We start from the raw sequence: 72,089 nt of genomic DNA, 5'->3' as shown, positions 1-72,089 counted from the left end.
TAGGCTAGTCCTGTTTCCCTCCGTAGGGGAACTACGTCGCCCTGATCCTCATACCAGATGAGGTACGTAGGCAGGAGATGAGCTGATCTCTCCGGACGCCTTTTTTCTTTTTCCGCCCTTTTTCTTTTTCAACCTTTGTGTCTTAACCCCTTTGCGTGGGTTTGGTTCGGATGCTGATGTAAGTCCAGTGATTGGCATTCGGGCTCCACGTTTGCCTGTGTGTGTCTTGTTTTGTTTGTGTGCGTGTCAGCCGAGCTACGAATGCTCTGATTCTCCTTCGTCCAAAGAAGATACGTATGCATAGGATGCGATATCCTAGCGAGCATGTGTCGTTTCCCCAGTCTGAACTACTTCGACTCTGATGTCTATGCCTGATAGACTAAGTAGGCCCAGGATGCGATATCCTGCCGAGTCAGTTTCAGTCTGTTTCCTTGTGTCTCTTTCAGCCAGTGTGTGTGTGTGTTTGAGCAGTGTTTTAGCAACCATTTTCCTTTCTTTTGTGCGTGGATCCCGTCGAGTACGACGGATGCGTAAGGGTGCTAATACCTTCCCTTCGCATAACCGACTCCCGATCCCATTCTCTTTGGTCGCGAGACCATGTCTTGTTCCAGGTTTACTCTGAGCGTTTCCTTTCCCTCTTTTGGGATAAATAACGCACGGTGGCGGCTCTGTTGTTCTTGTTTTCCCGCCGGTTTTTCGCGTAATGCGACAGCTGGCGACTCTGCTGGGGAAAAAGTGGTTGACCTGTGCTGGTCCATCTTCCCCGAGCGAGTCTCTCCTAGCGCTCTCTAGGTTAGGGCTTTGGTTGCTTTGTGCTGCTTTATTTATTGCATTCATTTGTATATATTTGCATTTACTGTTTGCATTTATTGTTTGCATTAATGTTTGCATTCATTCATATTCATCTGCTGGTTGTGCTGTGTTTCTCTGTTTGGGGGTGGGAGTTACTCGAGGTAAAAGGCCCAATACCCAGGCTATGAGTGAAATCTAGGATACCTAGGAATAGAGTGATTCATGGGAAGCGGGTGGTATTGCGCCACTCAGCGGAACATTGATATCACGAACAGTTCAGACCCTGGTGGGATATTGTCTTTGCATACTTCAGGTGTGTATATGATGATATTCTGCGAAAGGTTATTTATGCTGTGTTTCTCTCGACCTTACCCTGGCCTAGACTACACCTGTGAGTGGGGAAGGGTTGATCATTATTACAGGTACAGTTGGTGACTCCCGGTACTGATGGTGACTATGAATTCTGGACATTTATTTCTGGGACGCCGGAGTTCTGTCCGTGGTTTATCAGCGGTTTCCGTTTATTTCGGATCCCCGGGTTGAATTTGAGAGTACCTGTTCAGAGGAGCTGGCTGTCATCCGTTCAGTGGATGTTCCTGTGATGATAGTGATGTAATCTCCAGTTTCGTTTATTTCGGAACTCCCCAAGTCGGATTTATGGTGACTTGGTTCCTCAGATTGGTTTCAGATGCCAGTTGATCAGATTGACTTTGGGTTTCAGATGTTTGTGATCAGAGTTCAAGCCGAAGCTTTGACCCTGTGCCTTGAGACGCACAGCCTGACCAGTCATGTTCACATCATTTGCATCATAGCATATTTATGTTCAAAAATAATAATGCATGAAAAAAGAAAAAGTTAACTCGCATACGCATATCCTTTATCAGGATCATTCATATTAAAATAGCATCTGCATCCGTATCATGCATATCATGCACATAACATCCTTGCATTGCAGACATGTTTGGGAGAGACTTCTTGTAACACCCCAAATAAAGTAAAAGAATTATTTAATTAAGTTGATAATATTATTTTATTAATTTAATTAAATAAAATGGAATTATTGGATTATTATTATTATTAATTGGAATAATAATTATTGGAAAATATATAAGTTGGGATAAGAGAAAGATTCTCATTTTTGGAACAGAAGAGTTTCACGTGAAGTTGGAAAGAGCTGTAGAGCGAAGGTCGAAGAACGGAAAAGCTGAAGCTTGGAGAGTGCTCAGAACTTCCTTCAATCCAAAGAGGTAAGGGGTCTGAACCTTATTAAACAATGATATGCGAGCAATTGTATGACATCTGTTGAATTGTTGATGAATTTTGGGGATTTTAGGGAGATTGGGAAAGTTGGGGTTTTGATGGAAAATCCTCTGATTTGTGAGTGTTGTTGTGTTATATGCATCGTAATCGAAGTATGTTGCGTATATGTGTCTGTTAAATGTCGATTTTGGTTTGCTAGCTGTGGGGTACGGGTTATGGCGAGTAGAGAAGCGAAGCTGCGCTGAATTCTGCAGCAGAGGGTTCTGGTTGCGCGCGATTCGCGGCGCGAAGCCTAGTTCGCGGCGCGAACTGGGCAGGATTTAGAGGGATTCTGTAATTCGTTGTTCGCGACGCGAACCCTGCTTCGCGGCGCGTACTGAAGCGAAATAAGTCGTTCGCGACGCGACCCTTCGTTCGCGGCGCGAACTGTGTTGAGTTGGAGAGTTCGCGGCGCGTCCCTATGTTGGCGGCGCGAACTGGTGAAATGCAGAAGCTAATGTTGGTGGGTTTTGAGTACGTTGAGTTGCGAGACTCTTAGTAAGTCGCTGTAGTTGTACTATAAACAATTAATAGTGATTATATGATTTGTATGAGGTGTCATGATGAGGATATGTTGAATTTACGTGTTTAATTATGAATGTGTTATGTGACGATGTGATATCGTTATGATGTTGTTGTTGTTTTGTTGAGTTGTATGTCATGATATTAATGATGATGATAACATGACTATATGATGTTGTTGTTGCGATGATGATTATGATGCATGTTTGATGTGCATGCATTCATGAAAGGCCGATGCCTAGTGATGAACGGACATGAGTTCCAATGATGTTGTTGACTCCGGGCTTGTTGAGAGGCTTGGTTCCTTACGGGGGACTCGGATTCTATGGTGATGAATCTGGGAGTGGTGATCCTGTAGTGATCACAAAAATGGGTATACCGAGTCGTGTTGAGTCATGCATGGGTGTGTACATTGCATTTGATGTGTCGTGTTGTTGGTGTTCATGAGTTATTGATTATGATGATTAGGATGAATTGTGTTGGCATATGTGAAACATATTTATGTTTATATTTCTGTCGTTATATTATTATTTAATAATGTAATTCTCACCCCTTCTGCATGTGTTTATGTTCATCTATGATGAGCAATGTGCAGATAAAGAGGAGTAGCTATTGTTGAGGTTCGAAGAATAAGTGTAGGGTCATTCTACAGAGTCGAGTCAAATGCTCTGGTCATGTGACACCGGGGATTATGGGATCCGATAGCTATATTATTGTTATTTACGTTGTTTGTGATGAATGATTTGTTGAGATGTTTTGTTGAGATCATGTTGGCACATTATGATAATAATTATGTTGTTGTCCGCTGCGAAGATTTAATAAATAAATAATATGTTTTATGTTGTGATGCGATGGATGATATGTTGTATGAAATGTAAACTCTTCTACATGTTGTACTCTGATATTATATATAAATATGTCGTTTGGGTAGAAGGGTGTTACATTAGTGGTATCAGAGCATGGTCAGTCCAGTCGAGTCGTAGTGTGAGGTTTTCCCTGTTGGTCGATTAGTGTGGATGACACTGTCGATATTTAACGGTTGTGGTTGTGTTGTGCAGAGTATGGCTGGAGAAAATGACCGTGCGATTGCTGAGGCTTTGACTGCTATGGCGCAGGCTATGCAGGCGCAGCAGAATCCGCCGGTCGACGAGTTTAGGAATTTGGGAAGGTTTCTGAAGAATAACCCTCCTACATTCAAAGGGCGCTATGATCCAGATGGTGCTCAGATTTGGCTGAAGGAAATTGAGAAGATTTTCCGGGTGATGACGTGTACTGAAGCACAGAAGGTGCAGTTTGGTACGCATATGTTATCTGAAGAGGCTGAGAACTGGTGGGATAACACTCGCCAGAGGATTGCGGTACCAGGTGCTGAGATGACTTGGGAAAGGTTCAAGACGGCCTTTCTGGAGAAATATTTTCCTGCTGATGTGCGATGTAAGAAGGAGATGGAATTTCTAGGACTGAAGCAAGGTAACATGTCTGTTGCTGATTACGCTTCGAAGTTTGAGGAGCTGGTGCAGTATTGTCCTCATTATAATGATGCTGATGCTGAGGAATCCAAGTGTGTCAAGTTTGAGAACGGGTTGCGTCCCGAGATCAAACAAGGCATTGGTTACCAGGAGATTCGTAGGTTTCCTACACTGGTTAATAAGTGCAGGATATTTGATGAAGATAGCAAGGCTAGGACTGCTCATTACAAGAGTCTTAGTGAGAAGAAGAATAAGGATCGTGGTAGTCCTTATGCATCTCCGAATGGTAAAGGTAAGCAGAAAGTGGTAGATGAGAAGAAGTCAAGTGGGGGAGGATCTCCCATAGCTGGTAAATGTTTCAAGTGTGGCGAGCCAGGCCACCGTGCTGATAGCTGTACCAAGAAAGTGCTGAGATGTTTCCGATGCGGTCAGGCTGGTCATAGAGTTACGGAATGTAAGGATGCTGGTCCGACATGTTTTAATTGTGGCGAGAAAGGCCATATCAGTTCGCAGTGCTCGAAACCGAAGAAGGCGGCTACTGCAGCTCATACTACTGGTAGGGTGTTTGCTCTGAGTGGGGCTGAAGCTCCTAAAGAGGATAATCTGATTAAAGGTACTTGCTTGATTAATAATGTTGAATTGCTTGCTATTGTTGACACTGGTGCTACCCATTCGTTTATTTCGTATGAGTGTGCGACTAGGATTGGTGTGATTATGTCGTCCCTAGACGGAAGCATGGTGATAGATACTCCTGCTAATGGTTCTGTGCAGACTTCTGTTGTCTGTCGAGGTTGTCATTTGACGATCTTTGGGAGAGAGTTCGTGGTTGATTTGGTGTGCTTACCCTTGCACCAAATTGATATCATTCTGGGAATGAATTGGCTAGAATTCTATGGCGTGTTTATCAACTGCTATAGTAAGACGGTGAGGTTTTCTGAAGTTGGCGAGAATGATGAGGCAAGATTTCTATCTGCTAGGCAGGTGGGGGAATTTGTGAAAGATGAAGCTCAGGTATTCGCTTTATTTGCGTCTCTGCAAGCGGATAAGAAAGTGGTGAGTGTAGATTTGCCTATTGTCTGTGAATTTCAGGATGTGTTTCCGGGGGATGTAAGTGAATTACCTCCAGAACGCGAAGTTGAATTTGCCATTGACTTAGTACCAGGTACGAGTCCAGTGTCGATGTCTCCTTATAGAATGTCGGCGACTGAATTAGTTGAATTGAAGAAGCAACTTGAAGAATTGCTTGAGAAGAAGTTTGTGCGTCCAAGTGTTTCTCCTTGGGGTGCACCAGTATTGTTAGTAAAGAAGAAAGAAGGTACGATGAGGTTGTGTGTCGATTATCGGCAGTTGAATAAGGTGACTATCAAGAATCGGTATCCATTGCCGAGGATTGATGATTTGATGGATCAGTTGGTTGGAGCTCATGTTTTCAGTAAGATTGATTTGCGGTCAGGTTATCATCAGATCCGAGTGAAGTCAGATGATATTGCGAAGACTGCTTTCCGTACGAGGTATGGTCATTATGAATACACTGTGATGCCGTTCGGTGTGTCTAATGCTCCAGGTGTGTTTATGGAATATATGAATCGTATATTTCATCCGTACCTTGATAATTTTGTTGTGGTGTTCATAGATGATATATTGATATATTCTAAGACGGAAGAAGAGCATGCAGGACATCTGAGAATTGTTTTGCAGGTGTTAAGAGAAAAGAAATTATATGCAAAGTTATCTAAATGTGAGTTCTGGTTGAAGGAAGTGAGTTTCCTTGGCCATGTGATCTCGAGCGGTGGGATTTCGGTCGATCCTGCTAAAGTTGTTGCTGTATTACAGTGGGAGACTCCGAAGTCTGCTACCGAGATACGCAGTTTTCTGGGGTTAGCTGGTTATTATCGCAGATTTATTGAGGGCTTCTCTAAGTTGGCATTGCCGTTGACGCAGTTGACTAAGAAGGGTCAAGTGTATGTGTGGGATGCAGCTTGTGAAGCGAGTTTTGTTGAGTTGAAGAGGCGGTTGACCAGTGCTCCAGTGTTGGTCTTGCCTAATCCTGGTGAGTCCTTCGTTGTTTATTGTGATGCTTCTTTGATGGATCTTGGTGGTGTTTTGATGCAGAACGGTAAAGTTGTAGCTTATGCTTCTAGACAGTTGAAAGTTCATGAGAGGAATTATCCTACGCATGATCTAGAACTTGCAGCTGTTGTATTTGTGTTGAAAATGTGGAGGCATTATCTGTATGGTTCCAGATTCGAAGTGTTCAGTGATCACAAGAGTCTGAAGTATCTGTTTGATCAGAAAGAGTTAAATATGAGACAGAGAAGGTGGTTAGAATTACTGAAGGATTTTGACTTCGAATTGAGTTATCATCCTGGTAAGGCTAATGTAGTTGCAGATGCGCTGAGTAGAAAGTCTCTACATATGTCTATGATGATGGTTCGGGAGCTTGAGTTGATTGAACAGTTCCGTGATATGAGTTTGGGTTGTGAGGTTTTCGCTGATAGTGTAAAGTTGGGTATGCTGAAGTTGACTAGTGGAATTCTGGAAGATATTCGGAATGGTCAGCAAGTTGACGTCGCTCTAGTTGATCATATTACTATGGTTAACCAGGGTAATGGTGGTAATTTTGAGATTGATGAGAATAGTATCCTGCGATTTAAAGGTAGAGTTTGTGTTCCTGAGGTGTCTGAATTGAAAAAGAGTATTCTTGAAGAGGGCCATAGGAGTGGATTGAGTATCCATCCAGGTGCAACTAAAATGTATCAAGATTTGAAGAAATTGTTTTGGTGGGCTGGTATGAAAAGAGATGTTGCTAAGTTTGTGTATGCCTGTTTGACTTGTCAGAAGTCAAAGATTGAACATCAGAAACCGACAGGTATGATGCAACCTTTGAAGATTCCTGAATGGAAGTGGGATAGCATTTCCATGGATTTTGTGACGGGACTGCCGAGGACGGTGAAAGGTAATGATTCTATTTGGGTGATTGTGGATCGATTGACTAAGTCGGCGCATTTCTTGCCGATGAAGATTAATCACTCTTTAGAGAAGTTGGCAGAGTTGTATATTGAGGAGATAGTGAGGCTGCATGGTATTCCATCCAGTATTGTGTCTGATAGAGATCCCAGATTTACTTCTAGATTTTGGGAAAGTTTGCAGGAAGCGTTGGGGACTAAGTTGAGGTTGAGTTCAGCTTATCATCCTCAGACTGATGGCCAAACTGAAAGAACTATCCAATCCTTGGAGGATTTGTTGAGAGCTTGTGTGTTGGAGCAGAGTGGTTCTTGGGATAGTTATTTGCCGTTGGTGGAGTTTACTTATAATAATAGTTTTCATGCTAGTATCGGTATGGCTCCATATGAAGCATTGTATGGTAGGAGGTGTAGAACTCCATTGTGTTGGATGATATCCAGGTGAGAGATAATTTGACCGTTGAGGTGTTGCCAATTCGGATAGATGACCGAGAAGAGAAGACCCTGAGAGGTAAGAAGATTGCTCTAGTGAAAGTTGTTTGGGAAGGTCCAGCTGGTGAGAGCTTGACTTGGGAGCGTGAAGATCAGATGAAGAAGTCGTATCCGGCTCTATTTGCTTGAGGTATGTTTTCGAGGACGAAAACTTCTAAAGTGGGGGAGAGTTGTAACACCCCAAATAAAGTAAAAGAATTATTTAATTAAGTTGATAATATTATTTTATTAATTTAATTAAATAAAATGGAATTATTGGATTATTATTATTATTAATTGGAATAATAATTATTGGAAAATATATAAGTTGGGATAAGAGAAAGATTCTCATTTTTGGAACAGAAGAGTTTCACGTGAAGTTGGAAAGAGCTGTAGAGCGAAGGTCGAAGAACGGAAAAGCTGAAGCTTGGAGAGTGCTCAGAACTTCCTTCAATCCAAAGAGGTAAGGGGTCTGAACCTTATTAAACAATGATATGCGAGCAATTGTATGACATCTGTTGAATTGTTGATGAATTTTGGGGATTTTAGGGAGATTGGGAAAGTTGGGGTTTTGATGGAAAATCCTCTGATTTGTGAGTGTTGTTGTGTTATATGCATCGTAATCGAAGTATGTTGCGTATATGTGTCTGTTAAATGTCGATTTTGGTTTGCTAGCTGTGGGGTACGGGTTATGGCGAGTAGAGAAGCGAAGCTGCGCTGAATTCTGCAGCAGAGGGTTCTGGTTGCGCGCGATTCGCGGCGCGAAGCCTAGTTCGCGGCGCGAACTGGGCAGGATTTAGAGGGATTCTGTAATTCGTTGTTCGCGACGCGAACCCTGCTTCGCGGCGCGTACTGAAGCGAAATAAGTCGTTCGCGACGCGACCCTTCGTTCGCGGCGCGAACTGTGTTGAGTTGGAGAGTTCGCGGCGCGTCCCTATGTTGGCGGCGCGAACTGGTGAAATGCAGAAGCTAATGTTGGTGGGTTTTGAGTACGTTGAGTTGCGAGACTCTTAGTAAGTCGCTGTAGTTGTACTATAAACAATTAATAGTGATTATATGATTTGTATGAGGTGTCATGATGAGGATATGTTGAATTTACGTGTTTAATTATGAATGTGTTATGTGACGATGTGATATCGTTATGATGTTGTTGTTGTTTTGTTGAGTTGTATGTCATGATATTAATGATGATGATAACATGACTATATGATGTTGTTGTTGCGATGATGATTATGATGCATGTTTGATGTGCATGCATTCATGAAAGGCCGATGCCTAGTGATGAACGGACATGAGTTCCAATGATGTTGTTGACTCCGGGCTTGTTGAGAGGCTTGGTTCCTTACGGGGGACTCGGATTCTATGGTGATGAATCTGGGAGTGGTGATCCTGTAGTGATCACAAAAATGGGTATACCGAGTCGTGTTGAGTCATGCATGGGTGTGTGCATTGCATTTGATGTGTCGTGTTGTTGGTGTTCATGAGTTATTGATTATGATGATTAGGATGAATTGTGTTGGCATATGTGAAACATATTTATGTTTATATTTCTGTCGTTATATTATTATTTAATAATGTAATTCTCACCCCTTCTGCATGTGTTTATGTTCATCTATGATGAGCAATGTGCAGATAAAGAGGAGTAGCTATTGTTGAGGTTCGAAGAATAAGTGTAGGGTCATTCTACAGAGTCGAGTCAAATGCTCTGGTCATGTGACACCGGGGATTATGGGATCCGATAGCTATATTATTGTTATTTACGTTGTTTGTGATGAATGATTTGTTGAGATGTTTTGTTGAGATCATGTTGGCACATTATGATAATAATTATGTTGTTGTCCGCTGCGAAGATTTAATAAATTAAATAATATGTTTTATGTTGTGATGCGATGGATGATATGTTGTATGAAATGTAAACTCTTCTACATGTTGTACTCTGATATTATATATAAATATGTTGTTTGGGTAGAAGGGTGTTACACTTCTCACTCTGGTTCCTGACTGAGACAGGATTGCTGATCGTCGTCCGCACCGCTACTCAACCAGACTCAATCATCAGAGGATTATGGATCAGGTTCAAGCAGAATTGGCCGAGATGAGGGCAAGCATGGCCCAGTTCATGACAATGATGCAAGGAGTTGTTCAGGGGCAAGAGGAGCTGCGTGCCTTAGCCCAGAGACTGGAAGCCGTGATCCCACCAGTCCACCGTGCTTCACCAGTGGGTGTACCCGTTCATGAGAATGCTGCTGTCACTATTCTCGTCAATGATTATGCCGTGAGTGATGAATTGAAGGGGATCAGAATCAGTGAACAACCTCTTGCTGCAGAGACTGTTAATGTCAGAGCAACCCGCGCTCCGGTTCGCCATCCGGGCTCTTCAAGTTCTTCCGGTTCTAAGAAGCCATCCTCTGGGGCACCCAAAAGGGGAGAGAGTGAAACAAATGTTGTGCACCGTCGGAGGAGTGCAAACAGAGGACCACATCATCAGGTTGCTGTTGTGACTATCCCAGCAACTCAACCTCAACAACAGCAGAGAAGACCAGTTCAGCAATGTCAACGTCAGCAACATCGTCCGCAACAGCAGGCTTACCAACCTCCCAATGATAATCAAGCTGGTACAAGTAATGAGAGGAAGAAGATCATTTTTGATCCAATCCCCATGTCCTACGCCGAACTGTATCCCTCTCTGTTAGAGCGGAACTTGATTACTCCCAGAGACCCGCCGGCTATACCCATCAACCCTCGGTGGTGGTATAGGCCTGAACAGCATTGTGTGTATCATTCGGGTGCTCCTGGTCATGATGTGGATAGTTGTTTCCAGCTGAAGATGAAGGTTCAAGACCTTGTGAGGTCAGGTATTCTGATCTTGGAGGATTTAGGTCCCCGTGTTAATCAAGCTTGAAGATAGCAAGTCCTGGGCTGGCGCCGACTTTTCTTCAGAAGGGTTGTTCAGAAAGCAGAAGATGTTGATGCAAAGGATACTGAGAGTTGTCATCCCCGGCGGGATCTATCACAATTGGGTCACTGTGGGCGTTCCTACAGTTGTTCATAAGTCAGAGTAGTAATCACTTTGTTTAAAAACCCTTCTCCCATGCCAAAAGGAGAAGTGATGGCATTGTTGGCAACATTTTGTGCAATGATATTTTCATTCAAATAATTCATGTTAAACATTTGTTTTTCCATTTGTTTTCCCTTTTCGCTTTTTGCATGAAATTGGTGATCACAAAAAAACCTTAAAAACAAGAATAAAAGCAATCTTTTCATCTGCATAACGATTGTCTTGTTTGATTTTCAAAGAGCTTTTCATATCAAAATCTTTATGCAGGTTGTTTCTCAAACCCATTGAACATAGTGATCAGACGTCATCTCCCAATTTTGAATTCCCTGTATTCGAAGCGGAAGAAGATGATGTTGAAGGGATTCCTGACGAGATTTCCCGACTTCTTGAGCAAGAAAAAAAGATCACTCAGCTGCATCTCGAGAATCAGCAGAACAGCCAACTGGGGCATAACAAAAAAAAACAAACAATAAAACAAAAAAAAACAAAGAAAGAGAGGGTGCAAAATCAAAAGAAATCAAAAGAAAGAAAAAGAAAGAAAAAAACAAAAAAGAAAATAGCACCCTCAAAGTCCCAAGTTGACTGATGCTGAATTCGATCGAAAAGAAGAGATCAACTGCCATGTGTCATGGTCAGTTATATCAGCAGAGAGTGATGAAAGCATTCGACAAGAAGGTCAAGCCTCGTGTGTTCCGAGGGACCTTGTACTCAAGAAAGTCTTGTCTTTCGTGCCCGATTCCAGGGGCAAGTGGACTCCAAACTATGAATGTCCATATGTTGTCAAGAGAGCCTTTTCAGGCAATGTTTTGACACTTACAGCAATGGATGAAGAAGTTCACTCGTCCTGTGAATTCTGATGCAGTCAAGAAATACTTCGCCTAAAAAAAAAAAAAAAAAAACACAAAACAGCTCGCTAAGTTGAACACCCCAAAGGGCGACTTAGGCAAAAAGGAGCGTCTCGATGGATTGAAAACCCGAAAGGGCGATCCAGGCAAAAGTTAGAGACATTGAAAAAAGAATTTGCATCCCGCTAGATTGAACACCTCACACTGGGGCAATCTAGGCAAAAATTAGGGATTTGGCAAGTAACTGCATCTTGACAAGACTGTGCTCTATATCTGTCATCCGTCAGGGATTCTCGATTCGTCGTCGACTGAAGCTCCGAATACATCAAAAATTCGGAATGGTAGAGGAAAGGTCACTATGTTCAATGTAGCCCTCTCCAACATATATCACCGATTTCAAACTTGTACAGATCTATGGAGTCTCACCCTTTGCAGACTACCATTCCATCACATCAATTTGAGCTTTTATCCAATTATTTGCACTCTTATTTGTTTCAACTCAACAAATGTTTTGCATGTTTTTAATTGATAAAGTATCATTGTTTTCAAAATAAACAAATTTTTCAAAAAAAATTGTTCTTAAACAAAGTGAACATTCACGATGATGGAAGGATACTTAGGAGATCCGCAGTGCTCTCCCGAGGGCGGTATGATTACCAACAGGTAAGACATTTGTTCGTATCTCGAGCATGACTGTATCTTTGTCCTGCAGAACATTTTTGGTTTCTCCTCAGCAAGGTTGCTCAGTGCAGTGTTGGTCGAAGTTACCCGGCAGTACAACATTCTTCCTCCAAGTCCCTGTTAACCCTATTGTGGGGCATCTCCAGTATAGGTTTGTTTGAGCCCTACCGAGGGGCATTCCCAGCAAGGTTGCTGTTGAAATACTTTTGTGGGGCAGTTCCCCAAGCAGAGTGTTTACTGAAGACGTTAGCGTTCGTCTCTCCAGCAGAGCAGTCTTCTCCTCTCCCCGCAGGATGGTGTTGTTCCCTGATATCCCGGTTTCCAGCAGATCGCGTTTGCTCTCCGGTGTTTTTGGCCTTCCCTATGGAAAGAGAGTAGTACCGGGTGGTTGATTCCTGGACCTGTGTGTTTACATGTCTGCTTGTCAGCATTCATCATACATTTTTTAGGTAGAATGTATACATGCATAATCATAGCATTCGGATACTCATGCTGCAGTTGTTGCCGTGTATCTGTTGATGGTTGTCTCCTGCTATTTGGTGATACAGATCTCTCCAGTAAATCCTCCTAGCAGAGTTGGGTGTGTCTGATCTCTCCATGTAGAGCCAACCCTTAAGCAGAAAGTGTCTACCATTTCCTTCTGCCATTTCCCCACTGAGGTACATCCTCGTGGATGACGGTTTGTTTCCGTTCCCTCCCCACACATAACGGGATGGGTTTTCCCTATTGAGTTCTTTCCTCATTAGGATGAGTCTTGATTCAGTTTGCCTTTTTGGATTGATCCTAAATTGGCTTCCTGTTGGCTGTCTCCTGTGCCTCCCTGGGGCATAAATGAATAGTCGCTCACTAACCGGCACTCATTCATCTTATCCTCAGCGGAATTTGTTGGCCTCTACCTACGACCCGGTAGCTGTAAGTCCTTTCTTTTTGGTCTTCTACCCACTACCCGGTAGTTGTAAACCCTCTTTCTCACTCTGTCTCTCAGCAGATCGTTTGTTGGCTTCTACCTACAAACCGGTAGTTGTAAGTCCTGTCTTTGTGGTTTTCTACCTACTAGCTGGTAGTTGTAAAATCCCACTTTCATCCCCTTGTGGGAGTTAACCCTGTGTGCTCATCCTATCGATGACTGGTTACTTTTCCGTGGTTTTCTACCTACAAACCGGTAGATGTAATCCCCTCTTTGCAGTTATCAGTATCCGGTTTGCGGTATTGATAATCTTTTCCCCTTTGGATACTTGCCTTGATCAAGCAGTATTGTCCCCATTGGGTCTTCCCCTTCTTTTTGGATATTTGCTCCGAGTTAGCAACTTTATCCTCTTTTGATTGGTCATCTTTTGCATACCTAGTCCTGGTACCCTGATGCCTTTCTTTTCGGTCGATTATTCATTTAACAACCTACAACCCGGTTATGGATAATCTTCCATGCGAGTGTATTATCTACGTTTTGACGGCTATAGATAATATATCTCATGCACTCTTTGGTCAATCTTTCGATTGTTATCTCCAGCAGAGTAGGATTCGTATTCCTTGTGGAATCGAATGTTCATCCTTTAACAAGTTTGCCTTCACTCTCTTCAGGATGATGTCGGTCGATTATTCATTTAACAACCTACAACCCGGTTATGGATAATCTTCCATGCGAGGTTATTATCTATGTTTTGACGGCTATAGATAATATATCTCATGCACTCTTTGGTCAATCTTTCGATTGTTATCTCCAGCAGAGTAAGATTTGTATTCCTTGTGGAATCGAATGTCCATCCTTTAACAAGTTTGCTTTCGCTCTCTTCAGGATGTTTTCGGTCGTTTATCCATTTAACAACCTACAACCCGGTTATGGATAATCTTCCATGCGAGGTTATTATCTACGTTCCGACGGCTATAGATAATATATCTCATGCACTCTTTGGTCAATCTTTCGATTGTTATCTCCAGCGGAGTAAGATTCGTATTCCTTGTGGAATCGAATGTTCATCCTTTAACAAGTTTGCTTTCGCTCTCTTCAGGATGTTTTCGGTCGTTTATCCATTTAACAACCTACAACCCGGTTATGGATAATCTTCCATGCGAGGTTATTATCTACGTTCTGACGGCTATAGATAATATGTCTCATGCGCTCTTGGGTCGAAGTCGTCCTCCCCAGTCGAGTAAGATTCGTATTCCTGGTGGAATCGAATGTCCATCCTTTAACAAGTTTGCTTTTCTAGCCCTCTTCAGGATGTTGAGTGTTTTGGAACACAAACCAATTCACGCTTTGGCACTCAGGCCAATTTTTCCGGTATTCAGACCGAAGAAGTTTCCGACGATCAGGTCGATGTACTTATGTTTTTTCCGGTATTCAGACCGAAGAAGTTTCCGACGATCAGGTCGATGTACTTATGTTTTTTCCGGTATTCAGACCGTAGAAGTTTCCGACGATCAGGTCGATGTACTTATGTTTTGCCGGTATTCAGACCGAAGAAGTTTCCGACGATCAGGTCGATGTACTTATGTTTTTGCCGGTATTCAGACCGAAGAAGTTTCCGACGATCAGGTCGATGTACTTATGTTTTTCCGGTATTCAGGCCGAAGAAGTTTCCGACGATCAGGTCGATGTACTTATGTTTTTTCCGGTATTCAGACCGAAGAAGTTTCCGACGATCAGGTCGATGTACTTATGTTTTTCCGGTATTCAGGCCGAAGAAGTTTCCGACGATCAGGTCGATGTACTTATGTTTTTCCCGGTATTCAGACCGAAGGAGTTTCCGACGATCAGGTCGATGTACTCATGGCACTCAGGCCAATTTTCCGGTATTCAGACCGAAGAAGTTTCCGACGATCAGGTCGATGTACTTATGTTTTTCCGGTATTCAGACCGAAGAAGTTTCCGACGATCAGGTCGATGTACTTATGTTTTTCCGGTATTCAGACCGAAGAAGTTTCCGACGATCAGGTCGATGTACTTATGTTTTTTCCGGTATTCAGACCGAAGAAGTTTCCGACGATCAGGTCGATGTACTTATGTTTTTCCGGTATTCAGACCAAAGAAGTTTCCGACGATCAGGTCGATATACTTATGTTTTGCCGGTATTCGGACTGAAGAAGTTTCCGACGATCAGGTCGATGTACTTACGGCGCTCAAGCCATGGTTATCCTTGTGTTACCATTTATTTTGGTATCCGGGTCGATGTTTTCTGTTTCGGTATTCAGGCCGATTTTCTTTTCTCCATTCCTGACGGATTTTTTCTTTGCCGATCCTGACAGGCATTGTTTTTATTTTCCCAGCAGAGTGCAAATTTCTACGGTTCTTAGTATTCAATCCCTGTTTACCCTGAAAGTCTGACAGTCGTTGCTCTCATCCATTCGGGTTCCCAGCTGATTGAATTGGGGCAGCTGTAGCACCTCAAATTTGCACCCATCATTGTACATACATTCTCATATTAGGTCATAACATAACATGGTCCACTGCATAACATTGCATTGTCCCTTTTGCTCAAGTGCAAGCCAGTCAAGAGAATTAGGTCAAACTGATCAGGAGATCAGTCAATCAAGCAAGCAAGTGAGTTTTTCATTGAGCCAAGGCCCTAGGGTTGGTCCAACATGTTCACATGACTTGGGGATCCATTTGAAGTGTTTAGGTCAAAGATTGGATGCTCAGAGGTCATCATTCAATGCACAATCAGTCAGAAACCCTAAAAAGTCAAACTTGGTCAACTGGGTTTGATTTTATGGTTTTGATGGATGGATTTGGTTTGAGAGAGCTTATTCATGTCCAAATAGGCCTCATATATCATGGCAAACATCATCATTGAAGAATTTGAAGCCAAATCAGAAATTTCCAAAAATAGAAACTTGACCTGTAATTGAAACTTGCCAAAAATGGAAACTTCTTGAGCCTAAACTTACATCATGATACAGGCTTCAAATGAATTTTTTCCCAACATGAAAGTTGAAGATCTTGTTCTCCCATTTCCAAAAAGTCCAAGAACTCTCAATTCCCATGTATGGTTGGCAAGATATGATCAATTCATTTTCAAAAATTCTTGAACTTCAAAAGGCCATATCTCTCAAACCATTTGGCCAAATTTGGTGAGGTTTTTTCCAACAAGTCATATTTAACCTCCTCTTTCCAAAAATGTAACCTTCATGTACCAAAACTCTATGGATCAAAATGGCATTTTTCACTATCATGTTTTAATTTCAAGTGTGGTGCAAAAGTGATTTTGTGAAATAACCAATTTTAACACATTTGGCCAATTGGAATAGGTCTGAAATGATATTTGAAACTTGCCCAAGGCCCATTTTCGCAGCATTTGCTCATGTACCATGCCCTTAGGCCAAAATGCTCCAATTAGCAAAATTGCCCATTTAACCAAATGTTGATTAACACTTACTTAGCCAACACTAAACAGCTAATATAAGGCTCATTTTCTGTCAATTCCAATCCTAGCCGCCACAATTAGAAACAGAAAAACCCTTTGTTCTCTCACTTTCTCGTTTTGCTCATGGAACTTTTTCTCTGAAAATTGCCAAAGCACACGATTTCTGCTTGCTTGTTCCATCATCCATTAGCCATTTGGAAGCACTGTTGAGCCTCATATCCCAACTGTAATCAAAGACCCTGCTGCTGCTACATGAAGCTACATCAATGGCAGATTTTGGTTCAAGCCATCTCATGCTTTCTTGAGCTAAAGTAACTTCATCATCCATCATTTGAAGCTTGGAGCAACGACTGTTTTGAGCATTTGGAACCAAATCATCACTGTTCCACTCTTTTCTTCAAAATCAAGTAAGTTTTCGAGTTTCATCATTTACCAAACCATGATATGCTTCTTAAAGATCTCCTTGCCATGAGTATTATGAGCTTTAAATCACATGAAATGGTTGAGTATTTGTGAAGTTATGTTGTGTTAAAGTTTGATGTTGCATATTGTTCTTGCTCGATTCATGTTGTGTGAGATGATTTAGTGAAATCTATGGCTGGATTATGTATGTATGATGCTTGCTGGTTACAATGATATGCTTGATTTCATGTTCTGGGCGAATTAATTTTGCACGATTTGTGAAGAAGATGAAGTTACTGTTGCTGCAAACCCTAATTCTTCATTTCCCAGAATTTTCACGTGTTTTGCATGAATGGGGTACTGTTCCATTGAACGGACCAATCACAAAACGCCGCGTTTCAATAACCGGTGCAAGTTATTACCAAAATGCCATCCCCGGTTTTATTAATTCAATTAAAATCATTTCATTTCAATTTTTATTTCACTTTGTTACACAATCTTACAAAAATTATAACTCATCCATTTGTGATCCAAATTTCATGAAATTTTTTGCATTATGCTCTGCTTGATCTCTATTATTTTATCATGATTTTTCCTGATTTTTTGCATGAGTGGATTTTAATTGGTATTAGGGTTTTGTTCATGTATCCATTTTTTGTACCCTTTGCCAAAACCTTTGTGAAATGATGATGCATTATCCAATGGCCTTGAAAATTTTTGTGCTTAAACTAGACACATCCATGGTGATTTTGGTATAGAGTTTGTGAATTTATCTTATCTGGTTTGTGAGTTATGAATTTTTGAATTAGGGTGTGACAATTTGTGTCACACCATTGATGTGCAACTTCATGATTTTTGATACCATGCTTCTTGACCTCCAATTGCTCTGAATTTTTGCATGAACCTACTCTTGGATGTCTAGTTTACATGTGATTTTTCTTGGAATTATTTGTGGCATTTCCCAATTGTTTGAGATTTTCTCCCCTGTTTGACCAAAATGTTGACTTGTGTGACACTTATGCCCATTTGTTTTGTGAAATGCTCATACTTTATTAGATGGACATGAAATTTTACATGAGATTACTAGACATCTTAAGCTTTGCCATGGTTTTAGTCCCATTCATTTATCATATGCCATCTCTGATTTATGAATTTTTCAAGTTGATGCATGATTGGTTAACTTCTTTGAGCATGTTCAAAATTGCCTTACCTTTCTGATTTTCATTGACTGCCTTCCACTTGTCCAAATAAGATGAAATTTGACATGCTTACCATGCTATGTGTTAGGATTGATCATGATTTATTTGGTGATTTTTGAAAATGTTTGAGTTTGCTTTTGATGCAAGTCTTTCTGTTGACTCCTATGAGCTTCTGTTTGCTATACCTTGACCTAAGTTGTTCATGAAATGATGATAATGATTGATATGCATGTGAACCCAATTGGTTATGTTTCTTAATTGTTTGAACATGATTTTGGATGCTTGCCCTTTGCTGTTTTGACTTTTTCATTCCTTTTTGACCCTAGGCTTGCCCTAGTGGTCCTGTTACTCACCTTTGAGTTCATGTTTTCAGATTGACCAACAAATGACCAATGAGACCAATTCTTTTTGATTGAGCTTGCTTGAATATCATTGTTTAACTTGTTTGTTTTGTAGGTGGCTTGGCTCACATGCCTTGAGCCTTGTGCCTTGCACATTCACTTGCTTATGATTAACTGTTGATGTTTGTTTCCTTTTGCTTTGTTTTGAAGTTGCATACTAATGTCTGCTTGACTATTTCAGGTGCTTTTAGTTGCTCAGTTCCTTGTGAACTTTTGCTTTGCTTTACTTGTATAAGCAATTTGCATTGAGGTATACTTCTAATCTTCATGTAGTCTGGAAGACCTGGCCTGCTACTTGGCCAGGCAACTGTCTGAAGTCCTCCTTAAGAGGCAATGTTTGTGTATGTTTAATTTTGTCCCTGTACATAGTCAAAGACCTCCTAAGTGAAGAGGCAATTGGCAGAACCCAAGGGATATGCAACCTATCCCCTGCTATTCTGTGTGTCATCTGCTTTGCTCACACCACTGTGTTGATGCATTGCAGATACAAACCCAAGATCTTGTACAATTGTACAGTTGAGTCAGTTTCAAATGTGTAGAAGGGTTCCCACTTTCTGAACCCACACATTCTTGTCTTAAGCTCTCCCAGGCCAGGGATAAGAGCTGTGAAGTCTTATCTTCACTCACCTTTCATCTGCTTCACCTTAGCCCCTCAATGGCAAGGTTAAGAGCTAACACTACCCAGTTCCAGTGGTTTGTTTGTTGAGGTTGATATGACCCCTCGACTAAAACCTAGCCTTGATGTTTGAGCCCCTTGTTGGTGTGTTTATTTCATGCTGTATGTGCTTGTGTGGTGTGATTGTATCCCCTAGGTTTGCTAGACTCCGCGTAGTCTCGTTTGCATGTCAATTAAGGTAGCACGGTTCCTTCGTATAGGACTTCCTTTCTTGCTTGAGCTTTCCTAAAACACAAACAAACATTATCCCCTCTTAAGGATACGTTAACTCCTTCTACTACAGGTGAGTAAGTCTCCAAAGGTCGAGCATCAGGTAGATTGCGCAGTGACGTTGTCCACTTAAAAAACACAAACCAACGGGAATAGTTTAGCCGAACTACGGCAACTCTGATTCTCATGTTCAGATGAGATACGTAGGCACAAGATGCGATGTCTTGTCGAGTTTGACTAACAACTAACACTAATTCTTTTCTCTCGCCCTCGTTGCGATTGAGACCTCCCGTTTCTCTTGCCCTAGTTGCAATCGAGACCCTTCTTCTTCCTGTGCAAGTTAGCTAGAAACCTTAACTTAGGGACGATTTTGCATGACAACATCTAGGCTCGAGTGTAGTCTCCCTAGTGTTGTGTCTCCCTCTGTTATCTGGTTAGGCTAGTCCTGTTTCCCTCCGTAGGGGAACTACGTCGCCCTGATCCTCATACCAGATGAGGTACGTAGGCAGGAGATGAGCTGATCTCTCCGGACGCCTTTTTTCTTTTTCCGCCCTTTTCTTTTTCAACCTTTGTGTCTTAACCCCTTTGCGTGGGTTTGGTTCGGATGCTGATGTAAGTCCAGTGATTGGCATTCGGGCTCCACGTTTGCCTGTGTGTGTCTTGTTTTGTTTGTGTGCGTGTCAGCCGAGCTACGAATGCTCTGATTCTCCTTCGTCCAAAGAAGATACGTATGCATAGGATGCGATATCCTAGCGAGCATGTGTCGTTTCCCCAGTCTGAACTACTTCGACTCTGATGTCTATGCCTGATAGACTAAGTAGGCCCAGGATGCGATATCCTGCCGAGTCAGTTTCAGTCTGTTTCCTTGTGTCTCTTTCAGCCAGTGTGTGTGTGTGTTTGAGCAGTGTTTTAGCAACCATTTTCCTTTCTTTTGTGCGTGGATCCCGTCGAGTACGACGGATGCGTAAGGGTGCTAATACCTTCCCTTCGCATAACCGACTCCCGATCCCATTCTCTTTGGTCGCGAGACCATGTCTTGTTCCAGGTTTACTCTGAGCGTTTCCTTTCCCTCTTTTGGGATAAATAACGCACGGTGGCGGCTCTGTTGTTCTGTTTTTCCCGCCGGTTTTTCGCGTAATGCGACAGCTGGCGACTCTGCTGGGGAAAAAGTGGTTGACCTGTGCTGGTCCATCTTCCCCGAGCGAGTCTCTCCTAGCGCTCTCTAGGTTAGGGCTTTGGTTGCTTTGTGCTGCTTTATTTATTGCATTCATTTGTATATATTTGCATTTACTGTTTGCATTTATTGTTTGCATTAATGTTTGCATTCATTCATATTCATCTGCTGGTTGTGCTGTGTTTCTCTGTTTGGGGGTGGGAGTTACTCGAGGTAAAAGGCCCAATACCCAGGCTATGAGTGAAATCTAGGATACCTAGGAATAGAGTGATTCATGGGAAGCGGGTGGTATTGCGCCACTCAGCGGAACATTGATATCACGAACAGTTCAGACCCTGGTGGGATATTGTCTTTGCATACTTCAGGTGTGTATATGATGATATTCTGCGAAAGGTTATTTATGCTGTGTTTCTCTCGACCTTACCCTGGCCTAGACTACACCTGTGAGTGGGGAAGGGTTGATCATTATTACAGGTACAGTTGGTGACTCCCGGTACTGATGGTGACTATGAATTCTGGACATTTATTTCTGGGACGCCGGAGTTCTGTCCGTGGTTTATCAGCGGTTTCCGTTTATTTCGGATCCCCGGGTTGAATTTGAGAGTACCTGTTCAGAGGAGCTGGCTGTCATCCGTTCAGTGGATGTTCCTGTGATGATAGTGATGTAATCTCCAGTTTCGTTTATTTCGGAACTCCCCAAGTCGGATTTATGGTGACTTGGTTCCTCAGATTGGTTTCAGATGCCAGTTGATCAGATTGACTTTGGGTTTCAGATGTTTGTGATCAGAGTTCAAGCCGAAGCTTTGACCCTGTGCCTTGAGACGCACAGCCTGACCAGTCATGTTCACATCATTTGCATCATAGCATATTTATGTTCAAAAAATAATAATGCATGAAAAAAGAAAAAGTTAACTCGCATACGCATATCCTTTATCAGGATCATTCATATTAAAATAGCATCTGCATCCGTATCATGCATATCATGCACATAACATCCTTGCATTGCAGACATGTTTGGGAGAGACTTCTTGTAACACCCCAAATAAAGTAAAAGAATTATTTAATTAAGTTGATAATATTATTTTATTAATTTAATTAAATAAAATGGAATTATTGGATTATTATTATTATTAATTGGAATAATAATTATTGGAAAATATATAAGTTGGGATAAGAGAAAGATTCTCATTTTTGGAACAGAAGAGTTTCACGTGAAGTTGGAAAGAGCTGTAGAGCGAAGGTCGAAGAACGGAAAAGCTGAAGCTTGGAGAGTGCTCAGAACTTCCTTCAATCCAAAGAGGTAAGGGGTCTGAACCTTATTAAACAATGATATGCGAGCAATTGTATGACATCTGTTGAATTGTTGATGAATTTTGGGGATTTTAGGGAGATTGGGAAAGTTGGGGTTTTGATGGAAAATCCTCTGATTTGTGAGTGTTGTTGTGTTATATGCATCGTAATCGAAGTATGTTGCGTATATGTGTCTGTTAAATGTCGATTTTGGTTTGCTAGCTGTGGGGTACGGGTTATGGCGAGTAGAGAAGCGAAGCTGCGCTGAATTCTGCAGCAGAGGGTTCTGGTTGCGCGCGATTCGCGGCGCGAAGCCTAGTTCGCGGCGCGAACTGGGCAGGATTTAGAGGGATTCTGTAATTCGTTGTTCGCGACGCGAACCCTGCTTCGCGGCGCGTACTGAAGCGAAATAAGTCGTTCGCGACGCGACCCTTCGTTCGCGGGCGCGAACTGTGTTGAGTTGGAGAGTTCGCGGCGCGTCCCTATGTTGGCGGCGCGAACTGGTGAAATGCAGAAGCTAATGTTGGTGGGTTTTGAGTACGTTGAGTTGCGAGACTCTTAGTAAGTCGCTGTAGTTGTACTATAAACAATTAATAGTGATTATATGATTTGTATGAGGTGTCATGATGAGGATATGTTGAATTTACGTGTTTAATTATGAATGTGTTATGTGACGATGTGATATCGTTATGATGTTGTTGTTGTTTTGTTGAGTTGTATGTCATGATATTAATGATGATGATAACATGACTATATGATGTTGTTGTTGCGATGATGATTATGATGCATGTTTGATGTGCATGCATTCATGAAAGGCCGATGCCTAGTGATGAACGGACATGAGTTCCAATGATGTTGTTGACTCCGGGCTTGTTGAGAGGCTTGGTTCCTTACGGGGGACTCGGATTCTATGGTGATGAATCTGGGAGTGGTGATCCTGTAGTGATCACAAAAATGGGTATACCGAGTCGTGTTGAGTCATGCATGGGTGTGTACATTGCATTTGATGTGTCGTGTTGTTGGTGTTCATGAGTTATTGATTATGATGATTAGGATGAATTGTGTTGGCATATGTGAAACATATTTATGTTTATATTTCTGTCGTTATATTATTATTTAATAATGTAATTCTCACCCCTTCTGCATGTGTTTATGTTCATCTATGATGAGCAATGTGCAGATAAAGAGGAGTAGCTATTGTTGAGGTTCGAAGAATAAGTGTAGGGTCATTCTACAGAGTCGAGTCAAATGCTCTGGTCATGTGACACCGGGGATTATGGGATCCGATAGCTATATTATTGTTATTTACGTTGTTTGTGATGAATGATTTGTTGAGATGTTTTGTTGAGATCATGTTGGCACATTATGATAATAATTATGTTGTTGTCCGCTGCGAAGATTTAATAAATTAAATAATATGTTTTATGTTGTGATGCGATGGATGATATGTTGTATGAAATGTAAACTCTTCTACATGTTGTACTCTGATATTATATATAAATATGTCGTTTGGGTAGAAGGGTGTTACATTAGTGGTATCAGAGCATGGTCAGTCCAGTCGAGTCGTAGTGTGAGGTTTTCCCTGTTGGTCGATTAGTGTGGATGACACTGTCGATATTTAACGGTTGTGGTTGTGTTGTGCAGAGTATGGCTGGAGAAAATGACCGTGCGATTGCTGAGGCTTTGACTGCTATGGCGCAGGCTATGCAGGCGCAGCAGAATCCGCCGGTCGACGAGTTTAGGAATTTGGGAAGGTTTCTGAAGAATAACCCTCCTACATTCAAAGGGCGCTATGATCCAGATGGTGCTCAGATTTGGCTGAAGGAAATTGAGAAGATTTTCCGGGTGATGACGTGTACTGAAGCACAGAAGGTGCAGTTTGGTACGCATATGTTATCTGAAGAGGCTGAGAACTGGTGGGATAACACTCGCCAGAGGATTGCGGTACCAGGTGCTGAGATGACTTGGGAAAGGTTCAAGACGGCCTTTCTGGAGAAATATTTTCCTGCTGATGTGCGATGTAAGAAGGAGATGGAATTTCTAGGACTGAAGCAAGGTAACATGTCTGTTGCTGATTACGCTTCGAAGTTTGAGGAGCTGGTGCAGTATTGTCCTCATTATAATGATGCTGATGCTGAGGAATCCAAGTGTGTCAAGTTTGAGAACGGGTTGCGTCCCGAGATCAAACAAGGCATTGGTTACCAGGAGATTCGTAGGTTTCCTACACTGGTTAATAAGTGCAGGATATTTGATGAAGATAGCAAGGCTAGGACTGCTCATTACAAGAGTCTTAGTGAGAAGAAGAATAAGGATCGTGGTAGTCCTTATGCATCTCCGAATGGTAAAGGTAAGCAGAAAGTGGTAGATGAGAAGAAGTCAAGTGGGGGAGGATCTCCCATAGCTGGTAAATGTTTCAAGTGTGGCGAGCCAGGCCACCGTGCTGATAGCTGTACCAAGAAAGTGCTGAGATGTTTCCGATGCGGTCAGGCTGGTCATAGAGTTACGGAATGTAAGGATGCTGGTCCGACATGTTTTAATTGTGGCGAGAAAGGCCATATCAGTTCGCAGTGCTCGAAACCGAAGAAGGCGGCTACTGCAGCTCATACTACTGGTAGGGTGTTTGCTCTGAGTGGGGCTGAAGCTCCTAAAGAGGATAATCTGATTAAAGGTACTTGCTTGATTAATAATGTTGAATTGCTTGCTATTGTTGACACTGGTGCTACCCATTCGTTTATTTCGTATGAGTGTGCGACTAGGATTGGTGTGATTATGTCGTCCCTAGACGGAAGCATGGTGATAGATACTCCTGCTAATGGTTCTGTGCAGACTTCTGTTGTCTGTCGAGGTTGTCATTTGACGATCTTTGGGAGAGAGTTCGTGGTTGATTTGGTGTGCTTACCCTTGCACCAAATTGATATCATTCTGGGAATGAATTGGCTAGAATTCTATGGCGTGTTTATCAACTGCTATAGTAAGACGGTGAGGTTTTCTGAAGTTGGCGAGAATGATGAGGCAAGATTTCTATCTGCTAGGCAGGTGGGGGAATTTGTGAAAGATGAAGCTCAGGTATTCGCTTTATTTGCGTCTCTGCAAGCGGATAAGAAAGTGGTGAGTGTAGATTTGCCTATTGTCTGTGAATTTCAGGATGTGTTTCCGGGGGATGTAAGTGAATTACCTCCAGAACGCGAAGTTGAATTTGCCATTGACTTAGTACCAGGTACGAGTCCAGTGTCGATGTCTCCTTATAGAATGTCGGCGACTGAATTAGTTGAAACACTACTAGGAGCAAAAACCAAAGATCTTCACACTCTCTCAAACCTCACCTTGCTATTTCCTTTGCATTTCAAACTTTCTGTCAAACACCACAGACCAAAACACTTGTCCTCTTATTTCTCTCAAGCCTCAATCCTTGCATTTACCAAGTCAGTCCAAACTCACAAAAGCAACCTAGCCTGGCCCTGTTTGATACAATCCAAACTGCATTTCCTGTCACTAACAAACTCTGCAGCCAACCTAACCAACAAACGCAAACCAATTTCACTCATTCATTCAAACTCATCTTACTTGCATTTACCAAAACTGTCAAAAACTCAAAAAGTGGCCAAGCCTTGCATTGTATTTTGACCATCCATTCACCATTGCCAAACACTGCTAGCAGCCACTTGGTCAAGAGAAAAAACACAAAAACTCACTCAAAGCCAACTTCATCATTCATCATCTACACAAAAACTCACTCCATGGCAGAAGTTGCTTGAGACCATTTCAATCTACACAAGCCAAAGCCAACTTCATCATTCATCATCTGGGACCCTAAGGTGCAACTGTTGCACTTCAGTAACATCAAACAACATCAAGAACACAACTGCCCTTCAATTTTGGTATGAATTCGACCTCCCTATTTTGTCAAATTGATACATGCTTTGGATAGGTCCTTTTATGCTGAGTTTAGTGATGCCTTTATTTTTGAAAATGGTTGTGTATTCATGAAGATGTGATGAGATGAAGTTTGATGCTCGAAAATGTTTCCATTGATTTCTTGTTGTGTAGTTCAAATTAATGAAAACCAATGTTGGATTCATGTTGTATGTTGTTTGATGAACACAATGGTATAGCCAATTGCAATTTCTGAGCATCTTTTAAAAATTCGATTGAAAGAGGGATGAAGGTTTGAAACCCTAGAAAATGCATTCCCCAGATTTCCTTCATTTTCACGTGCATGGCCCTTTCTTCCTCCAACCAATAGAAACATTTCAATTTTATGGCCAAAACGACCGTGTTTAATTAAGTGAATCAGGGAATTACAAAAATGCCATTCTTGCTTCATTTATTCCATTTTAATTTCACATTTTTATAACCAATCTTGCAAAAATCATAACTTGCTCATTTTTGATCCAAATTCAATGGGATTTTTTGTGTTGTGTTCATAATGATCTCTACTTTTTTATCATAATTTTTCCAGAATTTTGTGATCAATGGATTTTAATTTGTATGAGGGTTTGTGACATGTATGCACATTTTGTACACTTTGCCAAAACATTTGTGAAATGGTGATACTTTATCCAATGGCTCCCAAATTTTTTGTGATTAAACTAGACACACTCATGGTGATTTTGGTGTAGAGTTTGTGAATTTATCATTTGTGGTTTGTGAGATATGATTTTTTGAATTAGGGTGTGACAATTTGTGTCACACCATTGATGTCCAATTTGCTGATTTTTGTATCCATGCTTCTTGACCTCCAATTGATCTGATTTTTTGCATGAGCCTACTCTTGTATGTCTAGTTTACATGTGAATTTTCTTGGAATTATTTGTGGCATTTCCTAATTGTTTGAGATTTTCTCCCCTGGTTAGTCAAATGTTGACTTTGTGTGACACATGTTCCCATTTCATTTGTGAAATTCTCATACTTTATTGGATGGACATGGAATTTTACATGAGATAACTAGACATCCTCATCTTTGCCATGGCTTTAGTCCCATTCATTTATCATACACCATTCTTGACTTATGATTTTTCCAAGTTGATGCATGTTTGGTTGACTTCTTTGAGCATGTTCAAAATTGCTTTGACTTTCTGATTTTCATTGACTGCCTTCCACTTGTCCAAATGAGATGAAATTTGACATGCTTACCATGCTATGTGTTAGGGTTGATCATGTTTTATTTGGTGATTTTTGGAAATGTTTAAGATTGCTTTTGAGTTAAGTCTTGCTGTTGACTTCTATGAGCTTCTGTTTGCCATACTTTGACCTAAATGGTTCATGAAATGATGATGATGATTGATATGAATGTGAACCCAATTGGTTTTGTTTCCTAATTGTTTGAACATGATTTTGGATACTTGCCCTTTGCTGTTTTGACTTTTTCATTCATTTTTGACCCTAGGCTTGCCCTAGTGGTCCTGTTACTCACTTTTGAGCTTGTGTTTTCAGGTTGACCAACAAATGACCAATGAGACCAATTCTTTTGATTGAGCTTGCTTAGATGTCATTGTCTAACTTGTTTGTTTTGTAGGTGGCTTGGCTCACATGCCTTGAGCCTTGTGCCTTGCACATTCACTTGCTTGTGTTGACTGGTTGACATCTGTTTCATCTTGATTTAACTTTGACATGTATATTAACTGTGCTTGACTGATTTCAGGTACTTTAGTTGCTTTTAGTTCCCTGTGAACTTTGCTTTGCTTTGCTTAAGAGCAATTTGCTTGAGGTATAATTTCTCATCTCCATGTAGTCTGGAAGACCTGGCCTGTTACTTGGCCAGGCAACTGTCTGAAGTCCTCCTTAAGAGGCAATGTTTGTGATTGTTTACTTTTGTCCTTGCATAGAGTCAAAGTCCTCCTAAGTGAAGAGGCAATTGGTGGAAGGTAGGGATAAGCAATCTATCCCCCACTATTCAGTGTGTCATCTGCTTTGCTCACACCACTGTGTTGATGCATTGCGGATACAAACCCAAGATCTTGTACAATTGTACAGTTGAGTCAGTTTTAAATGTGTAGAAGGGTTCCCACTTTCTGAACCCACACATTCTTGTCTTAAGCTCTCCCTGGCCAGGGATAAGAGCTGTGAAGTCTTATCTTCACTCACCTTTCATCTGCTTCACCTTAGCCTCTCAATGGCAAGGTTAAGAGCACATTGACCCAGTTCCAGAGGTTTGTTTGTTGAGGTTGATATGACCCCTTGACTAAAACCTAACCCTTGTTTGAGCCACTTGTTTGTGTATAGTGTGTGCTATCTGTGCTTGTAGGATTGTTTGACTTGCTTCCCGTGCAAGTTAGGATTGTTTGACTTGCTTCCTGTGCAAGTTAGGGTTAGTTTAGACTTGCTTCCTGTGCAAGTTAGGTTTTGCTTGGCTTGCTTCCTGTGCAAGTTAAGAGTGTGTGTGGCTTGCTTCCTGTGCAAGTCATGCCTAGGATAGGTTGGCTCCCTGTGCCAGTTAGCTAGAAACCTTAACTTAGGGATGATTTGCATGATAACATCTAGGCTCGAGTCGTAGTCTCCCTAGTTGTGTCTCCCTCTGTTATCTGGTTAGGCTAGTCCTTTATCCCTCCGTAGGGGAACTACATCGCCCTGATCTTCATACCAGATGAAGTATGTAGGCAGGAGATTGAGCTGATCTCTCCGGGCGCCCTTTTTCTTTTTTATGTGTGTTGTTTGACAGTTGCTAGGCTCGAGTGCCTGACTCCTTAGCAATTTGTTGTCTGTCTGTTTGTGTGTGTGCTTGACAGTTATAGGCTCGAGTCCCCGACTCCCTATCAACCTGTTGTGTCGTTGTGTGCTTGGAAGCTGATGTAAGTCCATCGAGTGGTATTTGGGTTCCAGTGTGCGTGTGTTTGGTTCGGATGCTGATGTAAGTCCAGCAATTGGCATTCAGGCTCCATGTTTGCCTTCTTGCGTGTGTTTGGTTCGGATGCTGATGTAAGCCCAGCTATTGGCATTCAGGCTCCACGTTTGCCTCTTTGTGTGTGTTTTGGTTCGGATGCTGATATAAGTCCAGTGATTGGCATTCAGGCTCCACGTTTGCCTTTGCCTGTGTTTTGTTTGTGTGCGTGTCAGCCGAGCTACGAATGCTCTGATTCTTCTCTCGTCCGAGAAGATACGTATGCATAGGATGCGATATCCTAGCGAGCATGTGTCGTTTCCCCAGTCCGAACTACTTGGACTCTGATGTCTATGCCTGACAGACTAAGTAGGCCCAGGATGCGACATCCTGCCGAGTCAGTTTCAGTCAGTTTCTTTTGTCTCTTTCAGCCAGTGTGTGTGAGTTTGAGCAGTGTTTAGCAACCATTTTTCCTTCCTTTTGTGCGTGGATCCCGTAGAGTACTACGGATGCGTAGGGGTGCTAATACCTTCCCTTCGCATAACCGACTCCCGAACCCATACTCTTTGGTCGCGAGACCATGTCTTTTCCCAGGTTTACTCTGAGCGTTTCCTTTCCCTCTTTTGGGATAAATAACGCACGGTGGCGGCTCTGTTGTTCTTTCTTTTCCCGCCGGTTTTTCGCGCGATGCGTCAGCTGGCGACTCTGCTGGGGAATAGAAGTTGACCTATGCTGGTCCATCTTCCCTGAGCGAGTCTCTCCTAGCGCTCTCTAGGTTAGGGTTTTGGTTGCTGTTTGCTGTTGTACTTTATTGCATTCGTTTGTATATATTTGCATTTACTATTTGCATTTATTGTGTGCATTAATGTTTGCATTCATATTCATTATTCATTCTGCCTGGCTGTGCTGTCTGTGTTTCTCTGTTTGGGGGTGGGAGTTACTCGAGGTAAAAGGCCCAATACCCAGGCTATGAGTGAAATCTAGGAAACCTAGGAATAGAGTGATTCATGGGAAGCGGGTGGTATGGCGCCACTTAGCGGAACATTGATATCACGAGCAGTTCAGACCCTGGTGGGATATTATCGGTGCATACATCGGGTGTGCACAGGATGATATTCTGCGAAAGGTTATTTATGCTGCGTTTCTCTCGACCTTACCCTGGCCTAGATGACACCCGTGAGTGGGGGGGATTGATCATTTTAACAGGTACAGTTGGTGACTCTCGGTACAGATGATGACTGTGAATTATGGACATTTATTTCTGGGACGCCGGAGTTCTGTCCGTGGTTTATCAGCGGGTTCCGTTTATTTCGGATCCCCGGGTTGAATTTGAGAGTACCTGTTCAGAGGAGCTGGCTGTCATCCGTTCAATGGATGTTCCTGTGATGATAGTGATGTAATCTCCAGTTTCGTTTATTTCGGAACTCCCCAAGTCGGATTTATGGTGACTTGGTTCCTCAGATTGGTTTCAGATGCCAGTTGATCAGATTGACTTTGGGTTTCAGATGTTTGTGATCAGAGTTCAAGCCGAAGCTTTGACCCTGTGCCTTGAGACGCACAGCCTGACCAGTCATGTTGCATCATTTGCATCATAGCATGTTTATTTTCCAAAAAAATAGTAATGCATGAAAAAGAAAAGTTAACTTGCATATGCATATCCTTTATCAGGATCATTCATGACAAAATAGTACCCATATCATGCATATCATGCACATAGCACCCTTGCATTACAGACATGTTTGGAGAGACTTCTCACTTCGGTTCTTGACTGAGAGAGGATTGCTGACCGCCGACCGCATCGTTACTCAACTAGATTAAATCAACAGAGGAGTATGGATCAAGTTCAGGCAAAATTGGCCGAGATGAGGGCAAACATGGCCCAGTTCATGACGATGATGCAAGGAGTTGTTCAGGGGCAAGAGGAGCTGCGTGCTTTAGCCCAGAGACTGGAGGCCGTGATTCCACCAGTCCACCGTGCTCCACCGGTGGATGTACCCGTTCATGAGAATGCTGCTGTCACTATTCTCGTCAATGATTATGCCGTGGGTGATGAATTGAATGGGATCAGAATCAGAGAACAGCCTCTTGCTGCAGAGACTGTTAATGTCAGAGCAACCCGCGCTCCGGTTCGCCATCCTGGCTCTTCAAGTTCTTCCGGTTCTAAGAAGACGTACTCTGGGGCACCCAAAAGGGGAGAGAGTGAAACAAATGCTGTGCACCGACGGAGGAGTGCGAACAGAGGACAGTGTCGTCAGGCTGTTGGTGTGACTATTCCCGCAACTCAACCTCAACAACAGCAGAGAAGGCCAACTCAGCAATATCAGCATCCACAACATCGTCCTCAGCAACAGGCTTCCCAGCCTCCAATGGATAACCAAGCTGGTACAAGTAATGAAAGGAAGAAGATCATTTTCGATCCAATCCCCATGTCCTACGCCGAGCTGTATCCCACGTTGATAGAGCGGAACTTGATTACTCCCAGAGACCCGCCGGCTATACCCGTCAACCCTCGGTGGTGGTATAGGCCTGAACATCATTGTGTGTACCACTCGGGTGCTCCTGGTCATGATGTGGACAGTTGTTTCCAGCTGAAGATGAAGGTTCAAGACCTTGTGAGGTCAGGTATTCTGATCTTGGAGGATTTAGGTCCCCGTGCTAATCCAGCTTGAAGATAGCAAGTCCTGGGCTGGCGCCGACTTTTCTTCAGAAGGGTTGTTAGGAAAGCAGAAGCTGCTGATGCAAGAAATACTGATAGTTGTCGTCCCTAATGGGATCTATCACAATCGGGTCACTGTGGGCTTTCCTACAGTTGTTCATAAGTCAGAGTAATAATCACTTTGTTTAAAAACCCTTCTCCCATGCCAAAAGGAGAAGTGATGACATTGTTGGCAATATTTTGTGCAATGATATTTTCATTCAAATAAACTCATGTTAAAACATTTGTGTTTCCAATTATTTTCCCTTTTTGCTTTTTGCATGAAATTGGTGATCACCAAAAAAACCTTAAAAAGCAAGAATAAAAGCAATCTTTTCATCTGCATAACGATTGTCTTGTTTGTTTTTCAAAGAGCTTTTCATATCAAAATCTTTATGCAGGTTGTTTCTCAAACCCATTGAACATAGTGATCGGACGTCATCTCCCAATTTTGAATTCCCTGTATCCGAAGCGGACGAAGATGATGTTGAAGGGATTCCTGACGAGATTTCCCGACCTCTTGAGCGAGAAAAGAAGATCACTCAGCTGCATCTCGAGAATCAGCAGAACAGCCAACTGGGGCATTATCAAAAAAAAAAAGAGAAAAAAAAAAGAAAAAGAAAGAGGAGGGTGCAAAACCAAATCAAAAGAAAACCAAATCAAAAGAAAGAAAAAGAAAGAAAGAAACGAGAAAAATAGCACCCTCAAAGTCCCAAGTTGGCTGATGCTGAATTCGATCGAAAGGAAGAGATCAACTGCCATGTGTCATGGTCAGTCATATCAGCAGAGAGTGAAGAAAGCATTTGACAAGAAGATCAAGCCTCGTGTGTTCCGAGGAACCCTGTGCTCAAGAAAGTCTTGTCTTTCGTGCCCGATTCCAGGGGCAAGTGAACCCCAAGCTATGAAAGTCCATGTGTTGTCAAGAGAGCCTTTTCAGGCAGTGCTTTAACACTTACATCAATGGATGAAGAAGTTCACTCGTCCTGTGAATTCCGATGCAGTCAAGAAATACTTCGCCTAAAACAAAAACAAAAAAGCAAAAGCTCGCTAAGTCGAACACCCCAAAGGGCGACTTAGGCAAAAAGGAGCGTCTCGGTGGATTGAAAAACCCGAAAGGGCGATCCAGGCAAAAGTTAGAGACATTGAAAAAAAAAGAGAATTTGCATCCCGCTAGATTGAACACCTCACACTGGGGCAATCTAGGCAAAATTAGGGATTTGGCAAGTAACTGCATCTTGACCAGACTGTGTTGTACATCTGTCATCCGTCAGGGATTCTCGATTCGTCGTCGACTGAAGCTCTGAATACATCGAAAATTCAGAATGGTAGAGGAAAGGTCATTATGTTCAATGTAGCCCTCTCCAATATATATCACCAATTTCAAACTTGTACAGATCCATGGAGTCTCGCCCTTTGCAGACTACCATTCCATCACATCAATTTGAGCTTTTATCCAATTATTTGCATTCTTATTTGCTTCAACTCAACAAAGTTTTGCATGTTTTAATTGATAAAGTATCATTGTTTTTCAAAATAAACAAATTTTTCAAAATTGTTCTTAAACTAAGTGAATGTTCACAATGATGGAAAGATACTTAGGAGACCCACAGTGCTCTCCCGAGGGTGGTATGATTACCAACAGGTAAGACAATTGTTCGTATCTCAAGCGTGACTGTATCTTTGTCCTACAGAACCTCGTATGGTCTCTCCTCAATGAAGTTGCCCGACGCAGTGTTGTTTGAAGATGTTCATCTTCATGTCCCCAGTAGTGCAACATTTCTCCCTCCAAGTCCCTATTAGCTCTATCGTGGGGCATCCCCAGTAGAGTGATGTTTGAGCCTTATCATGGGGCATACCTGGGGCACGTTCTTTTATCTAACGATCCCTGCAGAGCCGAAAAAGCAGTGAAGGAATACCAGGAGTTCAATCTCCGTGAAGTACGGACGAGTTGGGAATACAAGATGATGGAGCAGAAAAGTCCAGAAGAGTCTGGGAGTTCTTAAGAATGGAGAGTCGATACTACGGGTGGATGATGGATACCAGTGTTCGACGAGTCGACCGACATCCCTGTCAAACAAGCTGTATCTCCCCAGAGGATTAAGAGTGTGATCTCCCTGGCAGATTCGAGATCGTTGTCTCCTCAGCAAGCCTGAAGGTTATCACGTCCCCAGCCCAAGTCAGTATTGAAGCTATCAGAGTTATTTCCCCTGCAGAGATGCCTGTAGACAGTACCTTCTTTCCCCAGCAGATCCAAGGATTGCTTCTCCCCAGCAGGCCTATGCTTGCAGATTTCCCCAGTTGAGAATCCCCGCTGAGCGCCTGACAGTTATTTTCCTCGGGAGCACCCCAGTGGAGTTTATCTGTAGACCGTTGGTGTGTTCCCCAACAATTGGTTTTGTGATGCTATCATCTCCAGTGTGGCCGTGAGTGCTTATCCCAAGCAGGTTTGTGGGAATTCATCTCCAGTATGATACGACGTGTCATCATCCTCAACAGAGTTGTTACTCTCACCACTATGGTTGTTCTCTCCACCAGGATCGTTCTCCTCAGCAGAATGGTGTTGGTTTTTCCTCAGCAAGTTCCCCGAGTGGAGCGGGTCTCATGAAATACATCTCCAGCAGTGATTCTCCTACATATGGATTGGTTGGGTCGTCCCTAATGGAGTAGCATTTATTTCTCCAGCAGAGTTCATCCTACCAGTGGATTGGACGAGTTTCTGTAGTAGACTGATATCTACATCCCCAGCTAAGTTGATTCTACCTATGGACTGCATGGGTTATCCCCAGCGGATTAACAGATTTTCTCCAAGCAGAGTTTATCCTATCTGAGGATTGGTTGGGCCTTTCTCCCAGTGAAGTCGCGGTACCATTCCCCAAGCAGAGTTCTCCGCAGAATATTTCCCCAAGAGGAGTCTCCCCACAGAGTCAGAGTATCTGATCATTTTGGCTCCCTAGCCAGGGTTCATTTGCATTTTGCATGTAGTAATCATTGCATCCTCAAAAATCGCGTAGCATTTCCATTCATAAATGGAGCATTACGCCATAGAAAAAATCAAACATATGCATTCATATGTTCGAAACCCCATTAGACCGTATTCCCTGCAGAGACGGATTTTTTGTTCAACCTGTACAAGGCATTGGCTACAGTGGCTCCAGTCAACATTTGGTGTTTATGATCCCCACAGAGGTTTATTTCCTCACCTGTTGGTGACAGAAAGTTTGTTTCTCCCCAGTGAGACCCCCTGCAAGTGTTCAGCCTAGCCCTGTCATCTTGAGAATGTCAGTATACCCTGTCAGCACCCGTGTGTGTTGTTTCCTTGGTGTCGGTAAACACCATCTTTCGGTGATTCCCAGTCGTGCGTAAGTGTCTGGTCTTCTTTGATGTCTGTGAACATCATCTTTCGATGTTCGTAACATCGTTATCCCTTCCCTAGTGAAGATTTCTCCTCTCCGTTGGTGTCGATAAACGTCGAGTTTTTCCCGATCATCCGTTGATGATTTGGTTGTGTCCTCCTTCCCAAGTGAAGTATACTCCTCTCCATTGGTGTCGATAAACGTCGAGTTTTTCCCGATCATCCGTTGATGATTTGGTTGTGTTCACTCTCCCCAGTAGAGTTTCCTCCTCTCCGTTGGTGTCGATAAACGTCGAGTTTTTCCCGATCATCCGTTGATGATTTGGTTGTGTTCACTCTCCCCAGTAGAGTTTCCTCCTCTCCGTTGGTGTCGATAAACGTCGAGTTTTTCCCGATCATCCGTTGATGATTTGGTTGTGTTCACTCTCCCCAGTAGAGTTTTCTCCTTCTCTCTTGGTGTCGATAAACGTTGAGTCTCCCTTTCGTCCTATGACGTCTGGTTGAGTTTTCTCCTTCTCCGTTGGTGTCGATAAACGTTGAGTCTCCCTTTCGTCCTATGACGTCTGGCTGAGTTTCCTCCTCTCCGTTGGTGTCGATAAACGTCGAGTTTTTCCTAGTCATCCGATGATGTCTAGTTGTACCCCTCTCCATGCAGAGTTACCTCTCCGTTGGTTTCGATAAACGTCGAGTTTTTCCCGATCATCCGTTGATGATTTGGTTGTGTCCTCCTTCCCTAGTGAAGTATTCTCCTTCTCCGTTGGTGTCGATAAACGTTGAGTCTCCCTTTCGTCCTATGACGTCTGGTTGAGTATTCTCCTTCTCCGTTGGTGTCGATAAACGTTGAGTCTCCCTTTCGTCCTATGACGTCTGGCTGAAGTATACTCCTCTCCGTTGGTGTCGATAAACGTCGAGTTTTTCCGATCATCCGTTGATGATTTGGTTGTGTTCACTCTCCCCAGTAGAGTTTCCTCCTCTCCGTTGGTGTCGATAAACGTCGAGTTTTTCCCGATCATCCGTTGATGATTTGGTTGTGTTCACTCTCCCCAGTAGAGTTTCCTCCTCTCCGTTGGTGTCGATAAACGTCGAGTTTTTCCCGATCATCCGTTGATGATTTGGTTGTGTTCACTCTCCCCAGTAGAGTTTTCTCCTTCTCCGTTGGTGTCGATAAACGTTGAGTCTCCCTTTCGTCCTATGACGTCTGGTTGTGTTTTCTCCTTCTCCGTTGGTGTCGATAAACGTTGAGTCTCCCTTTCGTCCTATGACGTCTGGCTGAGTTTTCTCCTCTCCGTTGGTGTCGATAAACGTCGAGTTTTTCCTATTCGTCCTATGACGTCTAGTTGTACCTGTCCCCACGTGGATTTACCTCTCCGTTGGTCTTGGTAAACGTCGAGTTTTTCCCATTTCGTCCGTTGACGTATGGTTGTATCCCTTCCAGTCATTCATTAATGTCTGGTTACCTCTCCGTTGGTCTTGGTAAACGTTGAGTTTTTTCCCATTTCGTCCGTTGACGTATGGTTGTATCCCTTCCATTCATTCATTAATGTCTGGTTACCTCTCCGTTGGTCTTGGTAAACGTCGAGTTTTTCCTAGTTGTCCGTTGGCATCTAGTTATGATTGTTGTTCCCATTCATCGTCGTTGCGATGTCTGGATGTGGCCGTACCCTTTGAAAACAAAAACCAATAAATACCCAGTAATAAATATCAAATCCCAGTGGACGTTTCCATTGTTGGATCCCTGTATTGTGCAAATTCTACGGTTCTTGGTATTCAATCCCTGTTTACCCTGAAAGTCTGACAGCCGTTGCTCTCATCCATTCGGGTTCCCAGCTGATTGAATAGGGGCAGCTGTAGCACCTCAAATTTGCACCCATCATTGTAAATACATTTTCATACTAGGTCATAGCATATCATGGTCCATTGCATAGCATTTGCATTGCCTCTTTTGCCTCAAGTGCAAGCCAATCAAGAAATTAGGTCAAACTGATCAGGAGATCAGTCAACCAAGCAAGCAAGTGTGTTTTTCATTGAGCCAAGGCCCTAGGGTTTGTCCAACAAGTTCACATGACTTGGAGGTACATTTGAAGTGTTTAAGTCAAGGGTTGAAGGCTCAGAGGTCATCAGTTCATACACAGACAGTTAAAAACCCTAGACAGTCAATAGTCAGTCAAAGCAGTGGATGGTGGCCATTCTTGTGGAATTTTGGACACCATGATCAATAATCAAGAGTTCATACAACTTGGGACATCATTTGAAGTCAAGTTCTCAAGGAATTAGGGTTTGGAATTCATCAGTCAATGCACAATCAGACAGAAACCCTAAAAGTCAACTGTTGGTCAACTGTCCATTTAATTAGTGATTTGATGAATGGAAATGGTTTGAGAGAGTTTATTCATGTCCAAATAGTCCTCATATATCATGTCAAACACCATCATGGAAGAATTTGAAGCCAGATCAGAAATTTCCAAAAATGGAAACTGGACCTGTAACTGAAACCTGCCATAAATGGAAAGTCTTGATCCTCAAAATTACATCTTGATACAAGCTTCAAATGAATTTTTTCCCAACAAAAAAGTTGAAGATCTTGTTCTCCCATTTCCAAAAAGTCCAAGAACTCTCAATTCCCATGTGTGGTTGGCAAGTTATGATCGAATCGATTTCAGAAAATCTTGAACTTCAAAGGGCCATATCTCTCAAACCATTTGGCCAATTTTGGTGGGGTTTTTTTCTACAAGTCACATTTGATCCCCTCTTTCCAAAAATATAAATTTCATGAGCCAAAACTTCACCAATCAAAATGGCATTTTTTGACCTATCTCATTTAAATGCAAGTTTGACCAATGTTTGACTTTTTGATATAAACATTTTTCTAACATTTGGCCAATTGGAACAGCTCAGAAATATCATTTAAAACATGTTTGCCAAGTCAAATTATGCAGTACATGAGGCCATTACTTAGTTGCTTGAAATTTGGCAAAAGGACATTTTCACCCATGCTACTCCATGCTATCCACCATGCCTTGCCTTGTACTATGGAAATAGAAATCTAAACCATCATTTTCTGTCATTTTGAAGCCTCATTGTGCAGCCATAACCAACAGCAAAAAGAAGCCATGCCTTAGTTGCTTGAATTTTGGAAAGAAGGTACATTGTCACCATGCTACCCCATACATCCCACAACCATGCCTTGTACTGTCCAACAGCAGACTTAAGCACCATTTTTTCTGTCATGCTACACACTAATTGCAGCCACAAAAAACATTGCAACACAGAAAAAAGATCACTCATCAAAAAAAAACTGCATTTACCTTGCTTTGCATTACTACTTTTCTGTCCAATCTCTCAAAGAACCAGCATTGCCTTACCTCAAGCAACATCCAATAGCATGGCTTCCTCACTTTCTGTCATGGAGTAGCAGCAGCAATACACTGCACACAAGACTTCACTCATCCTTGCTTTGCATTTCTGTTTTTCTATCCAAAAGCACCAAAGTTACAACCATGCCCAGGGCCACAAAGCAACCATGACAGCAGACCTTTCATCATTTTTCTGTCATGAGTAATACCAATAGCAAGAACAAACCATTTTGATTCATTCTCTAAAAAACATCATCTTGCTTTGCATTTCAAAGAATCCTGTCCAAAACACCAAGAAGCCTCATTCACTTTGCCTTGACATTTTTCAAATGCTGTCAAAAAGAACAAGCAGCACAAGACAGCAGGGGTTATGTTTGTTTCCTGTCATGTGAAACACTACTAGGAGCAAAAACCAAAGATCTTCACACTCTCTCAAACCTCACCTTGCTATTTCCTTTGCATTTCAAACTTTCTGTCAAACACCACAGACCAAAACACTTGTCCTCTTATTTCTCTCAAGCCTCAATCCTTGCATTTACCAAGTCAGTCCAAACTCACAAAAGCAACCTAGCCTGGCCCTGTTTGATACAATCCAAATTGCATTTCCTGTCACTAACAAACTCTGCAGCCAACCTAACCAACAAACGCAAACCAATTTCACTCATTCATTCAAACTCATCTTACTTGCATTTACCAAAACTGTCAAAAACTCAAAAAGTGGCCAAGCCTTGCATTGTATTTTGACCATCCATTCACCATTGCCAAACACTGCTAGCAGCCACTTGGTCAAGAGAAAAAACACAAAAACTCACTCAAAGCCAACTTCATCATTCATCATCTACACAAAAACTCACTCCATGGCAGAAGTTGCTTGAGACCATTTCAATCTACACAAGCCAAAGCCAACTTCATCATTCATCATCTGGGACCCTAAGGTGCAACTGTTGCACTTCAGTAACATCAAACAACATCAAGAACACAACTGCCCTTCAATTTTGGTATGAATTCGACCTCCCTATTTTGTCAAATTGATACATGCTTTGGATAGGTCCTTTTATGCTGAGTTTAGTGATGCCTTTATTTTTGAAAATGGTTGTGTATTCATGAAGATGTGATGAGATGAAGTTTGATGCTCGAAAATGTTTCCATTGATTTCTTGTTGTGTAGTTCAAATTAATGAAAACCAATGTTGGATTCATGTTGTATGTTGTTTGATGAACACAATGGTATAGCCAATTGCAATTTCTGAGCATCTTTTAAAAATTCGATTGAAAGAGGGATGAAGGTTTGAAACCCTAGAAAATGCATTCCCCAGATTTCCTTCATTTTCACGTGCATGGCCCTTTCTTCCTCCAACCAATAGAAACATTTCAATTTTATGGCCAAAACGACCGTGTTTAATTAAGTGAATCAGGGAATTACAAAAATGCCATTCTTGCTTCATTTATTCCATTTTAATTTCACATTTTTATAACCAATCTTGCAAAAATCATAACTTGCTCATTTTTGATCCAAATTCAATGGGATTTTTTGTGTTGTGTTCATCATGATCTCTACTTTTTTATCATAATTTTTCCAGAATTTTGTGATCAATGGATTTTAATTTGTATGAGGGTTTGTGACATGTATGCACATTTTGTACACTTTGCCAAAACATTTGTGAAATGGTGATACTTTATCCAATGGCTCCCAAATTTTTTGTGATTAAACTAGACACACTCATGGTGATTTTGGTGTAGAGTTTGTGAATTTATCATTTGTGGTTTGTGAGATATGATTTTTTGAATTAGGGTGTGACAATTTGTGTCACACCATTGATGTCCAATTTGCTGATTTTTGTATCCATGCTTCTTGACCTCCAATTGATCTGATTTTTTGCATGAGCCTACTCTTGTATGTCTAGTTTACATGTGAATTTTCTTGGAATTATTTGTGGCATTTCCTAATTGTTTGAGATTTTCTCCCCTGGTTAGTCAAATGTTGACTTTGTGTGACACATGTTCCCATTTCATTTGTGAAATTCTCATACTTTATTGGATGGACATGGAATTTTACATGAGATAACTAGACATCCTCATCTTTGCCATGGCTTTAGTCCCATTCATTTATCATACACCATTCTTGACTTATGATTTTTCCAAGTTGATGCATGTTTGGTTGACTTCTTTGAGCATGTTCAAAATTGCTTTGACTTTCTGATTTTCATTGACTGCCTTCCACTTGTCCAAATGAGATGAAATTTGACATGCTTACCATGCTATGTGTTAGGGTTGATCATGTTTTATTTGGTGATTTTTGGAAATGTTTAAGATTGCTTTTGAGTTAAGTCTTGCTGTTGACTTCTATGAGCTTCTGTTTGCCATACTTTGACCTAAATGGTTCATGAAATGATGATGATGATTGATATGAATGTGAACCCAATTGGTTTTGTTTCCTAATTGTTTGAACATGATTTTGGATACTTGCCCTTTGCTGTTTTGACTTTTTCATTCATTTTTGACCCTAGGCTTGCCCTAGTGGTCCTGTTACTCACTTTTGAGCTTGTGTTTTCAGGTTGACCAACAAATGACCAATGAGACCAATTCTTTTGATTGAGCTTGCTTAGATGTCATTGTCTAACTTGTTTGTTTTGTAGGTGGCTTGGCTCACATGCCTTGAGCCTTGTGCCTTGCACATTCACTTGCTTGTGTTGACTGGTTGACATCTGTTTCATCTTGATTTAACTTTGACATGTATATTAACTGTGCTTGACTGATTTCAGGTACTTTAGTTGCTTTTAGTTCCCTGTGAACTTTGCTTTGCTTTGCTTAAGAGCAATTTGCTTGAGGTATAATTTCTCATCTCCATGTAGTCTGGAAGACCTGGCCTGTTACTTGGCCAGGCAACTGTCTGAAGTCCTCCTTAAGAGGCAATGTTTGTGATTGTTTACTTTTGTCCTTGCATAGAGTCAAAGTCCTCCTAAGTGAAGAGGCAATTGGTGGAAGGTAGGGATAAGCAATCTATCCCCCACTATTCAGTGTGTCATCTGCTTTGCTCACACCACTGTGTTGATGCATTGCGGATACAAACCCAAGATCTTGTACAATTGTACAGTTGAGTCAGTTTTAAATGTGTAGAAGGGTTCCCACTTTCTGAACCCACACATTCTTGTCTTAAGCTCTCCCTGGCCAGGGATAAGAGCTGTGAAGTCTTATCTTCACTCACCTTTCATCTGCTTCACCTTAGCCTCTCAATGGCAAGGTTAAGAGCACATTGACCCAGTTCCAGAGGTTTGTTTGTTGAGGTTGATATGACCCCTTGACTAAAACCTAACCCTTGTTTGAGCCACTTGTTTGTGTATAGTGTGTGCTATCTGTGCTTGTAGGATTGTTTGACTTGCTTCCCGTGCAAGTTAGGATTGTTTGACTTGCTTCCTGTGCAAGTTAGGGTTAGTTTAGACTTGCTTCCTGTGCAAGTTAGGTTTTGCTTGGCTTGCTTCCTGTGCAAGTTAAGAGTGTGTGTGGCTTGCTTCCTGTGCAAGTCATGCCTAGGATAGGTTGGCTCCCTGTGCCAGTTAGCTAGAAACCTTAACTTAGGGATGATTTGCATGATAACATCTAGGCTCGAGTCGTAGTCTCCCTAGTTGTGTCTCCCTCTGTTATCTGGTTAGGCTAGTCCTTTATCCCTCCGTAGGGGAACTACATCGCCCTGATCTTCATACCAGATGAAGTATGTAGGCAGGAGATTGAGCTGATCTCTCCGGGCGCCCTTTTTCTTTTTTGTGTGTGTTGTTTGACAGTTGCTAGGCTCGAGTGCCTGACTCCTTAGCAATTTGTTGTCTGTCTGTTTGTGTGTGTGCTTGACAGTTATAGGCTCGAGTCCCCGACTCCCTATCAACCTGTTGTGTCGTTGTGTGCTTGGAAGCTGATGTAAGTCCATCGAGTGGTATTTGGGTTCCAGTGTGCGTGTGTTTGGTTCGGATGCTGATGTAAGTCCAGCAATTGGCATTCAGGCTCCATGTTTGCCTTCTTGCGTGTGTTTGGTTCGGATGCTGATGTAAGCCCAGCTATTGGCATTCAGGCTCCACGTTTGCCTCTTTGTGTGTGTTTTGGTTCGGATGCTGATATAAGTCCAGTGATTGGCATTTAGGCTCCACGTTTGCCTTTGCCTGTGTTTTGTTTGTGTGCGTGTCAGCCGAGCTACGAATGCTCTGATTCTTCTCTCGTCCGAGAAGATACGTATGCATAGGATGCGATATCCTAGCGAGCATGTGTCGTTTCCCCAGTCCGAACTACTTGGACTCTGATGTCTATGCCTGACAGACTAAGTAGGCCCAGGATGCGACATCCTGCCGAGTCAGTTTCAGTCAGTTTCTTTTGTCTCTTTCAGCCAGTGTGTGTGAGTTTGAGCAGTGTTTAGCAACCATTTTTCCTTCCTTTTGTGCGTGGATCCCGTAGAGTACTACGGATGCGTAGGGGTGCTAATACCTTCCCTTCGCATAACCGACTCCCGAACCCATACTCTTTGGTCGCGAGACCATGTCTTTTCCCAGGTTTACTCTGAGCGTTTCCTTTCCCTCTCTTGGGATAAATAACGCACGGTGGCGGCTCTGTTGTTCTTTCTTTTCCCGCCGGTTTTTCGCGCGATGCGTCAATAGGAACCACCAACACTCTGTGGGGATACAGTCTTTTGACTTGCTGGAGAAATCAATCCCGACTCTGCTTGGAGAAACCCTCACAGATATCTGACGACTTCACTGGGGAAATGCTCACAGATAGCTCTGCTGGGAAAACAGCCACCTCCAGGCCTGGCAACTGGGGAAGCATCGATCTAACACATGCTGGGGATAACCATCCAAACCCTGCTAGGGAAAACGAATGCTACTCCGCTGGGGACAACCCATGCAATCCACACGTAGGATACGCTCAGGTGGGGATGCAGATATCAGTCTGCTACGGAAACTCGTCCAATCCACTGGTAGGATGAACACTGCTGGAGATATATTTCATTGAAACCCGCTCCACTCGGGGAATAGCAACCTTCGGGCCTGGCTGCTGAGGAAACATCGTTTACCTGCCAAGGATAATCATCCTGACTCGGCTGGGAAAGTCACAGACCTTGGATCTGCTGGGGAGTTGGTCCTCATAACTCTGCTTGGGGACCTAGCTGGGGAAATGAGAAAAGTTGGCACAGAACACCCGTCGACTCATCGAACCATAGTATCCACCTCCCAATCTCGCATCAGCTTTCCACTTTTGAGAACTCCCAGACTCGTCTGGACCTTTTCTGCTCCATCATCTTGTATTCCCAATCGCTCCGCGCTCGACGGAAAGCGAACTCCTGGGATTTATACATACTTTTCAATCTTTCGACTTTGAAGAGTCTTCTTGATTAATTCCAAAGGTCGTCGGACGTCCCTCGTCGTCTCTTCACCGTCCCTCGTCCCTGACTGGACCCTGCGGGGAATTTCTACAGACTTTCCAATCTTCCGACTTTGAAGAGTCTTCTTGGTTATCATCAAGGATCGTCGTACGTCTCAACGTCACTTCGTCGTTTCTTCACATTCATTCGTCCCTGTCTGGACTCCATGGGGATTTGTTTCAAAGCTTCCACATCACAACCTGCAAGTGAGTGAAAAACATCTAACAACACCTGCAAAACAGACCGTTAGATAAAACCGTGCCCCAGGCGTGTCAAGATTTCAACACTTGGGTCACTCAACCTTCCGAATAAGATTTCAAGCTTTCAATCTTATAAACATGCATTGGAAGGGACCTGTATGTCTTAAAATGCAAGATTCTTTATCACAATAATTGGACGTTTTTGCAATCAAAGCGGTAATGAAAACAAAAACAAAATTATTTGACTGAATATGCATTTTATTGATTGGAAAAAGTGTGGCTCAAATGAGCAATACAAGGAAGCAATTCCTGAAAAGAGGTAATTGCGCACAAAAGGAAAAATCTATCCTAATGGCAACGTGAAACCCGTGATCTCATCGAGTTCCAACTCGGTTACATCCCATATGTCCTCAGACTCTCCGTGTTTTCTGCCTTCTGAACAAGACGTTTCTGATTGATCCCTACCGGGCATTATCCATGATGCTTTAACCAAAGCGCAAACGATCATGCTGGACGCAGTTGTTCGTTTCAATCCCTCTTTTGCCTGGACCGCCCTCTCGGGTTTTCAGTCCACCGGGATACCCTTTTTTGCCCAAGTCGCCTTTTCAGGTTTTCGACTTGCCGGGTGTACATTTTTCATCTTTATCCCTAATTTCTGCCCGAACCTTTCTTTCTGTTTTTGGTTCGCCGGGATGCCCATTTTTGCCTGGACTATTTTGTTCTTTTCGTCCAGCGGGTCTCTTTATACGAAGTATTTTTTAACTACGTCCGCATTCACAGGGGATGGAAAATCCTCGCCATCCATGGTCGTTAACAACAAGGCTCCGCCAGAGAAAACCTTCTTGACCACGAATGGACCTTCATAATTGGGTGTCCATTTGCCCCTTCGATCGTTTTGAGGAGGAAGGATCCTTTTCAACACCATATCACCCACGTGATATACCCGAGGTCGCACCTTCTTGTCAAAAGCACGTTTCATCCTTTGCTGGTACAACTGCCCATGACAGATGGCTGTTAGCCTCTTTTCCTCGATCAGGCTTAATTCTTCATACCGGGTCCTTACCCATTCAGCCTCTTGCAACTTGACGTCCATCAGGACTCTCAAAGAGGGAATCTGAACCTCAACTGGTAATACCGCTTCCATTCCATATACCAATGAGAAAGGAGTTGCCCCAGTAGATGTACGCACTGACGTTCGATACCCATGTAATGCAAACGGCAACATCTCATGCCAATCTTTGTAGGTTACCACCATTTTCTGCACAATCTTCTTTATGTTCTTGTTAGCTGCCTCAACCGCCCCATTCATCTTCGGACGATAGGGAGAAGAATTGTGATGTTCAATCTTGAATTCCCGGCACAGCTCTGCCATCATCTTATTGTTCAAATTAGAACCATTATCAGTAATGATTCTCTCGGGAACCCCATATCTGCAAATGATGTCTCTCTTGAGAAATTTGGCCACAACCTGCTTCGTCACATTCGTATAAGAGGCTGCTTCAACCCACTTGGTGAAGTAATCAATAGCCACTAATATGAATCTGTGTCCATTCGAAGCAGTAGGCTCAATCTTTCCGATCATATCAATGCCCCACATAGCAAACGGCCATGGAGATGACATTAAGCTCAACGGATTTGGAGGCACGTGCACCTTGTCAGCATAAATTTGGCATTTATGACACTTCCGCACGAAATTAAAACATTGGGCCTCCATTGTCATCCAATAATAACCTGCTCTCAGCAGCTTCTTTACCATTGCATTCCCACTGGCATGGGTACCGAACGAGCCTTCACGAACCTCTTTCATCAATTGGCTTGCTTCTCTGTCATCAACACATCGGAGCAAGACCCAATCAAAATTTCTCTTGTACAGAACCCCATCCTTATTCAGGTAGAACACCATGGCTAACCTCCGCAGAGTTTTCCGATCCCTTTTCGATGCTCCCTCAGGATACTCTTGAGTCTCTAGATAGCGCTTGATATCGTAATACCACGGCTGCTCATCATCAGGCGCTGTATCAACAGCAAACACATAAGCCGGTCTATCCAGACGACCTACTTCCACACTGGGAAACTGATTCCACCATTGTACCTTAATCAAAGCAGCTAGAGTAGCCAAAGCATCTGCCAAAGGATTCTCCTCTCTGGGCACATGATGCAACTTCACCTTGGTGAAAAACGTCAACAATCTCCTCATATAATCTCGATACGGAACCAAATGAGACTGATGCGTATACCATTTTCCGTTAACCTGATTTATTACCAGAGCTGAATCTCCATATATGACAAGGTTCTTGATCCTCAAATCAATCGCCTCCTCAATCCCCAATATACAAGCTTCATATTCAGCCACGTTGTTGGTACATTCAAATGTTAGCCGGGCAGCAAAAGGAATGTGGGATCCTTTCGGCGTAACCAAAACAGCACCAACACCACTTCCATTCACGTTAACGGCCCCATCAAACATCAGAATCCATTCGGATTCAAGGTCAGGCCCCTCCTCCGGGATTGGTTCCTCGCAATCCTTCGATTTGAGAAACATGATGTCCTCATCAGGGAATTCAAACTTCATCGGTTGATAATCATCAATAGGTTGCTGAGCGAGGTAATTAGACAATACACTCCCCTTGATCGCCTTCTGAGAGGTATACTGTATATCATATTCAGTCAAAATCATTTGCCACCTCGCAACCCGTCCGGTCAATGCTGGCTTCTCAGAAATGTACTTGATTGGATCCATCTTGGAAATCAATAAAGTGGTATGAACCAGCATGTACTGCCTTAGTCGGCGAGCAGCCCAGACCAAAGCACAACAAGTTTTCTCGAGCAGTGAATATCTTGTTTCACAGTCGGTAAACTTTTTGCTAAGGTAGTATATGGCATGCTCTTTTCGACCAGACTCGTCATGCTGCCCCAATACACACCCCATAGACCCCTCGAGGACGGTCAGGTACAGAATTAACGGTCTTCCCTCCACAGGAGGCATCAAAATCGGAGGCTCCTGCAAATATTCTTTTATTTTTTCAAATGCCGCTTGGCAATCACCATTCCACCTGACCGTTTGATCTTTCTTTAACAACTTGAAAATCGGTTCGCACGTGGCTGTTAGATGAGATATGAACCGTGAAATGTAGTTCAATCTACCTAAGAAACCACAAACCTCCTTCTCTGTTTTCGGTTCAGGCATTTCTCTTATCGCTTTTACTTTTGCAGGATCAACCTCGATTCCTTTCTCACTCACAATGAACCCCAGCAATTTACCGGACCGCACTCCGAACGTGCACTTGTTCGGATTCAACCTCAGTCTGAACTGTCTCAACCGGTCAAACAACTTGGCTAGATCTACCAAATGCCCCTCTTCTGTTTGGGACTTTGATATCATGTCATCAACATAGCATTCAATTTCATGATGAATCATATCATGAAACAAAGTCACCATTGCTCTCTGATAAGTAGCACCGGCATTCTTGAGACCGAATGGCATCACCTTGTAACAAAAGGTACCCCACGGTGTAATGAATGTTGTTTTCTCCATATCATCTGGCGACATTTTGATTTGATTATAGCCAGAAAAGCCATCCATGAAGGAAAACACCGAGAATTGAGCTGTATTGTCTACCAACACGTCAATGTGAGGTAATGGAAAATCATCTTTCGGACTAGCTCTATTCAAATCTCGGTAGTCCACACACATTCTCACCTTCCCATCTTTCTTCGGGACTGGCACGATGTTCGCGACCCATGGCGGATAATTTGTGACAGCAAGGAATCCAGCATCCCACTGCTTCTGCACTTCTTCTTTAATTTTCATCGCCATATCAGGTCGAGTTCTGCGCAACTTCTGCTTCACTGGAGGACAATCTGTTCTCAACGGTAGCTTGTGCACAACGATATCGGTATCCAACCCTGGCATATCTTGATAAGACCAGGCAAAGATGTCGACATACTCTTTCAACAACACTACCAATCTGCTCTTGACACTTTCCTCCAAAGCAGCCCCGATTTTCACTTCTTTCTTGACCTCGTCGGTACCCAGATTCACGACCTCAATCGGCTCTTCATGCGGCTGAATCACCTTCTCCTCTTGTTTCAACAACCTGGCTAATTCCCCTGGCAGTTCACAATCTTCTTCGTCTTCTTCTTCAGCAAGATAGATTGGATTGTCGAAGTCATATGAGGGTGTAACAGGATTGTTATCAATGAGATCCGGAGAAGAATCGCATCTGCATGAATGTTGATTCATGCATTGCTTTAGAACCGGTGTGAGAAAATTGAAAAGAAAAAATGAAAACATTGCCATTTTTATTTGTTTTTATTTTTAAACTGCAAAAATAAATGAAAAACAGGGAACACCGCTTTTAATTGAAAAACATCCTTTTATTAATGATGCAAATTTGCAAATTTAAACATGAGGAGGCCCTTACAATGAACCATTACGTGTCGGGCAACACGTATGGTTTGCATGCATATAAAATCAAAAACAGAAAAATATTACTCTTCAAGGAGAGTGACCCGGATGATCTCTTCGGCCTTCCAGTTCTGGATTCCCATCCCTGGTGCACACGGCTTTATCCATTGGTCCATGTCGCAGTCGCTATCAGTATCTTCACCCATCATGCAGATGTGATCCGGATCTAGCATTCCGGCGCTTGTGAAGGTTACTGACGTACGACGTCCTCTTCCTTGTCCAGACGAACCTCTGCCAGGCTGATATCCCACTCCGAACCGGTCTTTCTTTGCGGGGACCTCCATCATTCTCCCCCAACCAGGAGCCTCTCCACTTTTTACCACCTCAGCGGCCTGCTTGTATGATGAAATGGACGGTTTCTCTTCTTCTCTAGCAAACAGAGCATTCTCCACCTTAACGGTTTCGAAAGCCTGACTGGGTGTCTCCCAGATCTCACCATCCATTTCCACATATTTGAATGAGGACAGGTGGCTGACAAAGATATCCTCTTCCCCACAAACAGTGACGACTTGACCCTCCCAGATATACTTCAGCTTCTGATGCAAAGTCGAGGTAACTGCCCCAGCAGCATGAATCCATGGCCTACCCAACAAGCAACTGTATGCCGGCTGAATATCCATGACATAGAAAGTCGACTTGAACACCTCAGGCCCAATCTTCACTGGCAGCTCTACCTCTCCAAATACAGCCCGCTTTGACCCGTCGAAAGCCCGTACAATCAAATCAGTCGGGGTTAGAATCAGCCCATCACAATTCAGCTTTGCCAAGGCCTTCTTCGGCAACACATTCAATGAGGAGCCGGTATCAACCAGCACATGCGAAAGCACGGCTCCTTTACATTCCATAGCTATGTGTAAAGCCCTGTTATGATTCCTTCCATCCACTGTCAAATCCATATCTGTGAAACCCAGCCCATGACTGGCGTGAACATTAGATACCACAGTTTCCAATTGATTGATCGTTATCTCTTGAGGAACATAAGCTTTCTTCAAAATTTTCAACAAAGCTTCCCTATGCCCCTCAGAGCTCAATAGCAATGAAAGAATTGAGATCTTGGACGGAGTCTGTTGCAGATGGTCAACCAGTTTATACTCTGACTTTTTGATGATTCTTAGAAATTCTTCAGCATCATCATCAAATTTGTCTTCCGACCCCGCAGGCGCCGGTGTCACCACAGGAGTATTATCATTCAACACAGCCTTTCCTTTTGCCCTGGCTAAAGCCTCGGCCTTTTCTTTTTTATCTTTTTCTCCTTCTCCTCCCCTCAGGGCCTCCGGAGCAAATAACCTTCCGCTGCGAGTGAAACCGCTGGGACCGGCATTATCCACCTTTGACACGGTGGTTTCACTTGCAGACTGCTCTTCTACCTTTTCCCCATTGCAATAGACCTCCCCACCATAATGCCACGGCACGGCATCATCTTTGTCATAAGGAATTGGCCCAGGTACCGTGATGGTAACTGGAGCCTCTTCAACAAGATTCGACAAATCCACCGGGTCATAATAGATCGTTATGGTGGAGACCTCTTCCTCTTCTTTATCAGCCCTCTCAACCATGATAATCCCCTCATCCATCAGACCTTGGACACACTTCCTCAGAAGCTCACACCCATTCACAGAACTAGTGCACTCAGCACAACCAGAATCACAACCCGCAGAGACCCCATTTAACAGCAACTGTCTCTTCACCTCAGCCAAAGGCGTCCTCAACTGATCCACCGTAGACAACCCCACTTTATCTTCTGCAGAAATGGCATTCACCCCCCTTTGACCATGCGTGGGCATGGGATTTGCATTGACATTGGGAGATGGTGCAAAGTTGATCGCTTTCGAATCCACCAGGTCTTGGACTACGTGCTTAAAAGCTTTGCAGTCCTCTACATTGTGTCCGGGAGCACCCGAATGGAATTCGCATTTCGCGTTTTCATTATAACTAGCTGGCCTTTGATCAGGTCTCAAAGGTGCCAGCGTCCTCAATTGTACCAGCCCAAGGTCTAGCAACTTCTTCAGCAGAAAGGAGTAAGTTACAGGCGGCCTATCAAACTGCCTATCATTCATCCGGCCCCTGACCTGGTATCCGGCCCTCTGCGGCCTCTGTTGAAAAGGTTGTCTCTGTTGATGTTGCTGCTGCTGTTGTGCAGGCTGAGACTCAGCAGGAATGGTTACCGCAGCATTATGCTGGAAGTAACGGTCCCTACCGGGTCCACGTTGTGAATACACAGCACTGGTGTCACCTTCCTTCTTCCTCTGCCCACCATTATTACCGAATGGCTTCTTAGATCCTGAAGAAGACGCAGATGCAGTACCCTGGATCTTTCCGAGCTTCAGCCAGCTCTCTATCCTCTCCCCTGCTACCACAATATCAGAAAAGTTGGTCACCGGACAACCAACCATTCTCTCAGCAAACGGCCCCTGCAGGGTCCCCATAAAGAGATCTGACATCTCACGATCAACAAGCGGAGGTTGCACCCTTGCAGCCAATTCCCTCCACCGCTGAGCATACTCCTTAAATCCTTCGTTGTTTTTCTGAGACATACCCTGCAGCTAGGTACGACTCGGAGCCATGTCAGCGTTAAACTGATACTGCTTGAAGAAAGCATCCCCAAGATCCTGCCAGTTCTTAATGTCCGAGGATTTGAGCTTAGTATACCATTCCAAGGAACCTCCGGACAAGCTGTCCTGGAAAAAGTACATCCACAGTTTCTGATCCATGGTGTATGCAGATATCTTGCGGACGAAGGCTTGAAGGTGGGTCTCTGGACAAGAACTCCCATTATACCTATCGAAAGTGGGCGCTTTGAACTTCTGTGGGATCACAATCCCCTCAACCAGCCCCATATTAGACATATTCACTACCCCAGGAGTGGCATAGCTCTCAAGCACCTTAATCTTTTCAGCCAGCAGCTGAATCTCCTTGTTCTGAGGCGGAGCACTGTAGGGAACAAACGGTTCATTCTGCATCGAGAATTGGTCGGCCTCCCTGTCTTCCTCCTGGTCTTCATCAAACCCATAGAAAGGAGGCAACATATTGTCCTTCTGATTCTGACTCGGCCCCGGTTGACCAGCAGCACCATCGAAACCACCAGCATTATTCACAATACCGACAGTTGTCCTCTTTCCACCGTCTCGAGACCCCAGCCCCTGGTTGGAGACTCCATCCAGGTTTACACCACTATTTGCTGCAGAAGCCCGCTCGAGATTTTCAACTTTGTCAGCCAACGCCTTCTGACCAACTGCAAAGCCTTGCATGATGTTGATCAGCTCATTCATTTTGTCCTTCAGCTCGAGAATGTCTGCACTAGGAAGCTCCATGAGTCTGGGAGTATTGCGTCTGGTGTAATATCTGTGAGGGCGTGTTGAGTGCAAAGGTACAGTTCTGCGAGCACGAGCAATGATTCCTGCATCAATCAAGCACGTTAGAAACAGATACCTGCAAAATAAAACACAAGTTATTATGATTAATGCATGAATGCAGTGTTTATCCATATGAAGGACACTTCGTCTCTTGGTCCTGGCATCATCGAGACAAACAATAATCCGGCATCAATATTTTGTATTCAGCATTTGATTTCATCGTGCAGATCGGAGATACGTGATTTAGCATGATACCCCCAACCATGTGTGTGCTTGTGTGAGTGCATACGGTAAAGCAAATAAAGCTTGAAAACCAATCATTGACTGAAAAATCACCATCACATAACAAAATGCACAATAAGTGCCATAGTCATACATCAAATCAGATATAGTCAAATACAATCCCCCAAAATAGGAAAGAAATACAAGCAAGTAGATTCCGTCAACAAGCCTGACGGTAATCCAAAACAAATGAAAGATCTAGCCGGATGAGGGTCCCACAGATGGCCCTATCTCGTCTTCCATCTTCGCGAACTCTGCGGTGAACCTGAGCTCTGTATTCTCCTGCTGTAATCTCCCTACCTCCTTCTGGTGAATCTTCATCTGTCTGAAGTAGTGATCTCTCTCTGCCATGTAATGATCTCTCTCAGCGATGCAATGATCTCTCTCGGCGATGATCTTCAGATTCTCTGACTCCTTAACCTTCAGCTTTGCCTCCCACTCAGCAACGAGAACTCTGACTCTGTCGTCTCTCTGATCCTTTACGAGAATCTGCCTCCTATTCTGATCCTCAATGATCTGTGAAGCTCTAGCCAATCTCTCTTTGGTGATGTCGTGCTCCCGGTTGGATGATGCCAAGGCTTGACTGATCTTCCCATAATAGGCCGTATCCATCTCAAAGCGTTTGGCTTCCAAGGCATGTCGCTTGTCTTGATCTTCCATCTTCGCCTTGATCTCCTGGTTAGCTGTCTGAAACCGAGCAACACTTCTCTCCAATTCAGCTTTCTCTGCAAGTAACTGATCTCGGGCCCTCTTCATCTCGAGGAATTCTTTCATGCTGACAGAAGAACTTGGACCCTCAATCATAGGACACACAGGATCACCTCCAGGAAATGGTAGAAATGTAACCTCAATCCTTTTCCGCAACCAATCCTCGAATAATGGAAAATACCGACAATTGACTTTGCCATAAGGAACCTTACCCTTTCTTTGGATATCTCGCCACTCATCCAATACTTGCCTCAGCTTGGCCTGGCTACCATCAATCGGGAAGTAAAAGGACTCCTGAATCTCCCGCCCGAGAGGAGGACCCTCTACGGCAAACCCCATCTGTCTCCTGAGAAGCGTCGGGTTGTAATTGATGCAACCCTGAACTCCCACAAGAGGCACATTAGGTAGACTCCCGCAACTGTGTATAAAATCCCGACCAGCCAAACCATTATGAGTCCAAGCAATATCATCAGCCCGCAAACCCATCAATCTGAAGGACCACTTGACAGTGGGATCAATATGGGCAAAGGCACCTCGGGAAGGCAAATACCCCATAAACCACCTGAAGAGCAACTGAGAACAACACCGGATCAGACCCCCACGCCGCTTCTCGTTTCTGTTGTGAACCGAGTAGTAAACATCCCCGATCAGAGTAGGAATAGGGTTTCTCTGTATGAACAACCTAATAGCATTATGGTCCACAAAATTCTTCTGATTAGGAAATAGAATAATCCCATAAATGCTCACAGCAATCAACGCGCAAACCGTCTTCCAGTTACCCATAGCAGCATGTTCCTTGGTATTAGCCTCCAAGAAACTCAAATGAAATCCAGGTAACTTTCCTTTCTCCTTCAAACCCTCCTTGATCATCTCCGGACTCAAATAAAGAGCACGGGAAATACCAAGGACATCAGGCTCGGCCCTAGTGACATGAAAAGGAATCTGATCACGAATCTGTATACCCAGAATGCCAGCATAGTCCTCCATCAGAGGCCCCAACAAATAATCTGGAAACACAAAGCATCTCAGCCCCGGGTCATAGAACTGGAGGAGTGTATGAATGGCGCTCCTGTCGCTGTCAGTGAGTCTGAAAACCATCTTCAGGATACTACCATATGACTCTCTGAACATCCCCACATGGTCGGGTGTGATCAATGCTATCATATCCTTCAGCACACCAATCTCAGGATCGAAGAAACTGTAAGCAATGTTGTCTTTCCGGCCGGTCCTCATATCTGAACAGAAAATCTCTCAACCAGGATCTCTATCAAAAGGGTCCCTGCATATGGGTAAACATGTGTTAGATGCAGGTAAATGCAATATGTAATGATGCTGATGAATGAATGCAATGCGTTGCCATCCTCCAAACCATCTGATCATCTATTGCTCTGAATCACGACTCGGATCTCTGAACTGATCATAACCATCTGAGGAAGCAAGTAACCACCAATCCATCTCAAGGGTTCCGAAATAAACAGAAGACAGATACATCATCATCATCATCACCAAACCATCTCTGAGCAGACACCCATAATCATCCGAATCGGCCCGGGGAATCCCGAAATAAACGGATCCCCACTGATAAATCACTCGGCCCGGGGAATCCCGAAATAAACGGATCCCCACTGATAAATAACACGGACAGCAATCCGGCGTCTCGGCAATAAATGGCCATAAATCCGACTTATAAATATGACTCTGATCCACGAACAATTAGTCACCATCAAAGTTACCATCTGAACATGCATCTGAAAGAATCACCCTCCCCTCACAGGTAAATTCTAAACAGGTCATCCTAAGGCGGATAATAGTCTCGACAATCGGGCAGAGATACTCAATGGGTTTGCCCTTTCGGGTGTGCCATTGTAGCTCTCCTGAGACCGTCTAACCCTAAGATCCGGGAAATGATCGGTCACCAGAGTCAACAGCTCAGATGAAGTAACTCAACCAAAGCGGAATATCCACAGAGGCGAGCACTATCAAATGAACCTCGTCCGGCTTGTGGTACATCATGCTGCCAGGCACATGTTGACTTAACATGAAAGAGGCAACATGAGACCACACTACTCCTAGGTGTATACTCGGGCCTGGGTTTTAGCCCCACTCAGAACACCCACCCCAAACAGAGGAACCACCTGCACAGAGGACGGCAACATGATAGAATGATGCATGCAAATATTTATGCAAATATATACACAGTCAGAATAATAAATGCAATAAATAACACAAAACAAGCAACCTAAACTATCCTAGAACGCTAGGAAGGACTCGCTTAGGGAAGATGGACCAGCACAGGTCAACATCTTTCTCAGATCCCCAGCAGAGTCGCCAGCTGTCGCATCCGCGAAAAAACAACCGGCGAGACTCAAATAAAATCACAACACAGAGCCGCCACTGCGCGTTATTTATCCCAAGATAGGGAAAGGAAACGCTCAGAGAAACCTGGAAAGGAAATGGTCTTGCGACCAAAGAGAAAGGGTAAGGGAGTCGGTTACGCAAGGGGAAGGTATTAGCACCCCTCACGTCCGTCGTACTCGACGGGATCCACGTTCTAAAATAAAGAATAGGTTGCTAAAACATCGCACACACACTCAAGGAACGCAGGTGGGGTTAAGAGAAGGGAGCTCGATAGGACATCGCGTCCTATGCCTACATATCTCGTCTGGAACGAGAATCAGAGCCACTGTAGTTCGGCTTACGCACACCAAACAACACAAAACGCACAAACAGATGGCAAACATGGAGCCCGACAACCACTTGATGGAATTACGTCAGCATCCGAACCAAAACACACTCAAAAGGGCAAACGTGGAGCCCGACAGCCAATCACTGGACTTACGTCGGCATCCGAACCAAAACACAATCAGACAACAAGTAAACACACGCAAAAAAGAAAAAAAAGTGCCCGGAGTGGTCTCGCACGACCACCTGCCTACATACCTCGTCTGGAACGAGGATCAGGGCGATGTAGTTCCCCCTCAAGGGAAAGAAAACCTAGCCAGAAACCGAGGGAAGACACACTACCAGGGAGCTGGACTCGAGCCTAGTGTTGTCATGCATCGTTACCCTACGTTCAGGTTTCTACCTACTTGCACAACTGCAAGCTAACCCTATCCAGGAAGAAAGCAAGCATACAAGCATACAAACAGTTCAAGCATTTCAAACAAACATGTCAAACTAATATTCACATAGCACACACTATAACCAGTCAAGTGGGCTCAAACAATGGGTTTAACTGTCGAAGCAATTCATCTGTACATGGGTATTATTCGCTCTTAACCTTGCCATTACGAGGCTAAGGTGAAGCAGATGAAAAGGTGTAGTGAGGATGAGACCTCACAGCTCTTATCCCTGACCAGGGAGAGCTTCAGACAAAGGAGCGTGGGTCCAGAATGGAGGGACCCTTCTACGCTCAAAGACTCTGACTCGATTGTGCAACAGCACGAGATCTTGGGTTTGTGTCCCAATGCATCAACACACAGCCGTGTGAGCAGAGGGACGACTCACAGAATAGTGGGGGATAGATTGCATATCCCTTGGCTTCCACCAATTGCCTCATAGAGGACTTCACCTGCTTAGGCACAATATTAAACAATCACAATCATCGCCTCTTAAGGAGGACTTCAGACAGTTTGCCCGGCCAAATAACAGGTCGGGTCTCCAGACTACATGAAGAATAGAAGTCCTACCTCAAGTGGTTTAAAAACCAAGCAGCAGCAAGCAAGTTCTTAAAGAACTGTAAGCGACTAAATGTACCTGAAATCAATCAAGTATCATCAGTACTCAGACAGACAACAATAAACAGCAAATGTTAATCAGTCAGACTATACAGATTAATGCACACAAAGGCAAGCTATAAGCTCAAGCTCAAGCTTCACAACCTACAAAACAAATTCATGTTAGTTCTCAACATCAAACAACATCAACTTAATTGACTTGGTTCAATCTCCTTAAGCATTGTGCTTTTCATCCTGAAAAATCAAGCAAATGTGAGACACAAGACCACTAGGCCAAGCCTAGGGTCCAAAAGTGAGAAAAAATTCTAAACAGCAAGGGATCTTCAACCAAAATCAAATTAATGCAATTCAAAAGCAAGAGCAATTAATCCCATACTCATATCACTCATCATATTCATTTCATGACCAAAACAAGTCAAACTAGGTCAAACATAACACCAAACATCCAAACAGAATGACTTCAACCAAATCCATATCAAAACAATTCCAAAAATCCTCAAATAATTTACACCTAAACAGGACATATTCAAGGTATAGCATGTCAATTTTCAGCTCAATTGGACAAAAGGAACTATGTCAATGAAAATCAAGAAAAACAGACACAAATATATGAGCCAAACCATAACATCAACACATGCATTCACTTCAAAAATTCACAAGTCAATGAAAACAGTTAAGAAATGAATGGGACCAAAACAGGGATGTCCTACAATGTGTCTACAACCATCATACCAAATTTCATGTTTATCCAAAACCATATGAGCATTTCACATTAAATTTACAAACATGTGTCACATGAACTTGCATAATTGACCAACAGAGATGAAAAATATCAATCAAATTGAAAATGCCATATAAAAATCCAGAAAAATTCACATAGCATCTCAACATATCAATGATCATACATGCAAAATTTCAATCCATTCTAACAAGCATAGGCTAGGCAAATAATTTCATGAAGTTGCCCTAATTAGGTGTGACACAAATAGTCACACCTAAGTTCCAAAAAACATATCTCACTCCACAGGTATCCAAAATTCCCAAACTTTACATGTAAATTACCAGAAACATGTCTAGAATCACCACAAAAAATTTCAAGAATTTCTTTTAAAGCATGAGTATTTCACATCAAAAATGGCAAAATGTGCACAAATATACCACAAGTCAAACAACCCTAGGTCAAACCAATTTTTCACCAAGCACAATTTCTAAAATTATGTCCATAAAATTCTAGAGAGAAAATGGGAACTGTAGAAAAAATCCTCATATTTTTTTGACTTTCCAATAATTTTCTATGAATTTTTTAAGATTTGTGTGATTTTTTTTAATAATTATTTAAATGAGTTAATAATTAAATGGATTCAATGGCAAAGTGGTAATTATCCCTTCCCAGACCAAAACACGGTCGTTTAACTAATGCGGTGGAGGCACGCGATTGGCTGGTTTCCGCGCGGCAAACACGATTTGAAAATTGCCTTGCACTGTAGCGGATCAAACTGGAAAAATTTCCAGAATTCTCATCGTCTTCCTCGCGTGGCTCAACCTCCATGTCCAACAATGATTTCGCTCAAACTTCAACCAAAACTCACAAATGAATATGCGTTGGAACGGTCTAAGAACGAGGATCTCAAATATGTCCTTAATTTCACCTAACTCTTCCTATATTTTACGAATCGAAGGGATTAGGTTTTGGCATCGAAGTTTTGAATCAACATAACTTTCTCTATGTTTCACCATTCCTAAAACCAAAGGTAGCATTGGATTCTACATAAAACATACTTCAAAACGCATATAAGCATTCATCCAATCATGAAATTCGAAATTCAAGTACCTGGAGATGGCAGTGATGGATTTGATGTTCTTCGCGCTTGTACTACCAAAACAGATGAAGAATGATGATACGTGAGGTGCCTGGAGGTGTTAGGTTCAATTGAAATGGCTCCTATTGCACGAATTCCTCAATTCACCATTGATGCATCATATAGGACAGTCACGATTTGGTGCTCCTTTGATCTTGATTTCCAAAAACAGTTGCAGATGATGATGAGTGGAAGTTGCAGCAAGAAGAATTTCACAAATTGATCAAGAATTGAGAGAGTTTTGATCAATTGAAGTTCTATGAGGTTTTTGAGAATTTGGAGAATTTGGAGAATTTGTTTGTGATTTTTGGGGAATTGTGAAATTCGTTAGAGTTTGTTAGGATTAGGGATATATACCTCAGCTTAATCCACACTTAATCACCTTAATTAACCAAATGGAAAGTGATTAGCAAATGTGTCATTTTCAAGCCAAGGGCAAAATAGTACTTTCATATGCCAGCCAATGACAGCTCATTGCCAGCTCACACATGTCCTAAACATCTGTCATGAGCTGTTGCCACTTGTTTCATCTTCATTGGATGTGTATTTCTCATTTTCCACATGTCATGGCACTTTTATGCATTTTCAAGTCCATTTCAAAAGTGAGTTCTCAAACCATGAGGCCTTGACATGTTATGAGCATTCAAACCATTTCCAAATTGCATTTGTGAGGTGTTGCAAAAATCCCCATTCAAAAATTCCCATTATTTCTCAAGTTGGACAATTTTGCCCCTGGATCTTTAACTGTACACTTGAAATTTGACTTTTTGCATTGACCATTTTTGATGAAATCCAATTATGCACCATGAAAGTACATGTCAAATGGAGTTTGTGCATAAAAAGATCACTCAATTTGGACACTCCATGTGGAAGTTATGCCCCTCTGATTATGGGTCATTTTTGAAATTGAATGGACCATAACTTGCCAACCATACATGGGATTTTCAAGTTCTTGGACTTTTTGGAAAGGTTAGAACAAGATCTACAACTTTCATGTTGAACCAATTTTCATTTGAAGCTTCCTTGGACACGTGGTCTTGAGGTGAAAAACTTTCCATTTTTGGAAACTTCCATTACAAGTCACTTTCTATTTTTGGCAGTTTTTTGTCCTGACTTGATTTTCTTCATTCTTGAGCTTTGACATGTCAAATAACACTTGTTTCAACATGAATGAAGTGTATCCAACTCTCTCCCACCTCCAAATCTATCAGATCAAGCACAGTTGACCACAGTTGACTTTTTAACCGATAGATGAATTTGGCAATGCATTGATCCAACTGAGCTCCAATCTCCTGATGAAATGGCTCAAGGATGAAACCCTAACCTCAATAATCTCCATACAATCATAGAATGATCCCCATATCCATCATAGACCCCATCTCCTGATCATGCCCTGATTGGCCCAATGCAACCGATTAGGGTTGACCAGTGGTCAAAACCCTAATCTCAAGGAATCAGCTTCACACTTGATGATGTCAAACCATGATGATGATGATGAATCATTGTGATCAAAATGAAGACCATTATCCCTTTAGAATCATGAAACCCTAATTTGGACTTGCACACCCTCAGATGATCAATGACCAGTCCAATAAAACCCTAGCTTTGCACTTTGACTTCCTCATCTTCTGATCAAGACTTGGGAGGATTACTTGCACAATGTAACCACATGATATGCAATATGCAATGCCTAATGACCTAAAATGATATGCAATATGATATGCTAGTCCCAAGAGAGGAGGGCAAATTTTGAGGTGTTACAGTGTCATGATAACTATGAAAAGTGTGCCATTTACCCAAGAGGGTGTAAATTGGTACGGGCCTATATTCAAAACTTGATGGATCAAGGTGTAATACAAGTTTGTGGTCTTACAACAAATGAGGAAATTTCGGTGATTGAACCTTTTTTCAATCTACCAGAACCTGTTGAGATAACCTATCGAAGAAGGGAAGTTGTTCATCCATCACCTGTAGTAGTTTGTATTCTAGTCTCCTTTCCTTTCGAAAGCACTAAGGTCGTACCTTAGAAGTATGACATAACTGTTGTAGATGGAGAGCTTGAAGATGTTGAATGTGAGAAGAGCCTGGAGGATGTTAGTGCCAACATCGCAGGGACAAGCAGAATGACCCGCAATGGTCGGATTTATACTCCCGATTTCAATATAACCCCTCAAGCACCAACAAAGGAAGCTACGACCGCAGTTCCTGCCAAAGAATCTGGAGTGGTACAGTCAGCGTTGCCATTAGGTGAAGCATGTGAATTTCTGAAAATGATAAAGAAAAGCGACTACAAAGCTCGGGTGTGGAGCTTTTTTCATGATATCAAAATCCCAAATCCCACGCATAAATATATATATATATATATATATATATATATATATATATATATGCAATAAAACAAAGATAAAGAAAACATAAAACATAAAACAAACAAAAAAGAATAAACAAGCAAAACTAACACACATACGAAAAGCTAACTAAACTAGGGTTGACTCGCTTAGAAGAAGTTATTGTCCCCAGTAGAGTCATCATTTGTCGTACCTCGAAAAATAAGAACACGACACTCACAGAGTGCAATCGCACGCTCGCGGGATACACTGAACAGAGTCTCCACCGAACTTTATTTATTCCCAAAGAGGGAAAAGGAAAATATTGATAAAACCCTAAAAATAAAGGATAAGATATGGTCATCAGAACCAATATCAGGGTTCGGGAGTCGGTTACGCAAGTGGAAGGTGTTAGCACCCCTCATGTCTGTTGTACTCAACGTGAAATGTTTAGTTAGTTTCGATTTAAATGTTAGCTTATGTTATTTTCTAATATTCTACTTATTTGGGATAGAAAAAGAGAGAAGAGAAATATTTTTGAATTAATGATAGAAGACCTAAAAAGGTTTTATTATTAGGGGGCAGAAAAGGAACTAAACCTAAATTTTTTATTAATGGGCCTGACAAGATTTTGCAATCCTGCTCTCTACGCATCTCCTGGTGCAATAGAGAATTCAAAGCTTACGTAGTTTTGGGTAGAAAATGTTTGTTTGTTGGTCGATTTTAGCAAAAGTTATCTTGTATTGATCAACATGAAACATTATTTTACCCAAAACAGATGAGGAGCGAACATATATATCACATCGAATGGATTTACAAGTAAACATTAGGAAAAATATCCCTTATCTCAATTCAACAACTACAGATGAAGCATTGTTTTGCATCATCTTAAGACAAGACGTCTATCTTTTATGAAAAGGTTTTAAGATTGCACGGCAGCGAGAAAAGAGTTTGATTAGTTGAATGTTTTTTATAGGTGAAAGACAAATGTTTGATAAGAACAAGACTTGAGTCTCGAGATCAATCATTCAGGGTTCCACCGGAATGTTAGATTCCAACGGTCCTTTTTCATTCAAAATTAATTGAGAAAATTGTTTGATGGACAACGAACGCCTGATAATAATCAATTTCTCAAAGAGTTAGGCCAAAATGCTTGATCCCAATGGTTCTTATTTTGTCCAAGTTAATTTAAGTATTTTAATAACGAAAGAAAAGAATAAACGGTTAACCAGAACGCGTGGCTCGGGACCGATCATTTGAGGGTTCCCACTGGAATGCTAGATTCTAACGCTCCTCTTCTTTCGTGTTTATTTTAAAAAGAATTTTAACATTTTAACTTAAATAATAAAGCGTTTGAATCGGAATAAGAAACAAATTAATCGGATTAAAAGGTATAACTCGGGGTAGGACCAAAGTTTAAGAAATTAGTAATAAATATTTTATTCTATTAATTAATCAACATCATTATTAGATATTTATTTAATTATTTATTCATAATATTCTAATAATAATAAATAAAACTACAAAGAAACGATATTATTTGAAAATAATAATTCTATAGTTATTCAAACATTTAGAGAAAATAGAAAGAAATTATGTTGGAGAAAAATACAATTATATTCTTTTTATGTCTAGTAAAATAAAGTGAAAAAATAAGACCAACTTAATATTAGATATATGCATATTATTAAAACAAATATGATAATAAAACAATTAAATACTCCTTTTGTTCTCTTTAAAATCTAACTAAAATTATAACAAAAGAAAATAAATTAAACATAATTCTTTTTTTTTCTTAACATAGTCTAAAAATAATAATAAAACTAACTAAATTAACTATTTTTATAACATAATTTGAAATAAAAATGAAAATAACTAAATTAACTTTTTTTAAAATTTTTATAATACAATCTAAAAATAATAATGAAAAATAACTAAATTATTATTTTTTAATATTTTTATAACACAATCTAAAAATAACGAAAATAACTAAATTAATTTTTTTTTAAAAATTATAACATAATCTAAAATACAAGAAAATAAATGGTAAACTTAATTTGTTTAGATTTTATGACATAAACTAAAATTAAAAGAAAATAAATGGTAAACTCTTTTTTATGATTTTTTATGACATAATCTAAAATTAAAATAAAATAAATGGTATACTTAATTTTTTGGATTTTATCACATAATCTAAAATTAAAAGATAATAAATAGTAAACTTAATTCTTGTGATTTTATTATAACATAATCTAAAATTAAAAGAGAATAAATGGTAAACTTAATTTTTTCAATTTTTATGACATAATCTAAAAATTAAAAGAAAATAAATGGTAAACTTGTTTTATGATTTTTTATGACATAATCTAAAATAATAAAATAAATGAAATGAAATAATTATTTTTGATTTTTATGACATGACCTAAAATAAAAAAATAAAATAAATGTTAAACTTCACCTTTTTTTGGTTTTTATAACATAATCTAAAATAATAAAAAAAATAACTTTTTTTGTGATTTTTATAACATGATCTAAAATAATATAATAAAATAAATGCTAAAACTTAATCTTTAGTTTTTTATTTTTATGACATAATTTAAAATTAATAAAAGAAAATAACTATTAACTCTTTTTTATGATTTTATTATTATTATTATTTGTATTTTTTTGGTTATTAACTTTTTATTAGATAAAAAAAAATTGATCCTTATATCTAAAATAAAACAAAATGGATCTGGGGTAACTTAAGCATAATGGGGGTAAAGGCCCAACACGCAAAGGGGGATAAAGGCCCAAGCCTAGCTTGGGGTGCCCGAACCCAAAGGCAACGGGCCGGGTAGGGCCTAGTTCGGTCTCTCCCTCCTTTGAAAGACCAAAAGCCTAGCCGATGCATTCCTGGGTCAAAACAACACCATAAATTCTCATAAAAACTGACATATTCTTTAATTAGGGAGAGAAACAAGGACTTAGGCAATATAACATGGAGCCACTCAAAAGGAAAGGAATAAATTAATATTAAAATAAAATGTGATTAATATGAAATAAATTATATTAAAATAAAATGATGATTAATACGAAATCATAAACTAATTCCCTCAATGTTCCCGGTCTTCTTCTCACGCTCTCTCTGTTACGCTCTATTCTCTCATTTTTTTCAAAAAAAGAAAAACCAAATCCCTTATATTTCTCCTTCTTTGAACAAATAAAAAAGAGTAAACAACAACATCGAAAAAGGGAAAGCATTAACCATGCCCATTAAATCCTTAACACTATCCTAAATTCCAACTTCTTAAGAAAAACAAAATTTCAAACCTCAGAAAAACCCATAAATTATGCCCCTATGATGCACATTAGATCGACACAACAACACACAACAAGAAAAACAAAAGGAGGGATCAACACTAACCTGAACTGGTGGAAGGATTTTTAGACGTTGTGGTTGATTCTCAGGTATCTTACTTCTGAAACTTTGCCTCCGTTCATGGATTCATGTACTTTTTTTTAACAAAAACTGGGATTTTTTTATCAGTAGGGTTTATTTTTTATCTGTTAAGTGCTTATTTTTTTGAAAAACTAATATGGGATTCTTGGAAAAAAATTATTATGTTGTGCTTTAAGGTTCTGATGATGGTTGTTCTCCTTTTTTTTCTCTTTTTTTTTCCTCCCCAATTCTGATATGTGGTGCTGATTTTATATTCAAAGATTGAGGTTTCAAACTGATATGTGTTGTTGCTGAGATATTATCCATGGTAATAATAATGAAAAACTTTTTAAAATGTCATATGTTATCTTGCCATTTTGATACAAACTTCCTTATGTGCCACAAAGTATCAAGATCTGTTATATCACTTTATGAGTTGGCTTTTAGGTCTTTGTACTTGTTTCCTTAATATTGTTAATTTACTGTGATTTCTGTATATAGGACAAAATATGTCCAAAACCAAGTTACTGCTGCATATGAAGACAAGAAGAAAAGGACAAGAACACACTTGCCAACTATGAGGAAACCACATTCTTGAGATATTATTTTTGTAATCTTGTTCAATTTCTTAATGTATTCAAAAATGTAGAGTTCTTTAGACAAAGTGTAAAAATAAAATGTGAATTTATTCCTTTTTTTGGATTATTCAAATTTGTGGTAGAATAGAATGCTTGATAAAAAAAATAAACAAATGAGAAACTTATTTTTTAGACAAAGGTTGTGATTAATTATCTTCTTGAATTCTTGACTTGTTTGTAAACAAATCCTATTGTTATTATTATTTTCCATCAATCTATAAAGACCTTCTTGATAGAATCTAATAATAATAAGAACAACAAAAAGACAAAACCAAATAACATTTAACCTAGTTTTTTTTATAAAAAGAATGCAAAGGTACGGTCTTAATTAATAAAGACTAAACCTTTGATGAAAATTTATAAACGTCCATGTTGCCAAACATTGAGTGATGTAAAACAAATGTCAAATATGGACATACATGATAGGGAAAAAAGTGTGTAAAAACAAATGTATGAATAAATAGTAATGCAATTCTAATTGATTAACATTAACCAAAGAGATCCTAATGACAATTCCTAAAATAAAATCTTAAACAATCAACCTAACAAAGGTTAAGTGAAAACCAAAACCACTGCCTGAGTATAAACATGTAATGCATGACTAAATGAATTTGTGGACTGGACAAAATAAACAAATTAAAACATAGAGAATATTAGTCCTGACTTATGCATAGATAATGAGATCTTATGACCATATGAAATGGTCATAAGATGTGATGCAAACGAGATACTGGTGAATCATAAATTTATGCAAGTGAGTAGACACAAACGAATGAATGCAAATGACTAAAATACAGATGAATGACTTTAGGCGGGGTAAAATTTGGGGTTTGACACCTATCGTTTTATTATTCTCTGTCTTATATTTATGCAAATGTTTATATTCACGATTATATGTGTTTTCTAATACCATGAGCAAGTAGTTTTATACTGGTCAAAAAGTACAGGTGTCCAAGTTACCCCTTCAAGGGCATGGGTACTCAGAGAACTTATTAGATTTATAACAATTTGTAAAGGTTAGGTCTTGCCCACGCTGGTGAGAAGCCATGTATGGTGGTTTTATAGGTCTTGCTCACGTGAGGTTAGAAATCCTATTTTGCAAGCATGTTGCTTTAGGTGTTGAATGTGAAAGTTATGACATGTCTTCTCCCGTTTGTCGCAACCTGAAAAATACAGTGCGAAAAAAAAAACAACCGGCGAAAGAAAAAGACAGGAGAGTCGCCACCGTGCGTTATTCATCCCAAAGGAGGGAAAGGAAACGCTCGAAGTAAACCTGAAAAAGGAAAGGACAAGACGGGGTCTCGCAACCAAATCTTGGATTCGGGAGTCGGTTATGCGAAGGGAAGGTATTAGCACCCCTACGCATCCGTAGTACTCTACGGGATCCACTTTTGTAGTTCTTGTCTAAAGGGTGTGGGTTTATCTTGTGCTGTTTACCAAAAAAAAGGGTTAAATGAAAATGACTCGCGTGGATGTCGCATCCACTGCATACGTATCTCATCTGAATATGAGAATCAGAGTCTTCGTAGCTCAGCTGACCTATGGGTTGGGGGGATGTGTGCTCGCTAAGACATCGCGTCTTATGCCTACGTATCTCATCTGACCTGAGAATCAGAGCAAAACGTAGTTCGGCTAACTATGGGGTTATGGATTGGGTTTTGGACGAACGACGTCACTACGCAATCTACCGGATGCTCGACCTTTGGAGACTTAATCGCCTGTAGTAGAAGGAGTTAACGTGTTGCTTTGGGTTTTAGGGTTTGGGATGCTCAAGGGAAAAAAGGCAGTCCTTGACGAAGGAACCGCGCTACCTGCAAGGATATGAATACAAAACACAACACATGTATCTCAAAGTAAAATGCCACCAAGGGGCTCAAACGTTGCCTCATATCGAGGTCTTCCAGCTAGGAAAACAGTAAAATGCGGGAAAAATGTAAAAGTACCACGCGGATAAAGATCCGAAGTAACAGCAATTAGAGGAATGGGAAACCCTGAGATCCTTCCAAGCTAATGCCATCAAAGAAAAGTGAGTCAGTACAGGTAATCGGAATGAAACTCCAGGGGTTATCCCACAAATAAAGTGGGAAACCACGCAAGTTATCCCTGCAAAAGTCATGTGAGCCCTCACAAAAATTCAACAAAAGGGTTAGTGAAACACCATAAGCATTTTTTTCATGAATAACAGTATGGTTTCAGAAACCTCAAACCCTGTGGCATACACTCAAAAATTAGACGGTTAAACATCCAAGGCATTGTTTATACATTCATATACATATTAAACCCATGGGCGAAAAACCTAATGAAATTCATCCATCATACCTCAAACATTCAGAGTATTCAACTTCAAAGCAAAAGGTAATGGGAATAAAGGCAAACCTGATTGGAGAGCTTGATTGAAATTGAGTTGCACCCGTGAGGTTTACAAAACAATCTTCAGGGTTTATGTGAGGCAGAGGCAATTCTGTGTAGCTGAGTTCCCTTCGAGGTTTGGAGGCTGCTCTGAACTCCGTTAGGTCTTCTCTCACTATCTTTTTCCTCAGGGTTTTATTCCAAGGAAACCTCAGAGTATTTTGCTTTTCTCCCTTCTTCTCCTCTTCTGTGTGGCCTCTTGTTTCAATGAAACTCTAGTATTTATAGGCTAATATTGGTAGCTTAGTGGGCTTTTGAGAAAGGTCCAAGTCCAAAAAAATTTATTGTATTTTATTTATTTAATTATTTAATTAATTAATTAATTAATTAATTAATTAATTAAAATTTTTTATTTTATTTTATTTTTTATTTTTATTTTTTTTTTCGGATCTAATTCTGATTGACATGATGAAATGCAATATGAAATGCTAAATGAATGCATGAATGAGGAGGGCAAATTTTGGGGTGTTACAGTTGCCCCTATTCAATCATCAGCTAACCCGAGTAGGATGAAAGCGAACAGCTTATCAGACAAACGGGATGAGCTGTGATTGAATACCAAAGATAGACCGAAAATTTGCGCTCCGAGAACACCACAAAAACGCGGAAATACACTGCGCTGTTTATTTTCCTTCCGATCCTCTGGCTTTATCTGAATCAGTCTTCTGGCTTAATCTGGAGTTTCGATCCTCTGGCTGAACCTATACTCAATTTAGTCCTCTGGTTGGATATTAATTTTGATCCTCGGGCTGGATACGATTTTGATCTTCTGGCTAGATCTTCTTCGATCTTCTGGCTAGATCTTCTTCGTTTCGATTCTCTGGCTGAATCTATTTCCTTTGATTCTCTGGCTGAATCCATTTTCGGTCTTCGGGCTAGACCTGACTTTGATCTTCTGGCTAGATCTGGAGTGTCGATCCTCTGGCTGAATCTGAACTTAATTTAATTCTCTGGCTGAATCTACTTCGATCTTCTGGCTAGATCTGAATTGTTTCGATTCTCTGGCTGAATCTATTTCTGGTCTTCGGGCTAGACCTGACTTCGATCTTCTGGCTAGATCTGGATTGTTTTGATGATAAATTCCCATCATTAGGATCCCGCATCTGAGGCATGCGCTGGTTGACCCTCTTTTGAAATCTACACCCAACCTTCATATTAGATATGCAGCTTCGAGCATATTCCACTTTTGGGCTTCGTACATATTCTTCGGGCTAGAACATGTTGTAACGACTCCTCAATTAGACTTGCTGGGGAAATAAAGCTTGTAGGCGACTTCATTGGGGAATCTTCAAATTGAGCCTCAGGCTGACTCTTGGGAAAACGATTCTCAGGCTGAATCTTCAAAAATGACCCTCATGCTGGATCACGGGAAAACGATTCTCAGGCTGAATCTTCAAAATGACCCTCAGGCTGGATCACTGGAACACGATTCTCAGGCTGAATCTTCAAAATGACCCTCAGGCTGGATCACTGGAACATGATTCTTAGGATGGATCTTCAAAATGACCCTCAGGCTGGATCACTGGAACACGATTCTCAGGCTGAATCTTCAAAATGACCCTCAGGCTGGATCACTGGAACACGATTCTCATGTTGAATCTTCAAAATGACCCTCAGGCTGGATCACTCACGCTTGATCCTCTGGCTGGATCTCATGACTTTGGTTGTAAATTAATTCTTCAGTCTGCTTGGAAGAACCTGTTTATCAGCTTATGTGTATGCTTGATATGATATGCATGCGAATGCAAATGCTATGCATGGTGTAAAGAAAAAAAATCTGCTAGGGGAAGCAAACTCCGGTAGGGAACAGATCGCTGTATCAATCCTTGAATGCTCTGTGGGGAATGATCCGTCTGCCGGGACCAATGAGCCACCAAAAATAAATTGGCTGCTTGAAAAGTCGACCTTGCGGGGGGAGTATCAACTTTGGAAACTTGGTTCGGCGAGGCTCTGTGAGGAGAGTCTGTGGGGAAAACACTTCCTGGGGAAATGTCGTAGGAAACGACCTTTGCTGGGGATATGAACTTGCTAATCGTCCTCAAGCTGGGGATTAGAACAAATCTGTTAGAAATAATCTGTTGGGGATGAGATGAACCCTGGGAACACCACCCTCTTGTCCGTTGGGTATGCAACCACTCCGTTGTTGCTAGGAAGATACAGTCTGACACTGTCAACTCCGCTGGGGATATATAGTCTGGATACTGTCAACTCTACTGGGGATGGACAGTCTGGATATTGTCAACTCTGTTGGGGAACATGCTCTGCTGAGGAGAGACTTTGTCAACCGCTTGGGGATGAGGATTCATGACTTGGCATCCGGTTCCTGTGACCTGCAACCAAAAATACACGTATGCCTCGGGGGAATTACTCGGTTTGAATTCACCGTTCGGGATTAAGCACATTCAAAGCAATTTTAAATGTTTTCCTGTGCAAATCATCTGCAAAAGCCACCATTATGTTCATATGCAATATGTTTTATCAAAAATTCGGACATTTTTGCAAACAAACTGATAAATGAAAAATAAAGAGGCTCTTTAATTGAATTATTCGACTCTTACTGGGGAGAAAATTTGTGCCAGGAATAGGCGAGGGCATCAGGAAGCTGATCCCTGAAAAGAGGTGATCGCTATAAAAAGAGAACTATCCTAATGGCAATGGGGAAACGGGGTCCCACTGAGTTTCGACTCTGCTATGGCTCGTATGTCCTCAAGACGCTCTGCTCATCTTGCTTTCTGAAGTGGATGATTAGTCGATCTTTAACCTTCGAATATTGCCGGATTGAATGAAACGGTGATATAACACTGATGAACTCAGATCATAGTCATTCGCTTATTCCCTAACTTTTGCCTGGATCGCCCCCTTTTCGGGTTTCCAATCCACCGGGATACCCATTTTTGCCTGAGCCGCCCTTTTGGGTTTTCGACTCACCGGGTGTACTCTTTTTTTTTATATATATCCCTAATTTTTGCCCGAACCTCTTTATTCCCTTTTTTTGGTTCGTCGGGATGCCCCTTTTTTGCCTGGACTATTCTTTTTACTGTCCAGCGGGTCTATTTTATGCGAAGTATTTTTTAACCGCGTCTGAGTTAATAGGGGACGGGAATCCTTCGCCCTCCATGGTTGTTAGCGTCAAAGCTCCGCCATAGAAAATCCTTTTAACCACGTACGGACCCTCATAGTTCGGTGTCCATTTGCCCCTGTGATCTGTGTTGGGAGGAAGAAATCTTTTGAGTACCAATTCACCGACTCGATACTCCCGAGAGCGCACTTTCTGACCAAATGCTTTCTTCATTCGTCTCTGACCGAGATACGTCAATTCTGGGTACGTAGTTCCAGCATAGCACCATTTCCCGTTGGTTTGATTGATGACCAAAGCTGAATCTTCGTATACATCCAGGGTTTTAATCTGTATATTGACGGCTTCCTCAAGTCTTAGGATACAAACTTCGTATTTGGCTTCATTGTTGGTGCAGGGAAAAGTTATTCTGGCACCAAATGGCATATGAACCCCCTTCCGGTGTGATCAATACTACACCAACTCCGCGACCATTGACGTGGACCGCCCCATCAAACATCATAACCCATTTGGATTCAGGGTCAGGCCCCTCCTCCGGGAGTGGTTCCTCTCAATCTTTCGATTTGAGAAACATGATGTCCTCATCAGGAAAGTCAAACCTCATAGGTTGGTAATCATCAATCGGTTGCTCTGCAAGATAGTCTGACAAGACACTTCCCTTGATGGCTTTTTGTGAAGTGTATTGGATGTCATACTCTGTCAGTATCATTTGTCACCTAGTAACCTTTCCGGTAAGTGATGGCTTTTCAAAAATATACTTGACTGGATCCATTTTTGATATCAATAGAGTCGTGTGAGTCAACATATACTGTCTTAGTCGGCGAGCAGCCCATGCCAAAGCGCGGCAAGTTTTCTCGAGCAATGAGTATCTTTGTTCACAGTCGGTAAACTTTTGCTAAGGTAGTATATTGCATGCTCTTTTCGACCTGACTCGTCATGCTGACCGAGCACACAACCCATTGACCTTTCTAACACAGTCAAGTACATGATCAACGGTCTTTCCTCTCGGCCTATAGACTGGCCCCGATCTTGATCCCTTTCTTGTCGTCTTTGGTACCAATGTTGATGGTCTCAACCACCTCCTGATAAGGTGTAATAGCTCGGTCCTCCTGTTTCAACAATCTGGCTAACCCTTCAGGCAATTCACAATCTTCCTCAGCCCCTTCTTCGGCTTGATAGATAGGATTGTCGAAGTCATACTTGGCCATAGCAGTGTCGTTAGCAGTGAGATCCGGGTGGTCGGCTCTGCATGATGGAGGATCATGCTTTACCTTAGAATGAGAGATTTTTTTTTTTGAAAGAAAGGAAAAAACGAAAAAAGAAACATTGCCATTTTTTGGTAAAAAGTAAAAAAAAAACTGAAAGAAAGAGAACACAAAATTGTTTGCAAAAGCCGTCCTTTATTAATGATAAAAATAATTGCGAAACGTAACTAAATGGATGGCCCTACAAATGAGCCATTACACCTTGGGCAAAGTGTAAGACTTTATTATGCATGTAATAAAGGAAAACAATAAAAATCACTCTTTCAGCAGAGTAACCCGGATGATTTTTCGGACGACCAATTGTCGAGCTTTTCTCCCGGGACACACGGGCGAATCCAGCTATCTAAGTCACAGTCGCTGTCAGCCTTGTCTTCATCTGCAGCATTGACGACGTGGGGAGAAACCCAAACCCCCGCTGGAGAAAGTACCGGCTTCATTCTTCTGAGATCCCGGAGCATACCCCAATCCAAACTTGTCTTCTTTGATGACTTTCTGCCCCTGGCAGTAGATATCAGCCCCATAGTGCCACGGGATAGCACTGTCTTTCTCATACGGAACAGGTCCTGGTACCGTGATGGTGATTGGACCAACCAAAGTCGGTTGAGGGCTGTCAGAGTAAATTGCGACTGGTGCTGAACTTTCGATGTTCACCGCTGCTGGTTCTGTACTTTCTTGGAAATATATTGTTGTCGGAGCGAGTCTCTCGGGAACATATATTTCTTCAGGAGTGAAATAAAACGTCACCGTCGATACATCATTCTTCACCGGACGGGCCTGATCGAACTAAAGACAACCTTCATCTATCAGCTACTGAATACCCCTTCTCAAACTGTCACATCCGTTTTCGACAGCTTGACAATTTCTGCATTCTTCCCCACAGCCCGGGAAAATCTGTCCTTTCAGAAGTCGGTCTTTA

The 72,089-nt window shown here is 41.8% G+C and overlaps 1 protein-coding gene and 1 long non-coding RNA gene across 2 annotated transcripts; one reads left to right on the top strand and one right to left on the bottom strand.

Annotated features, from left to right (window-relative positions):
• Positions 1-51,793: 51,793 nt before the first annotated feature.
• On the bottom strand, positions 51,794-64,076 carry LOC127097405 (uncharacterized). The gene is made up of 3 exons (XM_051035901.1): positions 63,771-64,076; positions 56,131-56,197; positions 51,794-53,720 (listed from the first exon to the last, which is right to left on the bottom strand). The coding sequence occupies exon 3, from the start codon at positions 53,672-53,674 to the stop codon at positions 51,932-51,934; it is 1,743 nt and encodes a 580-aa protein (XP_050891858.1). The 5' UTR covers positions 53,675-53,720; positions 56,131-56,197; positions 63,771-64,076; the 3' UTR covers positions 51,794-51,931.
• Positions 63,465-64,566, top strand: LOC127097406 (uncharacterized). The gene is made up of 2 exons (XR_007793028.1): positions 63,465-63,814; positions 64,287-64,566. It is a non-coding gene; the product is annotated as an uncharacterized LOC127097406 (long non-coding RNA).
• The last annotated feature ends 7,523 nt before the right edge of the window (positions 64,567-72,089 follow it).

This window comes from Lathyrus oleraceus, chromosome 6 (assembly GCF_024323335.1).
Source record: "Lathyrus oleraceus cultivar Zhongwan6 chromosome 6, CAAS_Psat_ZW6_1.0, whole genome shotgun sequence".
NCBI classification, from domain to species: Eukaryota; Viridiplantae; Streptophyta; class Magnoliopsida; order Fabales; family Fabaceae; genus Lathyrus; species Lathyrus oleraceus.
This window is presented reverse-complemented; position numbering and strand designations above follow the sequence as displayed.

Excerpts from the sequence above, each read along its gene's own strand:
- LOC127097405 (XM_051035901.1), bottom strand. The coding sequence starts at position 53,674 with ATGAGGACCGGCCGGAAAGACAACATTGCTTACAGTTTCTTCGATCCT.